Source organism: Haliotis rufescens, unplaced genomic scaffold (genome assembly GCF_023055435.1).
Source record: "Haliotis rufescens isolate VD_foot unplaced genomic scaffold, xgHalRufe1.0.p SCAF_12, whole genome shotgun sequence".
Lineage (NCBI taxonomy): Eukaryota > Metazoa > Mollusca > Gastropoda > Lepetellida > Haliotidae > Haliotis > Haliotis rufescens.
Window position 1 is genome coordinate 18,412,741 of NW_025963802.1, and position 72,089 is coordinate 18,484,829.

At 41.6% G+C, this 72,089-nt stretch overlaps 1 protein-coding gene across 1 annotated transcript; it reads left to right on the plus strand.

Moving 5' to 3' along the window:
• Positions 1-16,954: 16,954 nt before the first annotated feature.
• Positions 16,955-50,081, plus strand: LOC124145664 (alpha-1A adrenergic receptor-like). Its single transcript, XM_046515530.2, has 3 exons — positions 16,955-19,116; positions 31,331-31,414; positions 47,580-50,081. The coding sequence occupies exons 1-3, from the start codon at positions 18,442-18,444 to the stop codon at positions 48,366-48,368; spliced, it is 1,548 nt and encodes a 515-aa protein (XP_046371486.2). The 5' UTR covers positions 16,955-18,441; the 3' UTR covers positions 48,369-50,081.
• Positions 50,082-72,089: the final 22,008 nt, after the last annotated feature.

Here is a 72,089-nt window from a genome sequence, read left to right on the forward strand (position 1 = left end):
TTTGGTCATTAAAAGGATGAACGTTGTTGTACGTCTTTCGTTTCGGTTTTGTATATGATAAAAACAATTCGGTCAATACCTTTTTATATGGTCCCGAGAACATTAATGGGCCTTAATAACCACTGACATACTCATCACCCATTCTTTGAAAAATTGATGGTTTTGAGTTGTAACAACATACAGGTGTATGCCAACACTGCACGAAAAAGGCTAATTTTCAGAACTGTCAGCCAACTATGACGTAGTCCAAGTCCAAGAATTAACAATGTCTAAATTTAAAAAAACCTCAGTAAATAATCCCCAGAAATCACTTCCTCATTTTATAATTTACAATAGCATTAACGTTTCGTAAATATGTATTTTCAAATGTTGCGGCTATAAAGATGTCCAAAACAATCTTCTTTATATGCGAAGTACTTTTGTTCCTTCACGGAGTTCATCAGCCAACCTATGAAATTAGAAATTGCAATCTAATGTCTGTAGAGCGCTCAAAAGTGAGAGAGTGAGTTAAAATTTTACATTTTTCATATTGTAGCTCTATCGATGAGAAAAAGTTAAGTACTATATATGTGCGCTCTAAAAGGTACTGGACAATCGGTACCCTCGGAGGTTCGTACCCAACCGTTTTGGGTAGACTCGTTCTCAAATGTATCCGTACCCACTCGTACCTAATCAACTGGAAGACTCGTACGAAAAAACGCGAAGCCGTACCCAATTAATATATTTCTGATTTGAAACATTAAACACTGATCGGATAAAACATGTTTTCAACTAAGACTTTGTTTGTTTTGTGTTTCATATAACGACACATGTGTAGTCCGAATCTGATGAGAAGTTTAGGTGCGGGTTAGCCACGATTCTCCGTGGGTACGGATCGTTTAGTATCCCCCGAAAATTCTAATACAAGCGCAAAACTAAAAGATGGAAGGTTGTTTAAAGAAGTGTAAATTTATCCGCCGCCAAGAGAGCTAAGGAATTGTTATGTTCATCACATTATAATTCTGTTCAATTAGAAAAAGGTGAGGTGAGGTGAGGTGAGGTGAGGTGAGGTGAGGTGAGGTGAGGTGAAATTGGGATTAACGTCGCGTCCAAGATTATTGCACTTATATAGCGACGTGCATGCACGTGTGTGTGTGTGTGTGTGTGTGTGTGTGTGTGTGTGTGTGTGTGTGTGTGTGTGTGTGTGTGTGTGTGTGTGTGTGTGTGTGTGTGTCTTTTGGTATGACGCGGCCGGGGATCGAACCCCGGACTTTCCGCTCTCCGGGCGGACGCTCTACCACTAGACCACTGAGGCGGTCTCAATTTGAAAAAAAGACTGTCAACAAGTGTGGTATACCGCCCTGAGGAACACGTCCAGTAATGATTCAAAATGGATTTTTTTTTATATTTAAGTTGAAAGTATTATGACATGCCGCAGCAATATATGATTTATACTAAAGAATGTGCTGGTTGTGGTGCCAATTACAATGGCGAAACTAGAATGGAACTAAAGACCATGACGCTAAACATAAACAACATATAAGAGATCCAAATGGTACGGTGTTTGAAAATAAGTGGACGCATTGATCGGTGTGGAATTGTTAAAAATCAAATCGCCAACACATGCAAAGCTAAGTCAACTGTTCACCTGAAACAAACATGGGATGATAAGGTACAAGTCAAAATATGGAATTGCATCAGGCACAATTTAGGTCACTGATGAGTCCATTTGGAACTGTCCTCCGTACGTCTATCATAAACAAGTTTAAACGTTTGACTGAGGCCTTCAATGTTGTAACTTGATCAAATACACATTGAGAATAAGTGTGGCGCTCTTCGAAGAAAGCGCATGGTCGATTGTACCTCAAAAGATGTTAAATGTAGACACCAAATGATGGAGCTGCTGGAGTATTGCTCGAACAAAGAGGAAGATGACTATTGGAAAGTTGGGGTCATCCCTAATCTAGTTATGAAACAGGTGAGGCGTTCTCACTGATCTCCTATATTTCTAGTTCAGGTGGAGTAATTGGAGGAGAGACATAGGCTATGTGACCCTTATTTAACAATATCAGATCATTGATATACCCGAAACTTAACTTAAACATCTTGGCAAATTCCCTTTTTTGATTTTGCTAATCCGAGCAGAAATTCAAAAATCAAGTACAAGAGAGGAATGGGCATGTCTTTAGGCGTCAGAGTCCCGCCTTAAGTTGACAGTACTCATGCGTAGTTTTGCCAGATTAAATCCCCAATTATCATGCTGGCCATATTCTAGTATGTGGCATTATTTCATATGTCACTTATTCCAAGTTCTTTCATGTGTCTGTATAACAAGTTGGACATTATTCATTTTGTCTCAGAACCATGGACATCGAGGAATATAATTAGTCAAGTGTGTCATTTCACAGCAGCATCTCAGCTTCAAGCGCCCACGTCTGAAGGAAACATGATTTAATGTGGGAATCTTGTCTGACGAAGGACAAATCTATAAATATATAAACACTTTATACATCACTTTATTTGATGTATCACTCATACCAATATCTTTTATCAAACAATTAACGTTGAGATGCTTACATGGTATGGTTAAGGTGTTTGAGGTCTTGCCAATGGGACCAACTGCAGACCTTCGTGTGGGACAGCCAGACTGTGTATGACAGATGGCTTGGACAAATTGGGTTTATTCCAATTCTGTTCCCTCATTGTAGTGTGTGTGCAACATCAATCACTGACTTAACCCACTCTGAAAGACATTCAACAGGTTCATCTTCTATATTGGCCCAAGACATTGACATTTGACAGCATAAAGTCGATATGTTACTACTTTAACTTCAGTATAGACAATTATTATGTACAAACATTATCTGACGATTTTCTTTTGTCAAAGTATTTCTTTAATATTTCACAACATTAAGATATTTCACTTCAGAACCCTTTCCTATGTCTAAGATTCTGAGGATTCTGCACCGGAAAAAGCATCATGATGTAAGTCGTAAGATATTCAACTGTCAACAACGTTAGAAAGTGGGGCAATAATTTATTCTCATTTATCAATAATGCACATTAATTTGTATGTGATTAATTTGTTTTTTCAACACACTCCTTGCACTGACTATGTCTTTTTCCATGCCAGAAGTTTAACTATGTCAATATGGATGATAGTTTTAGACTTCATCGGATTCCATTCTCATTAAAAGAAAATTGGTCATCATTAAATAAGAAAACTCTGACACCTTGCCCAAAATGAAGGGAAACCAACAATAACTCATTTAACATGACTAAGTGATTTTAACGTAATTTCTCTATATAATATTATTATTAATGTTTTTTCAATAGGTCTTCATGTGTATGATTGAATTTTAATATTATCATTATATTCACTTCGGGGCCCCTTAGACTGCATAAACGTTGCAAGATCTGAGTAATGACTTTGTGGTCAAAAGCTATAACATATCACACAACAGTTTTAACAAATTCCAAGAGTGGCCCCAATAGGGCCCATGTCCTACCTTTACCCAACTAACAAATCTACAATCCTCCCAGGAAAATCAGTAACTGTGTCTCTTAAGTAATTTGAGGACTATATTTCCAAATATATTTTGACAGGTGTATGCTTTGGCATCGAGCAAGTAATATTTATAATTCTCTTAAGACCAGCATGATGTCGTAAATGCCACCGGAAGTCCATGTACCAATGAAGGATTGGACACATAAATGCCAGGAAGTCTAAATGAGTACAGGTCTAGAAGAGTTGACGATCGCTCCACATGCACATAGCAGAGAGGTAACTAATGATCCAGAAGTCAATTTCTTTCTGGTAGTAGTAGGAGAGCTGGTAAAAACGTTCTAAGCCTGACTTCCTTTTAAACTATGGGCCACAACAAAGTGAACTAGTCAATGTTTGAGTAGTTCATTGCCAGTGTATTTGATCTGTTGAGGCTGTTTGTATGTTAGTGGCAGCCAGTTGAACGTGATAGGGGTCCAAATGGACACATACATGGAAAAGAGTACCTAGCATTCATCACGTTTATGACCACATATCACAAGTGTATAGGGATAAGTGCCCCCGCTATTTCGCTTTAAACGTTAGGCACCTATGTTTGAGGCTGGGAGAACAAGCCTTGATGATGACCCTAAGTCTGGACGTCCCTAAACTTCCACCAATTAAGATTCAATCAAGGAGATAGACGTATTACCATTGCTTGAGGAATACACAGGTCTAAGCCATGGACCCATTGAAACTATTATTAAGAAACATTTACAGATGAATAAGATATCTGCTCGTTGGGTGCCAAGGTTTCTAAATTCTGATCTTGAGGAAAAATTAACTGACTTTGCCAGAGACAATGTAGAGCTAATTGAGGTGGATTTCGTCAAATTCAAAAAGAGATTAGTAACGGGTGATGAAACATGGGTCTACCTCTATGACCCCAAGTCAAAACGTCAATGGCACCATTTCACTTCTCCGTAACCAAAGAAATTCAAGTCTTCAAGATGAGTGAAGAAAGTTATGGCCACTGTATTCTGGGATGCAAAGGGTGTGAACCTTTTTGATGACTTACAAAGTCGAAAGAAGATTACCGGTGCCTTCTATGCTGATTTGCTTCATCGCCTGGGAGATTCTATCAAAACAAAGCGGCGAGGAATCCCGACTGCAGAACTTACACTCCTTCATGACAATGCCTCTCGACTTGTAAAGGCTGCTGTGCGACAATGTGGGTTCGAAGAGCTTCCTTACTCTCTATACTCGCCAGACCTGGCACCAAGTGATTTCCACCTGTTATGACGACAACGATTACGTCAAAGCTATCGTGAATGGGTTTTTCAGGGTGGCGTCAGAACACTTCTTCCTGACTGGAAATGTAAAGCTTCACTATTGATATGAGAAGTGTATTGAAAAGCAGGGAGATTATGCTAAAAATAAAATGAAAATCACTTTCACAGTTGTTTGTTAGTCTTAGAACTTTTTGACCATTGCTCGTACGACACAGATACAAAGTTCAGATTCACCTTATCAGCTTTGAAAGGCATTTCGGCAAGAAACTCTGCGATGTGTAAATACCAACAGATGCTTGTTATAAATGATGTTATAAATCTGGAGGGTTTTTTAAATAAGAGGACATCTTTCATTAAGACTTCCTGGCATTTATTTGACCAATCCTTCATTGGTACATGGACTTCCGGTGGCATTTTCGATATCATGCTGGTCTTAAGAGAATTATAAATATTACTTGCTCGATGCCCAAGAACACACCTGCCAAAATATATTTGGAAATATAGTCCTCAAATTACTTAAGAGACACAGTTACTGATTTTCCTGGGAGGATTGTAGATTTGTTAGTTGGGTGAAGGTAGGATATGGGCCCTATTGGGGCCACTCTTGGAATTTGTTAAAACCGCAGTATATGTATGATATGTTATAGCTTTTGACCACAAAGTCATTACTCAGATCTTGCAACGTTTATGCAGTGTAAGGGGCCCCGAAGTGAATATAATGATAATATTAAAATTTAATCATACACATGAAGACCATATGGGGAAAAAACAGTAAAAATAATATTATCTATAGAAACTACATTAAAATCACTTATATATTTGACAATATCACTTACCCCTCCCTCACTGCCATCTCATGACAATTCCATTCTTTCTATTCTCATATATTCTCATGACAATACCAAACATCTCTCCGTCACTGACATCACAGCATAATACCATTAATCGTTCTTTTCTCATTTATTCTCGTGACTATACCACACGCCCCTTCCTCATTGACATCTCATGACAATACCATCGTCCTTCTTTTCTCATATATCCTTATGACAATACCACTCACCCCTTCCTCATTAACATCTCATGACAATACGACATGCCCCTTCCTCATTAACAGCTCATGACAATACCACACGCCCCTTCCTTATTAACATCTCATGACAATATGACATGCCCCTTCCTCATTAACATCTCATGACAATACGACATGTCCCTTCCTCATTAACATCTCATGACAATACGACATGTCCCTTCCTCATTAACATCTCATGACAATATGACATGCCCCTTCCTCATTAACATCTCATGACAATATGACATGCCCCTTCCTCATTAACATCTCATGACAATACGACATGTCCCTTCCTCATTAACATCTCATGACAATACCACATGCCCCTTCGTTATTAACATCTCATGACAATATGACATGCCCCTTCCTCATTAACATCTCATGACAATACCACTCGCCCCTTCCTCATTAACATCTCATGACAATACCACTCGCCCCTTCCTCATTAACATCTCATGACAATATGACACGCCCCTTCCTCATTAACATCTCATGACAATACCACTCGCCCCTTCCTCATTAACATCTCATGACAATACGACACGCCCCTTCCTCATTAACATCTCATGACAATACGACATGTCCCTTCCTCATTAACATCTCATGACAATACCACTCGCCCCTTCCTTATTAACATCTCATGACAATAAGACATGCCCCTTCCTCATTAACATCTCATGACAATACGACATGCCCCTTCCTTATCAACATCTCATGACAATACGACATACCCCTTCCTCATTAACATCTCATGACAATACCACTCGCTCCTTCCTCATTAACATCTCATGACAATACGACATGCCCCTTCCTCATTAACATCTCATGACAATACCACTCGCCCCTTCCTCATTAACATCTCATGACAATACCACTCGCCCCTTCCTCATTAACATCTCATGACAATACCACTCGCTCCTTCCTCATTAACATCTCATGACAATACCACTCGCCCCTTCCTCATTAACATCTCATGACAATACCACTCGCCCCTTGCTCATTGACATCTCATGACAATACGACATGCCCCTTCCTCATTAACATCTCATGACAATACCACACGCCCCTTCCTCATTAACATCTCATGACAATACCACTCGCCCCTTGCTCATTGACATCTCATGACAATACGACATGCCCCTTCCTCATTAACATCTCATGACAATACGACATGCCCCTTCCTCATTAACATCTCATGACAATACCACTCGCCCCTTGCTCATTGACATCTCATGACAATACGACATGCCCCTTCCTCATTAACATCTCATGACAATACCACTCGCCCCTTGCTCATTGACATCTCATGACAATACGACATGCCCCTTCCTCATTAACATCTCATGACAATACCACTCGCTCCTTCCTCATTAACATCTTATGACAATACCACTCGCCCCTTCCTCATTAACATCTCATGACAATACCACTCGCTCCTTCCTCATTAACATCTCATGACAATACCACATGCCCCTTCCTCATTAACATCTCATGACAATACGACACGCCCCTTCCTCATTAACATCTCATGACAATACCACTCGCCCCTTGCTCATTGACATCTCGTGACAATACCATTCGTACTTCTTTTCTCGTATATCCTTATGACAATACCACACATCTCTCCGTCATTGACATCACAGGATAATACCATCCATCGTTCGTTTCTCATTTATTTCCATGACAATACCATTCATCCCTGCCTCACTGACATGCCCCCTCCCAATAAACCTCACCCCCCTTCCTCGCGTAAACAGGACATAAAGTGACACCATTGACGTCTCCATTGATTGACGACACTAATTAATACTTAATTTTCGCCAATGTGTGTATGTGTATTGTATTTACACCACTCTACTCGGAGTCTCGTCAGCATCAATCACATTAGTTCGCAAACACGTGAATATTTAGCACATGCATAGTTTTTCCGGCAGTTGCAGTTGTGCTTGTCAACAACTGAGGAATAGAAAGTAGGTATCGCCTAACAATAAACAATTGTCTATACCCACACCTTGCTCTGCAACATATAGGGGAGAGCTTAATGTAAATTTAGTTTCAAATGGAAATCCATTATATTGAAATGGTAAACGAATGATGTGATTCACCAAAATTAGGAAAATGGTGAGAACCATGCCGGAAGTCCGTACAATACCGTTATGCCGTGACGATCCGGGTGAGAATTCTCCAGCAACCAATACTTATAGTGAGAGGCAACTAACAGAACCGGGTAGTCTGGCTCGCTGACTTGGTTCATGTTTGTCATCGTATCCAATTTGCGTAGATCGCTGTTATCAGCAATATTCAAGCTATAGGACGGCTGTCAAGCCTGGACCAGACAATCCAGTGATTGACACCATGTATAAAATCGAGTGTTGACCTGACAATCCAGTGATGAGCAAATTGTAAATAATCGAGCCTGGACCAGACAATCCAGTGATTGACACCATGTTAATTAATGGAATCTGATTCCGAGGACCAAACAATAATAATCACTAGTTTACCTTAACCCGTCTCTATTTGTTACAGTTCTCCAGGGGCGGTGTGGTAGTCTAGTGGTATAAGCGTTCGATCGTCACGCCGAAGGCCCGGGTTCGATTCCCCAGATGGGTACAAAGCCAATTTCTGGTGTCCCCCACCGTGATATTCCAGAAATATTGTTTAAAGCGGCCTAAAACCATACTCAATCAATCAATACAGTTCACCACAAAATATGTGAAATATTGCTGACTGCAGCTTATATATAAAACATCAACACTAGAGAACAACGAGTCTCGATTATCCGCCGAAACAGATTCCATTTGTTTTATAGGCCAAATAGCGGTGAAAATTATATGAAAGGATCACTTAAAAACAGCGATGACACAAGGTGTTCGCGAAAGCAACGTACACTCAATAAATAATACCCCGCCGTGATATTGCTGGAATATTGTTAAAAGCGGCGTAAAACCAAACTCACTCACTCACTCACTCAATAAATAATATTGATGAATGCAGTTTATAATTGGTTAGCATGTTCCAGATGTTTAGTTGAACAAATGAACACTGTGAAGGTAGTAGAATTGACAAAGCCCTTTCCATGTTCAAAAGCCGTCGATTGTAGGATTCTGACTAAACATACATTGTATGTGTTATATGAGCATGTGTTCATAAATCACTATCAAATAGTGATGACAACGGGTGTTCGCGAAAAGGTAAGCGTTTCATGCACCACCTGTGGTGCCCGTCACAAACACATGCAGATGCAAGTCAATTGTTCACCTAAAATTTCAGGAAGATGTGGCACAACTCAAAATAGAGCACTGCAATAGGGAACATCTGAGTGTTGCAGCCAATGGCATTGGCCATGCAGCCTGTCGAATCTAGGCCGATTATTTCAAGTATGTTTTGCTTGCCTTCGCTGTTTTCCAGACTACTCCTTCTATGACCAGCTTACTATTTTGGTTTCTGTTGAGGTAGTGATCTCGAACTTGTTACGTTTACTTTCCATGCATCCGCTCGGGCTCCCTCCTGGTGTCGGTATAAATAACATCGGCTTAACCTAGGTCGAAACCTTCCGACAGAAATAGCACCAAAGTATATGTGGGTATTGACTGCTCCAACCAGCCACGTTGAGCCTCCCTGCCTGACGCTGGTTTCTGACATGAGTGTTTTCATGAGTTTTAGAAATACATGAACACCAAGTTCATCAATAACAATTGATTTCGTTCATTTCCGCCAGTGAATCTCGGAGTGATAAAACATACATTCGTTTTTATATGAAATGAGAAAGTGAAATGAAGTGTTAAAAAACATTAGTACTTTATTTATGCTGGACGTAGAGATACATATAGGGTTAAAGAATATGTATTGAAGCGCCCTGTTGGTAATGAAATGTGACTTGATTCAGTGACTGGTTAATCATCGTGTCATCGTCGTTCATAATATCAATTTTGGACTGTCTGGTCCTGATTTGATTGTTTACAGTCAAGTGAGTGAGTGAGTTGGGTTTAACGGCGCTTTTAGCAGTATTCCAGTTATATCGCGGCGTCTCAGCTTAATGTGGGAGGAAAGACCAAAGTGATGTAGGTCTCAGACGTTAACCACTTCGGTGAAACCCACGAGCAAGGGTATGGTGCCGGCAAACCTAGAAACATAATCCGGGCGAACCGGGATTCGAATAATAGTTTTCTGGCGTACCCAAGGGACGCAACTCTGCACAGCGAATCGCGGCGCCTTAGACGACTGGGCCACCCGTACCTCCTACAATCAAGTCGCTTGAATAGTCTTGAGTCAGTTCAACAGCTGACAAACAACACAACCATATTGAAGCGGGGGCACGAGTTGCATCGTTGTCAAAATGAGTTTTGTCTCCAAGTCTTAGGATCCGCGGGGCAGCCAGTTAGCCAAGTCGTTAAAGCGTTCGCTCGTCACGCCGAAGACCCGGTTCGATTTCCGACATGGGTACAATGTGTGAAGCCCCTTTCTGATGTCCCCCGCCGTGATATTACTGGAATATTGCTAAAAGCGGCGTAAAACAATACTCACTCACTGGGTTCAAACTTGATTCGTATCTTTGACATCTTGCCGAATTTCGTCTCTCAGTCGTACAAGGATCCGTTTATGATGGCTGTTCTCCCAGTTCCCATGGGTTTCTCCAGGGGACGGTAAACGAATAAGCATCACTTCGGGCTTCCCCACACATCCGGCTGATCATAATACGGCATGATAACACTGAAATATTAATATTGCGTAAAACACAACTCTCACAAAAAAGCAGAAATTATCATAAAACTTATTAAGAAGCCACAACAAAAAGCAATGTTGTGTATATGCTACTAACTGGTCCGTTTTGGTCACATATTGTCCAACACTTTTCTCATACAGTGTCTTTCTAACCTACTCAGGGGCGGTCGGGTAGCCTAGTGGTTAAAGCGTTCGCTCGTCACGCCGAAGACTCGGGTTCGATTCCCGACATGGGTACAATGTGTGAAGCCTATTTCTGGTGTCCCCCGCCGTGATATTGCTGGAATATTGCTAAAAGCGGCGTTAAACCATACTCACTCACTCACTCTCAACTACTCAAACGTGGACACGCGATTGTTTCATATCACTATAGTTACCGTATTCGACGCAATAAGCGCCAAAGGCGCTCTTAAAATTAGAAATAGGGGGCTCTTATTAGAATATAATTTTGGTGAGGAAAAAATGACATCCTGAAATGATACAAAAGAAAAGTTTGTGCTAAGTATACACGACAGATATATTTCCAGAATTTAATTATCCATAATTGAGGGTGCTTATAACACACGAGTGCGTATTATACACGAATAAATAAGTGTACGTTGATCAATCGGAACGGGTGCTAACTGGGATTGTTCACTAGCAAATATATTAATTTAGCAAATATCGCCGTGGGCGCTCATTAGAGCGGGGCGCTTATCACGTCGAATACAGATCACGGCACAGATCAACTATAGTAATATTACACAATCATGTGTCCCTCCACTGTTGTGTACAGCAATGCCTAAACAACACGTGTCTTTGTACGTTTTCCATGGTTCATGTGTGTTATTGCATCTGAGTCCTTTGTTATGCCGACGTTACCGTTAGGTAATATTTCGCAAGCCAAATAAGTGTTGAACATCCAGTCCTTTGTCCGCCATTATATCCCACTTGTCGTTAACTCGTAATTTGTTTTTTAACAACAGAAAGTATCTAATTAAAATGAGAGGCAAAAGAAAGTAGTTTGTTCATTGCACTGTATAGAACCCACACAAATAATACTATTATCAGGCCGAAGCAGTTTGTAATAAAAGTGCAAGGCAAATGAAATGATCTTTAAATCCTGGTGAACTATATTGTTCGGGAATATTACCTAAAGCTATTTCTCGTACGTGTACACTTGGAATAACTACCATAATAGAGCTAGTAAACATTCACAGTTAAATCCTTCCTTGAAATTGCGAATTAAATATGAGGGTGTGGGTGTGGGAAAGTGAGTGGGAGCGGGTGAGGGTGAGGGTGAGGGTGTGGTTGAGGATGATGGTGAGGGTGTGGGTGAGGATGAGGGTGTGGGTGTGGGAATGGGAGTGTGTGAGGGTGAGGGTGAGGGTATGGTTGATGATGAGGATGAGGTGAGGGTGTGGTTGTGGGTATGGTTGTGGGTGAGAGTGAGGGTGAAGGTGAGGGTGTGGTTGTGGTTGAGGATGAAGGTGAAGGTGAGGGTGAGGGTGAGGGTGAGGGTGAGGGTGAGGGTGAGGGTGAGGGTGAGGATGTGGTTGAGGATGATGGTGAGGGTGTGGGTGAGGATGAGGATGAGGGTGAGGGGGTGTGGTTGAGGATGAGGGTGAGGGTGAGGGTGTGGTTGTGGGTATGGTTGAGGATGAGGGTGAGGGTGAGGGTATGGTTGAGGATGAGGGTGAGGGTGAGGGTGAGGGTGTGGGTGTGGGAATGGGAGTGTGTGAGGGTGAGGGTGAGGGTATGGTTGAGGATGAGGGTGAGGGTGAGGGTGAGGGTGTGGGTGTGGGAATGGGAGTGTGTGAGGGTGATGGTGAGGGTGTGGTTGAGGATGAGGGTGAGGGTGAGGGTGAGGGTGTGGTTGTGGGTATGGTTGAGGATGAGGGTGAGGGTGAGGGTATGGTTGAGGATGAGGGTGAGGGTGAGGGTGAGGGTGAGGGTGTGGGTGTGGGAATGGGAGTGTGTGAGGGTGAGGGTGAGGGTGAGGGTGAGGATGTGGTTGAGGATGAGGGTGAGGGTGTGGTTGAGGATGAGGGTGAAGGTGTGGTTGAGGATGAAGGTGAGGGTGAGGGTATGGTTGAGGATGAGGGTGAGGGTGAGGGTGAGGGTGAGGGTGTGGGTGTGGGAATGGGAGTGTGTGAGGGTGAGGGTGAGGGTGAGGGTGAGGATGTGGTTGAGGATGAGGGTGAGGGTGAGGGTGAGGGTGTGGTTGTGGGTATGGTTGAGGATGAGGGTGAGGGTGAGGGTATGGTTGAGGATGAGGGTGAGGATGAGGGTGAGGGTGAGGGTGTGGGTGTGGGAATGGGAGTGTGTGAGGGTGAGGGTGAGGGTGAGGGTGAGGATGTGGTTGAGGATGAGGGTGAGGGTGTGGTTGAGGATGAGGGTGAAGGTGTGGTTGAGGATGAAGGTGAGGGTGAGGGTATGGTTGAGGATGAGGGTGAGGGTGAGGGTGAGGGTGAGGGTGTGGGTGTGGGAATGGGAGTGTGTGAGGGTGAGGGTGAGGGTGAGGGTGAGGATGTGGTTGAGGGTGAGGGTGAAGGTGTGGTTGAGGGTGAGGGTGAGGGTGTGGTTGAGGGTGAGGGTGAAGGTGTGGTTGAGGATGAGGGTGAGGGTGAGGATGTGGTTGAGGGTGAAGGTGTGGTTGAGGATGAGGTTGAGAGTGAGGGTGTGGTTGAGGGTGAGGGTGAGGGTGTGGTTGAGGATGAGGGTGAAGGTGTGGTTAAAGATGAAGGTGAAGTTGAAGGTGAGGGTGAGGGTGGTTGCGGGTGAGGGTGTGGTTGAGGATGAGGGTGAAGGTGTGGTTGAGGATGAGGGTGATGGTGTGGTTGAGAATGAGGGTGAAGGTGAAGGTGAGGGTGAAGGTGGTTGAGGATGAGGGTGAGGGTTTGGTTGAGGATGAGGGTGAGGGTGTGGTTGAGGATGAGGGTGAGGGTTTGGTTGAGGATGAGGGTGAGGGTGTGGTTGAGGATGAGGGTGAAGGTTTGGTTGAGGATGAGGGTGAAGGTGTGGTTGAGGGTGAGGGTGAGGGTGAAGGTGAAGGTGAAGGTGTGGTTGAGGATGAAGGTGAGGGTGAAGGTGTGGTTGAGGATGAAGGTGAGGGTGAAGGTGTGGTTGAGGATAAAGGTGTGGTTGAGGATGAAGGTGTGGTTGAGGATGAGGTTGCAGGTGTGGTTGAGGATGAGGGTGAAGGTTTGGTTGAGGATGAGGGTGAGGGTTTGGTTGAGGATGAGGGTGAGGGTGTGGTTGAGGATGAGGGTGAAGGTTTGGTTGAGGATGAGGGTGAAGGTGTGGTTGAGGGTGAGGGTGAGGGTGAAGGTGAAGGTGAAGGTGTGGTTGAGGATGAAGGTGAGGGTGAAGGTGTGGTTGAGGATGAAGGTGAGGGTGAAGGTGTGGTTGAGGATAAAGGTGTGGTTGAGGATGAAGGTGAGGGTGTGGCTGAGGATGAGGGTGAAGGTGAAGGTGAAGGTGTGGTTGAGGATGAAGGTGAGGGTGAAGGTGTGGTTGAGGATGAAGGTGTGGTTGAGGATGAAGGTGAGGGTGTGGCTGAGGATGAGGGTGAAGGTGAAGGTGAAGGTGTGGTTGAGGATGAAGGTGAGGGTGAAGGTGTGGTTGAGGATGAAGGTGAGGGTGAAGGTGTGGTTGAGGATAAAGGTGTGGTTGAGGATGAAGGTGAGGGTGTGGCTGAGGATGAGGGTGAAGGTGAGGGTGAGGGTATGGTTGAGGGTGAGGGTGAGGGTGAGGGTGAAGGTGTGGTTGAGGATGAGGGTGAAGGTGAGGGTGAGGATGTGGTTGAGGGTGAGGGTGAAGGTGTGGTTGAGTTTAGGGTGAGAGTGAGGGTAAGGTTGAGGGTGAGGGTGAGGGTGAGGGTGGGTGTTTTGTATGGCAGGTGTGTTTTCGTGAAGCGAACAAGTATTTAAATTGCAAAGTGCGCAATATTTTCCCGAAGTTATAATATGGCAAAAAATGCTTTCAACAGTCAGAGCTGCGTACACCTCCATTATTTTATTACTTCAAATCGAAAAGTTTACAAGCACAACATGCAAGCTGGTTAGGTCAAGTACAATGCTGACGATGCCAATGTCTAGTCTTCATGTACACCCGCCATATACTGAGTGAGCCATATACTGAGTGTTTCACGCCGCTTTGACGAGTATTTCTGTTGTATCACAGCGTGCAATTACAGTTACATGGCATACAAACGTGGCTCATACATAAAGGGAACAGATGTTGACGCGGAATTCCTTGAACACCTTACATGTGAGATACGCCATATTGCTGTTTGTTACTTTCTGACGTACATTGGATAGAGCATTTTACCTTCAATGGTTTGAGAGGAGACGTTTTGTTTCCCGATTCAAGATCGCATCTGTCATTCCAGACACGTGTCTACGTGTACACTTACAGGGTTATATACAGGATTTATGCCTTTTAAAAGAAAGAGAGGATGGTGAGTAAGTAGTGAGTTGGGTTTAACACCGTTTGAACAGTAAACCAGTTATATCAAGGCGTGCCAACTTAATGTGGGAGAAAAACCCGACGTGATGCATGTCTTACCATCTTGCATGGGTATGGTACTGACAAACCTAGAAACGTTATTTGGGCGAACCGGGATTCGAACGCACCATCATAGGTTTCTGGTGTGCCCAAGGGATGGAACTCTGCACAGCGAATTGTGGCGCCTTAGACGACTGTTCTTTCGAATATCTATCAGCAATTGAGTGGTGGGGTAGTCTATTGGGTAAAGCGTTTTCACGTGACGACTATGGCCGGGTTCGATTCCACACAGCTAATGTAAGGAGCCCACCCTTCGCGATATTGCTTGAATATAACCATTATCACTTGTTGCATCCTTTCCTGTGCAGAGTTGCGTCCCTTGGGCACGCCAGAAACCTATGATTGTGGGTTCGAATCCCGGTTCGCCCCGATTATGTTTCTAGGTTTGTCAGCACTATACCCGTGCTCGTGGGTATCACCGAAGTGGTAAACGTCTGAGACCTGCATCACTTCGGGCTTTCCTCCCACATTAAGCTGACACGCCGTGATATAACTGGAATACTGTTAAAAGCGGCGTAACACCCAACTCACTCACTCACTGTTGCATCCTTCCACCAATACATTCAAATTCAACACGTGTAGTTGTAAGGTAAGTTCATCAAAGTAACACCCTGTGGGAAGAATGTAGTCCCAATCAACGTATTGTAAGAAGCGACCAGATGAATCGGATGGTCAGGCTAGGTGACTTGGTATACCAAATGCGTAGATCTATGCTCATGATGTCAACCATTGGTTTGTGTGGTCCACCGTCATATAATCTAATATTTTTATGTGCGGCGTTAAACAACAAACAAAGATAGGACTCATTTAGCAAAATGTTCTATGTATCAATTAACTGTTTTTATGCTAGCCACCTGTCTGCCACACTGACCACTGTTAGCAAATTCATTTGTTACCGCTACTTCAATGCACTGCCAGGAGCTCGGTCACCATACTTTAAACGGGAAGTGTACACGCAAAAATTACTTTCTTTCTTTTTTCTAAACAAAACGCAATTTTAGAATTAGTTAGTATCTGTGTTTGAAAATATACACTCATTTTTTCACAGTGAAAGTAGGAAGCTCACAATAGTGTGAAAATGATATGCCGTTATGAGGCCTTCGTTTTTCGAGCTAAACAGGCCTGAGTTATCTCCCTTAGATTATGACGTAATTGGTGCCAATTCAACTGGGTCCCTGTCTATTCTGAAGGCAAAAGATATCAAGTACAAGTTTTCGGTAAAACAACATGGCCTACGACACACTCCGGCGCAGTGGTGACTCAGCATAACACTATGCTGGCTGGCATCTGAGTCGCTAGAATCACACACCTGTACCTACACCACGTGAAGAGGCTCTAACAAAGCATGATGACGTCAAAATGTTTATCAATTGGCACCAATGACGTCATATTGCAAGGGGCATAAGCCATGGTGTTTTTGTTATGGAAATAGAACACTTGGTAAATGTGAAAAATATAAATCGTTTTAATGCAAAACATATGTTGATTAATTGTGATATTTTTATATTTTTGTCTATGACACTTCTAGGTTAACACTTTTATTGTGGAAAAAGTACAAGAAAATTAGGTTCATTTCCGTGTGAACTTGCCCTTTAACTGTTATAACATTGCCTGTCTGTTCTTCACAGAAGACAGGTGGCCGCATCCTTGCTAGCCACAGCTCCACACAGCGCTGATATCTCGGACACATCCATATTATAAATACAGGGAGAAACAAGCTGTGTCAGTCTCGGATTGAACATAGAGCGATGCATTCTCTTAACAGTGTCTGTAGTGATGCTGTAGTCGCATGGCACCAGTCAGATACGCCTGCCTTGCTACTTGTCCAATAACTATGGTCAATACCACGTGTTGATCCGGCATCGGACTATAATTGGCCTCTTCATAACACGGACCCGTTTACTTTGCAGACTATTGACTGATTTGCAACACATTGCAGATTATATTTTCCCTGGGATTGGCAATACCAGTGTCGGATTGTGTGTAAATGAGGTTGGTGATAGAATATCGGAAAACTTTAATGCGGTGATAGCAGCTTAAGTCCCGGTGTAGGATGCATCTGAAGCCAGCTTCGACTTCCGCCTTATAGAAAAGTCTAACACAGCCTTCGAAAGTCATTAACAACGGGTCCATTTATGGGTCCAACGAGGGAGAATCCACGTTAAGCAGAGGCGGTACTAGTGTAAATCAACCAGCAGCTGAGAAGGCCACTGGGTGTTATTTAGATCTCCCGTGAGAGGGAATGTACCAATGCACACCTGGCGGAGATGCGGGCAGGTATCGACAACTCTTTAACATGCAGTATAAACACACGTGGTCCATGTGATCGGGAGCGTCACCTGTGTTGCGTGTAGTGATAACTGCTACTTCATCGGCGTCCAATAGCAAACACTATCATCATCGATTATGTCTGTGATGCCTCTTTATCAGTAGTGGGAGTGGAATGAGGCGTGTGAATGGTGCACAGGGGGATTGCATCACACGCGGAGGTATAAGTCCACATCCGTGAGCATTTCGACGAAAATGCCATCAGAGATGAAAGGTTATGTTTTGTTTTGTTATTCCGGATCCTTATTTACTACAAGATTTCTCTATAAAGCTTGACTTGCATTATGGAAAACATGAATGGACTGCAGCGGTGATAGGGAACTATCCTTGGAAGTACTCTGGAGATACGCTTTAATAGAGAACTAACTCCGGGTGTACGGCGAGGATACCATTAAGAGAGCACCATCGCTACATGTGATATGAAGATACGACAAAATAGAAAAGAATCATTGGACAATTGTGTAGATACGACACAACAGAAAAGAATCACTGGATATACTGTGAAGATAGACCATAACAGACAAGAAAGTTTGGATATACTGTGAAGGTAGACCATAACAGACAAGAAAGTTTGGATAAACTGTGACGATAGACCATAACAGAAAAGAAAGTTTGGATAAACTGTGACGATAGACCATAACATAAAAGAATCTTTGTATATACTGTGAAGGTAGGCCATAACAGAAAATAATCTTTGGGTGTACCGTGAAGGTAGGCCATAACAGAAAATAATCTTTGGATGTACTGTGAACTTTACGCCATCACAGAAAATAATCTTTGGGTGTACTGTGAAGGTAGGCCATAACAGAAAATAATCTTTGGATGTACCGTGAAGGTAGGCCATAACAGAAAATAATCTTTGGATGTACTGTGAAAATACGACACAGCAGAGGTATCATTGGATGTACTGACAGATGGTTTAATTCACCTTTCAGTGGCGTTCTGAACATGAGATTGACCGTAGATACTGGTGATCTGTATTCAGATTGTGCGCGCTGACACTAGCTTCCGACTCTACAATGAGCCTCGATGAACGCCTGTTCTGTGACGACAAAAACAGCACGACGACGACAACCGATTCTGTCAGCAAGTCCATCGTCGTAGCGTTGATATCCGCGGCCATCATAGGCGGTAACGTCATATGTCTTATTGTACTGAATTCACGTTGCACACGAGGGTACTTCATGGAGTCGGCCCGTATGTTGATGACGTCGTTGGCGTGCACCGACTGTACGATGGGGTTGACGGTGACGGCGTTATGCATCTACCCCGCTTTATACAATTGCTGGCCGTACGGCAAAACGGTGTGCAAGCTACAAGCGTTGTGTATTTCTAGCCTATTCCATGAGTCGACGTTGTCCTTGACCTTGGTTGCTGTTGACCGATATATATCAATATTTCACCCCTTGCGTTATCGCTTGCTGGTGACGCGTCACAAGGTCATCGCCGCCATCGTTGTCAGCTGGATGATCTGTTTTACTGTCTATGGAACGACTGTGTTTGGTTTTGATCAGTTTTATTACGACGACATCGGAATCAACTGTGAACCATTTTATCAAAACCCGTCCATCACGGCAACTGTTATGTCGTTATTCTACTTCATCCCCGCCGTCATCATGCTGGTGTGCTATCTCCGGATATTGACAGTTGCTACGCAACAGAAGCCAGGGGGCGCAACCCAGGCTGGGAAACAGGTCAGTAAGTCACAAAAGATAATTCACTAAGAAGCTTATAATACTTTTTATAACCGACTTTAGATTTATTCAATATCATCGGCTTCGTGCAGTTATATAACGCTTTTACGTTGTTAACGTCAACGACTTCGATTTGTTATGTTGATAACCAATAACCAATATTTTGCTTTCAAACACGAACATAACCCTGTGAAAAAAGCCCCAAAGAGCCCAGTGGTTAGAGCCTTTGCTTGTCACGCCGATAGCACGAGATCAATTCCTCAAGTGGTTACAAACAATGAAGCCATTATATCCGTGGTATTTCTATTATATTGGTAAAACAACTGTAAACTCGACTCACTCACTCGAAGCCATGAAGTTGTTTCGTAAGGTATGAAGAATATTTTCTAACCATTTAAATGAATGGCCAGAATACCTAATACACAAGTTGGAAGAATTATTTAATCGAAATACCATTAAATTCAAATTCAAAACAAAAATGAAAAGTTCTTCATTTGCAGCTGAAACCTATTAAGTTCATCAAAGTAACGCCAGTTACTGCTCGGCAAGAATATAGGTCCCCATCAACTTGGTTGTAAAACACGACTCAGTGGATCGGGTGGTCAGGCTCGGTGACGTGATTGACTGCGTGTAATCAATTCCCATTGGCGTAGATCGATGCTCATGATATCAATCACTGAATTGTCTGGTCCAGACACGATTATTTACATATATAATGCTGTCACTTTTCTTGAATATTCTTTAGCAATATTCTAGGCATACCAAGGCGTGGCACACCAGAAATCGGTTATTCACACACTGAACTCATGTGGGGAATCGAACCCGGGGCTTCAGCGGGTCGAGCAATGGCTTCAATCACTAGGCTACCCTAGCGCCCTCCTTTTCTGATGAGCCTGTTTCGAGAACAGGTATATCAAATGAGAAATATATTCATGATTGGTATTTCGATATAATGATATGAGATAAAACAGGAATACCTTAGTGGTAATTCTACTCAACTACAAAACCAACAAAATAAATATGAAAACGCGATTGTCAAATAACAATGCTCAGGTCAGGTGTTCGCGAATGAGTAAGCTTGCACTCAAACATTTGTTGTGTATGTGCTTCGAATCAGTACTTGTTTGCTCCAAAAACAAGCGTGAGACGCCCCCAGGAACAACTTGTGAATATTCATGAACAAATACTGTATACCATATCTTTAACTTTCATCTGAACAACATAGAATTGGGTCTTTGAAAACACACCTTGTCACAAGTTTCTTTACTGTAGCAATAATGATCGTGAAATATATTTGACAAGGTGATGGAAAGCCAACTTACACTGCAAGGTCTTGAATTCCAATTAACTAGACAATGGATGCGTCAGATGACATTCGATCAATGTTACACTAGCGTAAAAACAATAGTCGTTACTCAGTGTAGTACTGAAGCCGTTTGGAATTTAGCGACAAAACTAACGACGGCAAAGGGCGTCACTGGGGCGTGGTTTGACTTGGCGTGGGTCTTGCCGTGCCGATATTCAAGTTCGATCTAGAGCAAGGACATGTCCCTTTACCCTAATGGAGCATCATCAGTAATCGAAAACTCGGTTTTTCTTTACAAACCTTAATAGCAATTTTTCTTTCTTCCGCTCTTCTGTCAATAAACTAGTTTCACGAGGTTACAAAGTATAAGAGGATGGTCAATGAAATTATATCCATTGAAATAGCTTAAGGTGGAAATACATCGAGTCAAGGTATCTCATATCCACCCACGTATCTGTATTTGATATTGTGCATTCCTTATATTTCAGTTTTGTTTGTTTGTGGTTCAAAGTGTAAGCTAATGTATGGTAATACCTACTCAGATACACTGAAAGGATACATTCATCTTGAAGAATTTCTGGCAGCATGGAGGCAATTGCAGCTTCAGACAGAAAAACACAAAATGAACGAAATTGAATTAACATGTCATGTACAAGTATTACCCTCTCGCCAGCATGCCATGTTTTCAACCCATTTGTGTCATGGGCCAATGGCCTCCTCACGCTTTTTAAATAAACTTGTACTCATTTGAAATTTATATTTCCCAAGGGCATACAACCGTAAAATGTGTTGTGTAAAGATCTATAATTGTTGACAGGAGGACAGAGGGACGTGGGAGGGAAACTGACTTAACTAGGTCAGATTAGTCTGCAGGGACTCGGTGTTGCAAATGTTTCAAGGCGTGCGGAGGGCATGGGTTGAGGATGAACATAATTGTTGTTTCTGAGGCTGGATGCTATCTACATATATCCACTTTAATGCTGACCTAATCAGCTATAGCAGGACACTATACAACCACTCGGTGTCTTTTACCATAGAACTCACATAGCTACTTGGATACTGCTCTATCCATCTGTAACATGGATGCTGCCTCTATGTTTGCAAATGAAAGCGACCTTTCTATACTCATTATGAATATGATACGAATTATCATCAAACAATAATGATACTAGGTGTTCGTCAATTGTTCACATAAAAATACACATTATGCTTTCGTGGACAGGTTTCAGCTATTACATATGTGCCTCTAAATCTGTTGACAACATTCATATGAACAAGTGTGATTTATTTAACAACGGCTTATTCAAGGTTGCCTCATTAAATACATTATAAAGATGCAGTGCACTAAAAGGACCTCATTACATCTCGTCCGTCATCTTCTCCACTCAGCCTAACCTACATCTTCATCGACGTGGCACATTGACAGAGGCTGTAGACTGCATGCATATCGACATAACAGTTATTCCAAATATCAAATGGCCTCTTGTATAGCTCTCACTTAGAAAATCCACGCAAATCCATCGAGATTCGCTATTTGTCAATCGCTCAGTAATAATGGAGATGGGTCTTTCAGAGTTGCTATAACTGTAAAGAACGTGATAGTTCACCAGATATAAAGCATTGGGAGTGATTGCTATTTTCGCGCTAAACGCGCTTGTAATCAGATATATTAAAGACGAACGTTATTTCGGTGAAAAAAGGAGTTATTGATCAAATTCCGCAGTTTGAAATCTGGACTAAATAATATACCCTTTGGAATTCCATGGGGAAAAGAGTACTGTTAGTTTTTTTAAGTTATACTTTTCATGGAAGAGGCAATCAGTCGTACAATATATATAATATTGCACAGCGAAGACGGCAAATAAAGAAGGTGAGAGGTTTGGGGATCAATACATGCGTACTGAAAGGTATTTGGATGTGCTTATTTTGGACAGTGGTTAGCTTTTGTTAACAGAACATATATGATGGATTTCAACTCGAACAGAAAACGCTCATTAAACCCTGATAAATATTATGCACTGTTAACTTATGTCTGTGGGTGGGTGGCGACGTTGAGCGTGTAAGGGGTCGGGGTGGGCTGGGGTGGGCTGGGTACATGGGGTGGGTGGTAGTGTTTGTGGTGGCTACATATGTATTGCGAAAGCTTTCATACGGCGCGTGACACAATTTTTACGAGTTGTTTCAAAAAGTATCTAACGAGAGAATGTAAGTTAGATTCGCTTTGAAACAACTAGTTGTAAGATAAAGGGTTTCTGACAGGCACGAGTGCAGTAATCTGTTTCCTACACGCACTACAATCGCATCTTTTAGCATCGAATCGATGCATTTTGTCTACTTTCATGATCGCAGTGGCGCATTTATACATAACACAACGGTCATGAGTGACGTCATCCGTCACTGCTTACTACTTAAAATAATTTGACCCTACACAAACAGGTTTCGTGTTAATCACTGGATTGACTGCTCCAGACTCGATTATTTATAGACCGCCGTCATATAGCTGGAATATTGCTGAGTGTGGCGTTAAACAACCAACCAACCGTCATACCCGTGGATTATCAAGGCGATGATGATAATGCAAACGAGATAAGATCAAGGAACACGCTGGATGTAGAGTTAATAATTTTCACCTCAACGAAATTACAAATATGTACAACATTGTTTTCTTCCGTATGACATCACTACTGGTGACTCACCTTTACAAAATGGCGTGTAGGCAACGCGAGATTTAAACAGGAGGATTTTCGTTGATCGAGGGATCGTATGTACACAAATGTGTCATGTAAGTAATCAGAAACAATCAGACAATCTGCATACTGCTATTTGTTTTTATGTTTTCAATGTAACAATATGTTTGAAATATACGCATAATAGGTGTCTCATAACCGGCATACGTGAAATGTGATTTTGTATACGTAAACGCTGTATCCAATATGGCGCAAAGTTCACTTTAGCGTTTGTGCGTATTTTCCATAACATTCTAAATTATTCTAGGCTTATCCGCGACGTTTCATAATGACCATTGGTTGTTTGATGAAAAATAGATAGAAATCTACATGTGATCACTAATATGCTATTTTTGAAATTCAGTTCTTCGAGTAAATATCCGATATTTAGATTTCTGAACACACGGTAAATAATTAACGCCATGGATGATTTAGTAAGGTGTGTAAGAAAACATAAACATTAATATTGCAACTTTTATGTTGCAAACAGCAAATGTCTCACTGATAGAAATACAAATTTGGGAGTCTGTTACAGATCCAGGGCGTGCACTGGACTTGACTATGTAGTCATAATGTCATAATGTCATTTACTCTATTCATTGTATCACTGTATCGTGTCCGTGATAATCCCAATACGAGCTTTAAGGGATAACCAGTCTTTCTTCCTGACTACATCTCCACTAAAGCCCTGGGCCCCGTTCCATAAAGCCACCTTAGCGCTTAGGTGATCGTAAGTCCCATACTTCAACACTGTCTTACGATAGTCGTAGCTAAGATCACTTTGTGGAACGGTGCCCTGCTCCATGAGGTACCTCGGCATCGTTGGTCCAGTCGTCTAAGGCGTCGCAATTCGATGTGCGCATCCCTTGGACATGCAAGAAACCGATGATCGGGGCTTCGAATCCCCATTCGTCCAGATTATTTTTCAAGTTTTTTCCAGCACCATACGTCCGGCTGTAACGCCAAACCCACGGGTATAATGTGTGAATCCTTTTCATGGTGTCCCGCGTTGTAATGTGGCTGAAAAATTTACCCAAAGCGGTGCAATACTCTACTTACTTATGTCCTAGACGTACGAGGTCTCCTTGACCTTCTTCTCAAAGGATGATGCATGTAAGGCAAGACAAGCTGACCCGTTTCGCGTTTACAGCGATCCATTTGAGAAGCTTCTTGAATGTGTCACTTCGGCTGGCTCATACTCCGTTCTTTAAATTGACTGTGGTAGAGTTTTCATGAAAACCCTAAGCTCCAAGCATGGTACCTTGAAGGTACAGCTCAAACCAGGAGGTGGTCCTTGAAGGTTACAGAGAGCCTACGGGGATGTTCCCAGACTAGTTCCATGGTGTTACATTATGTTCTCCAAAGATTCTTGTTTTCTCAGTATGCATGCTGTACGTTACAGGTGTTTATTATGAACATTTCTCTTCTTTTTTGACATTTCATTCATAGTTTCCTGAAGTTTAGTTCATGGTTTGATATTTCGAGGTTTTGTTTCCAGACTCAAATATATAATACTTCTCAAAAAGGTAGATTCATTAAGTGACCCGTGAAGATCCGGGGTGGATTAGGTCTTCAGCAACCCATGCTTGCCATAAAAGGCGACTATGCTTGTCGTACGAGGCAACTAACGGGATCGGGGATCAGGCTCGCTGACTTGGCTGATGCATGTCATCAACCCCGCTTTTCTGGTCCAGACTCGATTATTTACAGACCGCCGTCATATAGCTGTAATATTGAGTGCGGTGTTAAACAACAAACAAACAAACAAACAAACAAACAACACTTTCGTTAAGTACAATATTATGGTTAGTTCTTGCCATTGTTCGACAGTTAAACATAAAACACTAACGCGAATAATCAGTCTCAATTATCTGCCGAAACAGATTCGAAACAGATTCCATTGGGCATAAAAGGCAAAATAGTGGTAAAAATTCTTTGAATGGATCACTAAAAATCAGTGATGGTTCCAGGTGTTCGCGAAAATGGTAAGCATGTCCTGCCCTACTGGTAGCACCATAGCTATGTCTATATTTAGACCATGAAGCAAGTCCCTTCACTAAGTTCTCACACCTCTGCAGGCTACATGTTCGAATAACGGATATCACGATATATTTTCGAGATTTTCGAGATAAAAAGGCTTACATATTTTGGCCATGAAGCTCTCATGACAAGCACATTTTAAAAGAGTATACATTCGTATGTCTGTGTGTGTCATATGGTCATGCTATCAACCATTGGTTTGCCTGGCCAAGACGTGATTATGTACAGGCCGTCGAGATAAAGTTGGAATGTTGATGACTGCGGCGTAAAACAAAACTATGTTACTTCAATACCAGTATCTGACGAATTCGATATAGTCTTTTTTGTTTAGAAACACCATAGCCCAGAAAAGAAAATTATTTATAAAAACATACATATATTTTTTAAACATTATCACACTGTTATAAAGCACTGCAGATGACGGTAATCGAAAGCAGTTCGGAATAACGTCAATATGTACTTAACTTAACGTTGAATGATATCGACTGTTTTCATGATTAAATCTACAGCCACGTAGATACATGGAAGTCGAAAACATGATATTGCTGTATATTTATGAAATCAATGGTTGTGCTAGAAATGTTGTACACATCCTGTATGTGTCAATAACCCATATTACCATATGCATATTTGATGTAGGCGTTGTTGAGTAAATATTGATATAGACGCTGCTGACTTAGCCACATTGTGTGTAGAACACAGAGACGTATCTTGCAACCGTACGCGGTAACTCACATGTTACCAGTTGTTTTGTCTGGTTTATGCGAGATGATATGTTTAATATTCCATAACAATATATACGCGTATATACAAAAACACACTTTGGAAAGTGACAGATATGGAACGAACTGGTTAATCCGTTAATCGATTAACACAAATCTCAGGAATAACGAATCCTTCGTACGTGAAATGTGTCTTTGACCTTGATAAAAAATACACAGAAGTTTTGAAAACTATATCCCCGAAGGCGGGACAAACGAGGTTCTGTTTAATAGGATCGTACTATGCCCACGACTTGTACGTTAAGAATACCCGCCTAAGTTAATTACCTAAGTGGAGCGCGACTCGTTCGATCAAACTGTAGCAATGATTTAAGTGATTCGCTTTTCGTTTTGTATTTAAATCAAAAATAAAGAAACTTGAATTGAGTTATTATCTGGGTATGCAACAAGGTTCAGAGATGACCGATGTCCTGTTGATGTAGATGCAGGATGAATCCTGTTCCTGGCTGTGTAGGCTGAATCATTTTGGACGTATCTCCAAACGGATTCATTACGCAGATGTTTACCGCTTTGGTGAAATCCTCCCGCATTGGTATGCTGCTGACAGACCGGAGTCACAATCATAATCGGAGAATCTGGAATTCAATCTCATGTCCGCTAGATCCAGACTAAAACATTGTTCTGTATACAACACTTTGTAATGCACCAAACCCCTGGGCCACCCGTGACCTCTGTCTGACCATCCCTCCTGTTCATTGTACTTTTTATGAGATGTCATGTAAGCATGTACGCACAATTTTAGTTTCATAATACAGTAAACTACAGTTATAACGAACTCGAAGGGACCACTAACTTTAGTTTGTTATAACCGTAGTTCGTTATAAGCATATATACAGTATAACTAGAGCAAATAGTCGAGACAAAAAAAACCAGTTCGTTATATCCGTCAGTTCGTTGTAAGCTTGTTCGTTATAAACGTACTTTACTGTAGTTGCAAAGGACAGGAATTGGACTTTACTCTCTCTGAATTACTGCATTAAACCTCTCAAAATCCATACTGAAACGGCGCATGATATTGACTGTAGCGAGTGACTGGAAATTGGCTGATGGTCCCATTATAGTGTGATAATAACAGTCAGTCAGGCTTACAGGCAATAATACATCGGCGCCTCATACACGATTTGGTGCAGTAGCACGTCAATGTGTCATCCACAATTTTAGGCAATACAACGTCAATGTGTCATTCACAATTGAGGTAAAAATGAAACAATGAGGCATTTGTGAAAGTATATTATTTTGAAGCTGTAAAGGAACTTGAGTCCATGGCGCATAGTGAGATAATTTAACACAACCATTTCTCGAACCAGGTCCAAAACAGATCAGTTCGCGTCGGGAATTCAAGTCATGCACCATCATTTCATCTATAAAAACATTGATCTGTTGGATAAAGCCATTCGATTAGAGTTCATCCTGCTTTCAAGAAACCTGAGAAAGCAGCAATTGTCTGATCAAGTCTAGGTTACGTCACAGTTTATAAGGAGGGCGATAAACCAGGACAACAAGTGTATGTACTTGAGGAAGCATGTCAGATGGTTTCGTCCTTCAAAGTTGGCACTTCAGAGAAATAAAGGAACGTAACAATCACATAATCTTCAGCCATTCTTCATCGATCTTTGTACAGCGTTGTTGCTTAGTATCTGGCACCAACACCCTATTGTCTCTGCTCAGAAGCTGTCTATAAAAAGAAATTAATGTAAGCATGCTTGACATACAGTATAAACAGGCGAACAGGAATGTGTTATGGGTTTGAGTCATTGTGCCAGACTGTTTATATAAATACTTACTTCAATGCTTCAATCCGGATATTCGCTCAAGAAGGGCTGTGTAACGTGACACTGTACAACTTCCTTGCAATATAAATTATTTCCTTGTTTCTAATAATAACGTTAAGTTTTTCTGGTTATTTGTAATAATTGTTTTATACAGTTTCATCGTTTAAAAGTTCGCTGAATAGACTAAATAGAATCAAAGGCAAAATGTAATTCCCTTTCTTTCTGCCTGCCTGAATTTCTAACAGTCATTTAGCAGCCCCAGTTGATCTCATCAAAGCTTCAATGTTTGTTTGTTGTTTAACGAATTTGAAGCAGACAATCAAGTGAATATGACAGATGTTAAGGACTCCAAACCTCATGTTTGTATATGTTACAATCAATGTGTAAAATGACTGAAATTTTCACTTAGGCAATATACAAAACGTCAAAATATTTCAGTCGTTTAATTATGCATGGATTAGAAGCTAAATTATTTTTTTTAAATATACATTGACTTTCGAATTCTTTTAATCCTATCTTTTTCAATCACATAGTGATGAAATGGAATATAAACATGTTTGGAATAATTGAAATATTAACAAAATATTTTGGCGTTTTGTAAATTGCTTAAGTGAAAATTTCCGTCATTTTACACCTGTTGTTGTTGGGAGTCTTTCACGATTAGAGGATCTTGAAGTAGAGACAATGCTTCAACAAAGCTTATGTACACGATAACGTAACCATTTATGATTGGGGAGACGATCGCATCAAACTCTGTATGAGGTCTTGGTCACTCAAGGTCACACTATGAAATATGGTTCAAATATCAGGAAATTCGGCTTAATACATGAAAAGTCAAAGCATTCTGCCATCAGTTAAAATAGTTCATTCAACATCTATCATATGCAATATGTGTAGTTGTGTCATATGTCAAGGTCTTTTTGAAGGTCACTCTCTGATGATATTACATCTAAAAAGTTTTTTCAGAAATTAATGTCTAAGTGGAAGCTTCATACTTGTAACACCACATACCACTTCAAACAGAAGTGACATTTTGAATGTGCTCGTAAAGTAGACGTTTTAAAATGCGCGTGTACTCTATAATGTAGTATTTATGATTGGAATTGAAAACATGAAATTGGACAAGAAATCACGTTGTCAAAACCTGAATCATAATTGATGATGATGCAGAAGATTGTCAAAACATGGATAATAATTGATGATGATGCAGAAGATTGTCAAAACATGGATAATAATTGATGATGATGCAGAAGATTGTCAAAACATGGATAATAATTGATGATGATGCAGAAGATTGTCAAAACATGGATAATAATTGATGATGATGCAGAAGATTGTCAAAACCTGAATTATAATTGATGATGATGCAGAAGATTGTCAAAACATGGATAATAATTGATGATGATGCAGAAGATTGTCAAAACATGGATAATAATTGATGATGATGCAGAAGATTGTCAAAACATGGATAATAATTGATGATGATGCAGAAGATTGTCAAAACATGGATAATAATTGATGATGATGCAGAAGATTGTCAAAACCTGAATTATAATTGATGATGATGCAGAAGATTGTCAAAACATGGATAATAATTGATGATGATGCAGAAGATTGTCAAAACATGGATAATAATTGATGATGATGCAGAAGATTGTCAAAACATGGATAATAATTGATGATGATGCAGAAGATTGTCAAAACATTGATAATAATTGATGATGATGCAGAAGATTGTCAAAACATGGATAATAATTGATGATGATGCAGAAGATTGTCAAAACCTGAATTATAATTGATGATGATGCAGAAGATTGTCAAAACATGGATAATAATTGATGATGATGCAGAAGATTGTCAAAACCTGCATCATTATTGATGATGATGCAGAAGATTGTCAAAACATGGATAATAATTGATGATGATGCAGAAGATTGTCAAAACCTGGATAATAATTGATGATGATGCAGAAGATTGTCAAAACCTGGATAATAATTGATGATGATGCAGAAGATTGTCAAAACCTGAATCATAATTGATGATGATGCAGAAGATTGTCAAAACATGGATAATAATTGATGATGATGCAGAAGCTTGTCAAAACCTGAATCATAATTGATGATGATGCAGAAGATTGTCAAAACATGGATAGTAATTGATGATGATGCAGAAGATTGTCAAAATATGGATAATAATTCCTCATCATACAAAACCTTTTCGATGATAACTGATGCATCAGAAATGCCTTTTATACATGCTATGTATAAAGGTCATGTTAAACAGCAAGGACGTTCATACACTGAAAGCCTTGCTGACATGTCTTTTCCAAAACCGGAAATGGTGTAATTAAAACGGAAATGCTTATGACGTTTGAAAAAATGTAGCCAGAGGCAGGAGAATTTCTCTTTTACAGTTGTACTGCGTTAAAGCTGCACATATATGATCAAGGGTCAAATACACGTAGACACTGGTGAGGTCAGCAATCACAAGCTGGAACATTTCTGAGCTTGATGTTGAATCATATTCACTACCTCATTGTCGGCTTTGTCAGAACGTTCAGAATGAAGTGATCCATCACCAGGTCAACGTTTGTGATCGGAACAGGCATCAAAGTAGGCTACGATGACCCTCTCCATAATCATAAAACATCTCAGCTGAAAGAAGAATCCGTTGTTCGATTCAGACTATATCATAAGTGTTTATGAGGTGAAGTGAAATGGGGTTTAACTTCGCGTCCAACATGTCTACCATGAAGCTGTTTGAAAGCTTTGGTGAGGCCTTGAATGTTGTAACGCTGATAAAAAACATTTGCATTAATAGTCGTATGATTCCTTTGAAATCTTTGGAGAAAGACCATTCTCGATTGTACCTCAAAGGTTGTGAAATGTACTCACCAAAGACCGTAGCAGCTGGAAACTGTTCGACATAGAGGAAGAAAGGACTATTTGAAAGTCGAAGTCATAACTCTTTTCATACAGATTTGTGGATAGTTTTTGTCAGTCTGAGCATGAAATAGATGAGACGGTTTGACTGGTATCATTTATTTTCTAAATCAATGAATGGCCGTTTTACAGTTCTTGAACGATATCAGATTATCGATGTACCCGATGCTTAAATTAAACTTCTTGGCCAAATTCCCGTCCTGGTGTGGGCATTCCTAGTAGAAATTCCTGTATAGGAAACAAATCAGAAGGGAGAGGAGCACACTTGGTGCCCAAGGAGATGCCTCCTTCACACATGTCCTATCTTGAAGGCTCACTTACACTTATCTGAACATTAATTCTTTTAGCACTTACATGTAGACTTATCTAGATCTGAGCATTAAACTTTCCAGCATTACATTTTCACATATTGTTTACTAAGCAAATTTCAGACGACGTTTAAACATAAGTGAAGTTCATCATTGAGCTTTTAGCAATATTCCAGAAATACCACGGCGGGGGACACCAGAAATTGGCTTCACACATTGTACCCATGTCAGGAATCGAACCCGGGCCTTCGGCGTGACGAGCGATCGCTTTAACCACTAGGCTATCCCAGCGCTCTATTTTCATCATTGAGTTAATATTGTTGTTTGTTTTGTTTCAGTCTCGTCCTGCTCTTGAGATGAGGAAACATTATGGCCGCTGTTCCCAGGAATCGTTGAAGACAAGCATCCATGCTGCTTCAATGGTAAGGTTGGATACGCAATTCGTAAATATACCCATGGAAATGTATTAGGGAACGCAAAACAAAGGGAAGCATTTGTGTGAAATCACATCGAACATAGATCCTGAAGATCACATGAGATTGTTTACAACATCGGTGACGCGACAGGCGCTGACATCGATCGGATTCTGAAGCGGGTGGGGTGTAGAATATGTTACCAGGAGCCTTTGATGGAGTCGACTAAAGTTATAGCTGGGAGAGTTCGAGCTGCGGTGTTAAACAACAATCACTCCACTTACATATTTAATCTTGAACCGGCGATACACGTTCGTCGGTAATAACCCAACATGTTTCTTTAGTTTTCCTCATCAAAATGGTTGCCTACGATGACAAAATGAAAGCATTAATTTGTTTGTTGTCAAGGTTTAACCTATGAAGGTTAAGGTCACTATTTAAACCATCGTGTGTGAAGGTTAAGGTCACTATTCAACCAATCATATGTGAAGGTTAAGGTCACTTTTTAACCAATCATATGTGAAGGTTAACGCCACTATTCAACCAATCATGAGTGAAGGTTAAGGTCACTTTTTAACCAATCATATGTGAAGGTTAACGCCACTATTCAACCAATCATGAGTGAAGGATAAGGTCACAATTCAACCCATCATGTGTGAAGGTTAAGGTCACAATTCAACCCATCATGTGTGAAGGTTAAGGTCACTATTCAACCCGTCCTGTGTGAAGGTCAAGGTCACTATTAAACTGACCAAGACATTTCGTTAAATGCTTATATCATATTTCAAATACATAGCATACCACGTCATTTTCAATTCTTGGCAATTGTCAGACATGTTGTGTCACAGACAGTAATGCCAAGGGGGAAAGCCTTTTCTGTCCTGGTGTTCATCCTCAGGTCCAGACGCTGTAATGAGTGCCTTGTGTGAAACTGAGACATTGCCTCAATGTAATTAGGGTAATCTTGCCCTGCCATGATGGCTTCGATCATTAACAGTAATGTGATTTAGCAGACAAGTAAGGTCGTGTGTGAATCACCTGATTCAATCTTCCTATCTCTCCTAATGGGTTCTGGTCTAATCTGATGTAAAGTGGTTTGTATCAATCGTATATCAACACTTTGCATACCAAATATGTTCCCTTGTCACAATCTATTACCAAATATATTTATTGGAAACTATGTATCGACAGTGATAAACACTTCATGAAGTCAGTGACGTTTGAAATTATTGTACCTCTGCCTGGCACCACATTGGTTCACAGACATTGGTTCATGGGAATAGGTACCGTTAAGGTGTGAGCACTCACATGCCAAAAACAAGCACTGTGAGCACAATGAAAATACTTTGTGAAAAATGAAAGCGATGCCATCTGAAGTTTACTGAGAAAACAAGATGTGAAATGCCGGACCATATTGATAACATCTACGTCAAGTTTTGGGGTAAGACATTTCGGCAAGATCTAGGCATCCCCATGGGCACCAATTGTTATCCCCTTCTTGCTGATCTGTTACTTTATGCATACAAATAGGAATTTCTGTTCGGATTGCCAAAGTCAAAACACGGTAATTTGGCCAAGAAGTTTAATTTAAGCTTCAGGTATATCGATGATCTGATATCGTTCAATAACAATCAAATAGCCAATTCCCTTCCACTGATTTACTCACCTAAACTAGAAATAAAGGAGACCAGTGAGACCGCCTCATCCGTTTCATTTTTCGATCTGTGCATAAAGATTCAGAGTGACAAAACACTCTCCACAAGACTGTATGACTTCAAGTTTCCAATGGTCAACTTTCCCAATTCATGCCGCGCAATATTCCAGCAGCTCCCGCCTTTGGTGTTTACATTTCACAACTTTTGAGATACAATCGGGCGTGCTCTCTTCCTACCAAGATTTCAAAGAGCGTCATACGACTCTTGCTCAGAAGTTGTTTGATCAAGGTTACATCATTCAAGGTGTCAGTAAAGCTTTCAAATGGTTTAATGGTGAACATGTGGAGGACATTTCCAAATTTGACGCATCAGTGAAAAAATGATGTCCGATGCAATTCCCTATTTTGACTTGTATCATACGTTCCCGTGTTTTTTTTCAGTTGAACTGTTGACTTTCCTTTGCATGTATTTGTGACGGGTGCCATAGGTGGGGCAGGATACGCTCACCTTTACGCGACCACCTGGTATCATTACCTTTTGATAGTTATTCATAAACACATGCTCATGATATGGTCGGAAACGTACAATCAACTCTGCTTTACGTAGAGATTTCAATTGGATAAGGGAAGAGGTTTGTCGCTTTATTTAGAACATTTACGATAGTTGCTTAGGACATTTACAACAGTTGCTTAGAACACTTACGACAGTTACTTAGAACATTAAAGCCTGCGCCATCAAGGAAGACCTGTATTAAACATTCAGGCAGTGTATAAGACTACTGAATTAGTTAGCTATGTAATTATACATTAACGACAGTTGCTTAGACCATTTACGACAGTTGCTTAGGTCTTTTACGACAGTTGCGTCGAACATTTACGGCAGTTGTTTATAACATTTACGGCAGTTGTTTATAACATTTACGGCAGTTGCTCAGAACACTCAATGTGGCACCCATTATTCACTCACATAGCCTTTATATGTATCCTGTTTAGCCACATTCTGCCACACATCCTCGTGTACAGGTAAGCACCCCCATGACTTGTGGCGTAATTTACAAAACAATATTCAGAACATGTACGGCAGGTGCTTAGAACACTTACGGCATTTGCTTAGAACATTTACGGCAGTTGTTAAAAGCATTTACGGCAGTTGCTTAGAACATTTACGACTGTGAAGGGAGACTTGTATTAAACATTCAGACAGTGTAATAGACTATTTAATGTAGTTATTGTAGACTCAGTCAATGTATTACCTTCGCCTCTGTAGTCCCCTTTGATCGGCCTTCTCTTTATAACGACTCTACACCAGATGTTCAATTTGTATGAAGGACAAAGCATCACAGAAGGGCAGCGGTTGCTGGCAAAATGGTTGGTAGATCACAAGACAATAAGACGTTAAGTTGCTGAAGAGTGCCATGGCGACCTTAATATCAAGCAAATAAGAAGGAATTGTCATCAAAAGAAACAAGAAAAAAAACCTTACCACAACATAATCGAAAAACGATGAAAGCAACTAAAGATAAAATGATGAATCAGTTTCGAGAATCTAATACATCAAAGTAAAACGGTTTATTCTTTGAAACGCAGCGATGTCATATCACAAAAGTACAAAAAGGTGGTTCTTTCTGAAAAGTTGACTAAAGTTACAGCTGGAAGATTTTATGCTACGGCGTTAAACAGCATTCGCATCACTCACGAACCTATTCTGAAAGCATCGATAAGGTTTCGTCTGTAATATCCCTATAAGTAACCTTATTTGGTCGCATCGATATGTTTGCCTAATGTTGAAACACGAAAGCATTTGTTTTCAATGTACTTGTCATTGTGTGTGAAGGTCAAGGTCACTACTCGACCGGCAAGAAAGAAATGGTTATATTTTATTTCAAATCTATTTGTATTCAATCATTTTCGTTGCATGAAATGCAAGGAGAGTTTGACGATTGTCAGAAACGTGTGTGTCTGTGACGTTATTGCCAAGGGACAATAGCCTCGTGGTCCTGGTGTTCCTTGTCGGGTAGCCGAGTGGTTAAAGCGTTCGCTCGTCAAGCTGAAGACCTGGTTTCGTTTCCCGACATGGGTACAATGTGTGAAGCCCATTTCTTGTGTCCCCCGCCGTGATATTGCTGGCTTATTGCTAAAAGCGGCGTAAAACCATATTCATTCACTCACTCCTTTCCAGTACAGGGCCCACTTGCACAAGGCCATCTTAGCGTTTATATTATCTTACCCTTGTTAAACTATGGTAGTTACGATCATCTTAGCGCTAAGATCGCTTTGTGCAAGCGGGACCAGGGCTACAGGTTGTAAAGGTCTAGTCGGTGTTTAGTCGAAAGTCAGACATTTCTTGAGGTTCACATTCGAAATACCCCTGAAACCACCTGGTTGGATCTGCTTAGACGCGTGCTTCTTGTAACATGCCTACCTCTCAATGGTTAGCGATCCTTCCACAAAGGTCGTCTTCCTCTTTCAAGTGTTAAATGCATGCCTACCAGGCTGTCTCGCCTGTCGGCTGGCGTTGAGAGATATGGGCCCAAGGCTTCCTCACTTGGTATTTCCTACAACATGTATGATCTCATTTGGAGGATCTAATACACGCCAACACTGAGTTTGCCAGGGTGAAGACAGATACCAGCGCACTTGTCGTAAAGCATTACGCAAATGATTGATTCAATGTATTTGCCGTAGTAGGAAATATCATAGTTTTTTCACTACGGTCTGTAAATAACTGACTGACTGAGTATGGTTTTACGCCGCTTTTAGCAATATTCCAGCAATATCACGGCGGGGGACACCAGAAATGGCTTCACACATTGTACCCATGTCGGGAATCGAACCCGGGTCTTCGGCGTGACGAGCGAACGCTTTAACAACTAGGCTACCCGACCGCCCCTGTAAATAATGGAGTCTGGACCAGACAAACCATTGGATGACGGGGTACTGGGACCTGGCCCGGTGGGACCGGGGTGACGGTGTTCGACAGCTTGACTGAGAGTTCTAGGTTTCTGCCCAATACTGAAGCACGTGTCTCCTTAGGCAATTAATTTGTTCGAAATGTGCCTCTGTTCACCGTGCTGTGAATGGGTACCCGGTAAGATGAAGTGGTTATGTGAGGGTTTACCTTTTACAGGCAGCTGGGTTAGCATACTCCCCAGGGAGCGGAGAATGAGCTGAGTGCACACTGATCCATTGATCGGGGTAAATAATCTATCGCTAAGCGCTTGGAGCACGATTTCGGGTGAAGATTTGATGCATTATTAATATGCACATATTATTACTGGACTAAAATTCAAATGAAGCTTCTCGGGAAACACACTGAAGAATAAAGCAGTCTTAATATAGTCTGACATTCAACACGTGGGCATCACGAGAAATACTTTTATTTCTTCTCCTCAGTGTCAGTAAGCAGTGGTAAACATCCTGGAAATAAACGCTGTTCTACTCGATCTCTTCCCGTGTGTTTACACAGGAGCATCCAACACACCTAATGTACGCGGACGTCATGGACCCAGTAATAATTTAACAGAGACATTCACGATACAGCACGCGTCTAGCTTGCATTATTAGTATAAACACTTAACAGCCTGCGTCTCTGAAATCCTCAGAGGTGTAGCTTTTCCCATTATCGCTTTTCGACCACGTGTTTCATCTAATGTAAGGAAGTAACTTATTTCCCGTTGGTCAAGGTCACACAAGAAAAACAACTTTATGATTGGCTCAAATAGATTGACGATTGACGTTTGTAACCAGTCTTTTGTCGATTTATGCGAGCACTCGTGTGCGTTCGATTTTGCACGCATCAAAATTATGATATTTTCAGAGTATTTGGAATATATCTAGTGACTCAACGGGAATATACATCTGAAATTTAATAATGATTGTAGTCAAAGAGGATTTGTCTGTCAACTCGGCACAACATTGTTCAATACTGTATAGCCATTTATTATCTGCCACGTTTGTGGCCAAATATACAGAAGTATACTCGATGGTCACATTTACACTCCCGGTTCAGCACTAAGTCGATCTTAATTCCCGTTCCCACTGACTTACAAAAACTGTAAACACAATATCGTGTCACTGGATTGTTTGGTCCATTACTGGACTGTTTTGATTGTTGATTGTTTACAGGCCGCCATCATATATATGGCAGGAGTACTGCTCATTCGTGACCAACTCGTGTTATTCCGGGACAAGCTGCAGGTTACGGAAAGGGGCGAGTGGTGACGAATGGAGTACCGCTGTGCGGTGTTAGGCAACAAACACTAAGTCTTTCTTTTTTATGCTAATTATGGTGGGTGAGAGGGAAGAGCAAGACATTCTTCCCCATTTCGCGAACACATGGTGTCATCACTGTCATACATTCATAATTTTTCAACACTACCTTTTACGGCCAAAGGAATCCGTGCCGGCAGATAATTGAGACTCTGTCTCTGACTCTGATAATTATTCTCTGGCGTTGATGGTTTACATATATGACAGTCGTAGCGCTAAGAGAACAGTTAAGTAGCGCCCTGTGTGAAACTGGGTCACTTTATATGACCTCCAAATAGCTCACGGTTGGTCAGGCGGTCTGGAAGTGGTCGCAAGTTATTTCACGGAGTTGGATTTGAATCTTTAGTTGCCCTGATCATGATCCATGTTGTGTTCATGTTGGTTTCGTGCAAAGTTGCGTTCCTTGGGCACGCCAGAAACCTATATTCATGGGTTCGAATCCCGGTTCGATCCAAGTATGTTTTCGGGTTTGTCAGCACCATACCTGTGCTCGTTTGGTTCACCAAAGCGGTAATGTGTCAGACCTGCATCACATCGGGCTTTCTTCCCACATTACGCTGACACGCCGTGGTATAACTGGAATACTGTTCAAAGCGACGTCAAACCAAACTCACTCACATCGAGCTGAGGGGCGGTCGGGTAGCCTTGTGGTTAAAGCGTTCGTTCGTCACGCCGAAGACCCGGGTTCGATTCCCGCACGGGTACAATGTGCGAAGCCCATTTCTGGTGTCCCCTGTCCGTTATATTGCTGGAATATTGCTAAAAGCGTCGTAAAACCATGCCCACTCACTCACTCACTCCTACGAATAAACCGCCGTGATATTGCTAAAAGCGGCGTAAAACCATACTCAGTCACATCGAGCTGAAACCCAGCCATGATATAACTGCAATAATGGCATGAACCCAATTCACTCACTCATCCTTTGAGATATGAGCATCTGTCACGACCTTGATCTCTGCCCTGTATCTCAGTGTTCTGTGCGTAAACTAGGTGTGCTTGCAGATCTTAATGTGGTCCCTCATTTAGGTTTGATTTCTCCAACTATAGCTATTTCTCCAAAGGAAGCGAAGAGAGATTCGATGAGAATGTTTATTCTCTCTATAAACGTTGCGGATGCGTCTGAGGGGAAACACACACGATCCTCACATGTAATCATACATTTGCTACAAATCCCTTTGCGCCAGGACGGTATCCGAAAGATGAAACTCATATCTACAGATCCATTTCAAGCTTATCTAAAGGCTGGGAAATCGTCTTTGATCATGTCCAACACGTGTGTATCCCGATTAACGCACTGCAGACAGTAACAGTACTGGAGTGTGTGGTGCACGTGTGCCTTGTGCAAAACGTGATGTTTGGCTGTGATATGCAAGATAGAGCTCTTGTACAGCTTTGATATCGGAGCTTACAGCTGCCAGAAATAATAATCGAATATTAAAGTAGAGCCAATTGAAACCTCTCTGTTACAAACTGACAGATGTGTTGGGAAGATATGTTTTTCTTCATGGGTCTCCTTCTAGGAGAAGGGTGTTGCTGCCTCTCACTGTGAGGCTCAAACATATGTTGATCTGGGTTCGGATAATGTTAGAATAACTTATATTAACCACGGGGCAGAAAGGTACTTAAAAAAGCGTCACATGCGTGTGTATTTTGGTTTCAGATCAGTATTTTCTTTCAACTTTCAGGAGATCCATTTATTTCATTCAACATAAACAGGCTCTCAATTATAAATTTTCTAATTAGATATAAATAATGAACTGTATTCTTGTCTGTAAGAAAATGGAGACATTATTTGTTTTCCTACACTCAGAGGCATCTGAGTGGGGATACACTTTGTATTGATACTCTGAGTGGGGACACACTGGGTATTGATACTCTGAGTGGGGGTACACTGTGTATTGATACTCTGATTGGGGATAGACTGTGTATTGATACTCTTAATTGGGGATACACTGTGTATTGATACTCTGAGTGGGGATAGACTGTGTATTGGTACTCTGAGTAGGGATAGACTGTGTATTGATACTCTGAGTCGGGATACACTGTGTATTGATACTCTGAGTCGGGATAGACTGTGTATTGATACTCTGAGTCGGGATACACTGTGTATTGATACTCTGAGTCGGGATACACTGTGTATTGATACTCTGAGTGGGGATACACTGTGTATTGATACTCCGAGAGAGGATAGACTGTGTATTGATACTCTGTTGAAACGCGGTGTATTGATACTCTGTGTGTTGAAACGCCGTGTATTGATACTCTGTGTGTTGAAACGCGGTGTATGGATACTATGAGTGTTGAAACGCCGTGTATCGATACCCTGTGTGTTGAAACGCGGTGTATTGATACTCTGTGTGTTGAAACGCGGTGTATGGATACTCTGTGTGTTGAAACGCGGTGTATTGATACCCTGTGTGTTAAAACGCGGTGTATTGATACTCTGTGTGTTGAAACGCAATGTATTGATACTCTGTGTGTTGAAACGCCGTGTATTGATACTCTGTGTGTTGAAACGCGGTGTATTGATACTCTGTGTGTTGAAACGCCGTGTACTGATACTCTGTGTGTTGAAACGCGGTGTATGGATACTCTGTGTGTTGAAACGCGGTGTATGGATACTCTGTGTGTTGAAACGCGGTGTATTGATACTCTGTGTGTTGAAACGCGGTGTATGGGTACTCTGTGTGATGAAACGCGGTGTATTGATACTCTGTGTGTTGAAACGCGGTGTATTGATACTCTGTCTGTTGAAACGCCGCGTACTGATACTCTGTGTGTTGAAACGCGGTGTATGGATACTCTGTGTGTTGAAACGCCGTGTATTGATACTCTGTTGAAACGCAGTGTATTGATACTCTGTGTGTTGAAACGCGGTGTATTGATACTCTGTGTATTGATACTTTGTGTGTTGAAACGCGGTGTATTGATACTCTGTGTGTTGAAACGCCGTGTATTGCTTTTCTTTGTGTTGAAACACGGTGTATTGATACTTTGTGTGTTGAAACGCGGTGTATTGATACTCTGTTGAAACGCCATGTATGGGTACTCTGTGTGTTGAAACGCGGTGTATGGATACTCTAAGTGTTGAAACGCGGTGTATTGATACTCTGTTGAAACGCCATGTATGGGTACTCTGTGTGTTGAAACGCGGTGTATTGATACTCTGTGTGTTGAAACACGGTGTATTAATACTCTTTCGAAACGCCATGTATGGGTACTCTAAGTGTTGAAACGCGGTGTATTGATACTCTGTGTGTTAAAACACGGTGTATTAATACTCTTTCGAAACGCCGTGTATTGATACTCTGTGTGTTGAAACGCGATGTATGGATACTCTGTGTGTTGAAACGCGATGTATGGATACTCTGTGTGTTGAAACGCGGTGTATTGATACTCTGTTGAAACGCCGTGTATGGATACTCTGTGTGTTGAAACGCGGTGTATTGATACTCTGTGTGTTGAAACGCGATGTATGGATACTCTGTGTGTTGAAACGCGGTGTATTGATACTCTGTTGAAACGCCGTGTATGGATACTCTGTGTGTTGAAACGCGGTGTATTGATACTCTGTGTGTTGAAACGCGATGTATGGATACTCTGTGTGTTGAAACGCGGTGTATGGATACTCTGTTGAAACGCGGTGTATGGATACTCTGTTGAAACGCCGTATATTGATACTCTGTGTGTTGAAACGCCGTATATTGATACTCTGTGTGTTGAAACGCCGTGTATTGATACTCTGTGTGTTGAAACGCGGTGTATGGATACTCTGTTTGTTGAAACACGGTGTATGGATACTCTGGGTGTTTAAAACGCGGTGTATTGATACCCTGTGTGTTGAAACGCCGTGTATGGATACTCTGTGTGTTGAAACGCAGTGGACTGATAATCACTCTATTGAGACACTGACAGTAGATAGATCAACCTTCCTTGGCTGTAGGGGAGATATTTTATCTCACCATAACATACGGTTGTGAAAGCACATCATAGTGAAGACACCATCACAAGACGATGTGCTTCCAGCAAATGCAACGACCACGTACCTACTGACATGATCTTGCTGCAGAGGAAGTGGAGAGATCCCGTGTCGGGAACGTAATGATGGTCAGTTTGGGAATCCAGTGTTCTCCGATAAGGTCAACAGACATGTATTCAAACTGTTGTGGTAGACATTATTGTAACTTCGTGATTCAAGGCGCGCTGGGTCAATACAAAGCAAAGTCTGATGACTGCACAATTATAATGTATTGTTCTGAAGGATCAGCCAGTACAATGATGTCTTTGAGGAAGAACGTGTAGGCCCGATGGTTGCTTTGTATAACGATATCTTTCGTTTGAACAGCGGTGCCATTGTAGTATAGTTTTATACACACGCAATATGATTTGTCTAGTTTCTTACTTTTTGTATTTTTGTAAATGTTTCATTAGCTGTGGCTGAATAGAATTAACAGCCCTAAACACTGAGATAAACATACAGAGGACGACTTGCGATGAAAGCTGAACGTATTCTGCTGCTGTCAATTTAGTGAGATATTTTCCCCACCACGGCTGATAATAGAAAGCAGTATGTTATGAACAAGAGAATGTTCCAGCGTTAGCCTTGCATACCAGATTTTATCAGCACCAGCAACGATCTACGCCATCGGTTTACGACGACCCAGCAATCAGGCATGCCACTGTAGCTCCTTGCCCGCATTAACCGACTCTTGTTATTCACTGGAATCACCATAGGGCTTATACGGTAATAACACGTTTTAGCCAGATTTCCAAAGCTGTTATCAAAATTTTATGTGAAATCCCCAACTTTCTACAATGAATTGAATCTTCCCATGAGAACAGTCTACTAGAATATGGGCTCAACACATTGTGCCCATTTGGGGAAACGAACCCGTGCCTTTGGCGTGACGAGCGAACGCTTAAAACCACTTGGCTACCCCACCGTCCCTTTCAGAAATGAACCGCAGATAGTGGTAGTTCATGTTCGAGAAAATGATCAACATTCTAAGTTTGACACGGTAATGTACCTCTCTGTTCCAAGGCTACATGGTAACACTCACTAGCCTGTACCTGACTACAAAGGAGATGATTTGAAACTTCAATATCATGGATCGATTACTATCTAAGTTTGGTAAAAGCCGCACCAGACGGCCATCAAGGAGATAGGATTATGTTCATCTTTACGCCCCCTCCTTAATGTGTTAATGCCTTACAATCAATAGCAGCAGTGTCCAAGTCTCTGGTGCCTTCAGAACATCTACATACTGACCTCAACTCACTGTCACCTAGGGTCATTTTACGATGCCAAACTTTTCCTTTACGAGCATTGATGACCCGGAGTGAATAATAGGTGAGGTGAGGTGAAATGGGGTTTAACGTTGCGTCCAAGATTATTGCACTTATATAGCGACGTGTATGTACGTGTGTGTGTTTGTTTGGCTGTTTGTACTAGTCCGGACGGATGCCGATTTATAGTGCTAGCTCACTGGGATACCATGCCGCAGTTTAACATGAATACCTCACTCAGACACAGTATACTGACTCCGAGCCGACCAGTCCTTGTTCTAGCCCCTTAATGCCGAGCGCCAGACAGGGTAACAACAAGTACCATCTTTTAACGTCTTTTGGTATGACGCGGTCGGGGATCGAACCCCGGACCTTCCGCTCTCCACTAGACCACGGAGGCGGTAGTGAATAATAGAGGAATGGTATGTCGGATGCCTACTGTGGTAGGTAATTCAAATGTATCAATGGCTGGGCTTAGTTTTACAAGTATTTACGACTGATCCTGGTTTCTATGCTGAGCAAATATTATTTTCTAGTACAAATATAGATCTTATTTCCTGATAATTATTCTATATAGACAGATCTACCAGTTCCTAATTAAAACTTTGAACAAGTTTGAACTTGATCCAGACAGATGATTATTTTTGTGAGAGTTAATGCACGTCCCCAACATTTGTGCCCAGACAGTTATTTTCAGTGCAGGGTACATTCGGCTTGTTGTAATTATGCTGACAAGTTAAAGAACATGTTTACGGAGGAGCTTCTGAGTGAGACACGACTTCTATCCTGGTACGCTCGTGTTTTCAGTTTTTGTTGTAGTTTATTACTATTTGTGGAGGATAACATCTGGAGTAAGAGTCAGTATTACTGGAAGGAGATACCTGTCCTGATATACCCTTTCTAGTCATTTAGCCCAGGGCGGTGGGGTAGCCTACTGGTTAGAGCGGTCGCTCGTCACGCCGAAGACCCGGGTTCGATTTTCCACATGGGTACAATGCATGAAGCCCATTTCTGGTGTGCCCTGCTTATGTATTGCTGGTATATATGTACCCTACTGCTGAAAGTGGTGAAATACTATGCTCTCACTCACTGAGGCCTGGGGCGGTCGGGGAGCCTAGTGCTTAAAGCGTTCGCTCGTCACGCCAAAGACCCGGGTTCGATTCCCGACATGGGTACAATGTGTGAAGCCCATTTCTGGTGTCCCCCGCCGTGATATTTCTGGAATATTGCTATAAGCGGCGTAAAATCAAACTCACTCACTCACTCATTGAGGCCTATTTCAGCCCGAATACGATGGTTATGTTGTTGTGGACAGTGATACGGGTTTTACGTATTCATTGCGATGGAGGATCTATATTGTAGTTTTATACGGTTGTTATGCCGATAAACTATTGACCCAAACAAAGGTGAATCTGAAATTTAAACACAAACTAAAGGGCAACATCGAAAAACAACGTGGGACGGTTAGTTATCTATTGTTCTGTGTGTCCTAAGTCCCAGCTGAATATGTATAAATAGGAGTTAAACATACTGGGTTTTCATTGCAGAACTAGGTTACATGTAGATTTATCGGCTCGAAATTGAATTTGCAACCGAACGCGCAGCATGAGGTTTCAAAAGTTTAATTAAGCGCAGTCCATAACGTGCATGTAGCACGACAATTTCATTAGCAAACATCACAGCGCATCACTTGTATGACGTCATATCGTTCATTGTGACGCAAGGTTATGACATCACACTTGTATATAGAAAAGCGCCATCAAAACTTGAAATACATTCTCTTTGTAGATTTCCATTGCGTTTTCTGCTCTATATGTATTGTCACACATCATTTGAATAGTGTAGCACTATAATTGTACTTATAATTATTTAAATATGCCCACAGACAATGACTGTAAAAGTAGTACTATTCAATTAGAGGGGGTTTATTGTGATTTGAAACCTCTGATTGATCAATCAAAATTGAGTATTTTATAAAATTCATGGAAGAATTGCTAATGATCCTTTAGCTCTGGTCTTACTTACCGAACGTTACAGCCTAATGGAATGGTAAACCTGCACAGAGCATTGTAGATGAAACTAACAAAAAGGGTTACGTCGTTTCTTGTTCTTGTTCATGATTAACATTTTCTGAAATTATAATACTGCCTAGGTGACGTAAGATTGTAGTAAGTGAGTATAGTTTTACGCCGCTTTTAGCAGTATTCCAGCAATATCACGGCGGGGGACACCAGAAATGGGCTTCACACATTGTACCCATGTCGGGAATCCGTAAGATTGTAAGATTGCATTCTTTTTTAGATGTACTTCAACAAGTTCCGTAGGAGACGATATATATATACATGTACCAGTGGGATGATTAAAGCAAGTTCAGGTTGATGCATGAGCACAAGACCCGAGAAGATCCGGTGTAGAAAAGGTCTTCAGCAACCCATGCTTGCCGTAAAAGGCGACTATGCTTGTCGTAAGAGTCGGCTAACGGGATCGGATGGTCAGGTTCGCTGACTTATTTGATGCATGTCATCGACCCCAATTGCGTGGATCGATGCCCATGTTGTTAACCACTGGATTGTCTGGCCCAGACTCCATTATTTACAGACCGCCGTCATATAGCTTGAATATTGCAGATGCGGCGTTAAACAACCTACCTACCAACCAACCAACCAGCTTGAGCACAACTAGATTTTTCTCTTTTATGAAGAGAGCACTGTTAGACAATCTGTATTTTATATATTTTGTTTTCCCATCTTTCACGAGTCCAAATTAAATTAGTTTTAAATAAAGTCATCTTAAACATTCGCCCATTCGAAAATACATCATCCAGGTCAGACAGTTGTGTAACCAATTTCCTGTTTTATCAAAAATACTCTGCCTATAGGTGTTTTTTTTCCATCTTTAAAGGTCTCCGCTTTTTCGATTTTTGAAGCTGTCGACACCGATGTAGCAATACCATGAGTTTATAAGCACATGGTCATGTACTTTTGGAACTTGTTTGGGAACTTTTGTATCATCCTTTTGAACCTCTGGACGTCAACTCTCCAAATTGGGAAATATATTGGGACATACCTACTGCAACGGACAACTTACACATTGGATTCACAGCCAAAGGCATGTCTAAATAAGCAAGGTCTTTCCTTGCCTCGAGCTCGGAGAGGAGAAACACACCATGTTATGAATTGTCTTAATTGTACAGTAGTACTGGGGACATGGAACAGGGAAGCAGCACAGAAACAATCTGATTCAATTACAGTAAACCACGGTTATAACGAACTCAAAGGGACTACTAATTTTAGTTCGTTATAACCGTAGTTCGTTATAAGCATATATACAGCATAACTACAGCAAATAGTCGGGACTAAAAAGTAAGTTCGTTATATCCGCCAGTTCGTTATAAGCGTGTTCGTTATAACCGTAGTTTACTGTATTAATAAATTAATTACGACGTCCAGTGGCCTTGCTTTCAGACATTATGTCCAGTTATGTTAATGATAGAGTTCGTTGTCAAGTTTACCGATGTGCTTATACACATTAAACCAATTTCCGTGTCGTGCAAACAGATAGTGGTTTTCTTTGAATCCTCATTTGTAATATTTGAATTGAATCATTAAATTCTTTGATAGTTTGAAATAAGTTTGAAGTTATTTGAGAGAGTTGCCCATGCATTCCAAATATCTCGACATCATTCATCTATTGAAAAGAATACTCCAATAGCAAATGTTTGGCCTGAAATCATCGATATTTTACTTCCCAGCCCTCCATAGAGAGCAGACTGATGTTAAACAGTCGAAATGGGAATGGTGATATTGATGAAGAATTCATCTAAGTTGAAGTGTTAGAGTATTACAGTCTGCAAACATTGTCAAGAAGTCAAGTAATGCCGATTTTTTGGCAATTAACATCACGTGTTGAAAAGTGAGATATTGTGCTTATCATCTATCTTGACAAAAATAAATATGCATAGGAAAACGGCCAGTGTATTTGTCACAAGCTTCAGACAGATTCACCGTGTCGATATCGAGAAGCATCTTCATATTGACACTGGCTGACAGAAATAGGCCGATTGCAAACTTCGTAATCAGGGCCGAGGGGCAGAGCGACTCACTCTGAACAGGAAGGAATTGAATCGGTTTGTGTAAATGAATCTGTAATTGTCTTGAGTTATTTTCACAAGGTTTGTTGACTGGGAGCTCCGTTAACCTCGATTGAGCTTAATAATACTGTACTTACTTTTTACTTTCTTCATAAGCACTTACTTTTCAATGAAAATTGGGTGCGTGGTGGGTGCCACCGTAAGAGCAAGACATGCTTACCCTTTACGCACCATCAGTTTTTCAGTGATAAATTCATATCATTTGCGCGGCTATTTTTTTATTTTTTTTACAACAAAATGTCATTGTACTATTGGCCTCATGGCCACACATACGAAATAAATCTGTCTGTCTGTCTGTCTATTTTTTACGCCCAATGGAATCTGTTTCGGTGGATATTCTAGACTGATTATTCTCTGGCTTTGAGTTCTAAGTTCTCCCTCTCAACAAGGATTCGCCTTATCAAGGGTTGTGCTATGCAATTATTCAAATAAGGCTGATACAAGGCTGAAACCAGTCTCACATAATCAGAATTAAATTCTCGTCAAGGGAACACACATGACCAATTCACTTCGAGTTGCATCTTCTAGTCGTGCCAGGATCCGGTGACCGTATAGGTTCAATCCCTGATTCGGTCTGATTGTGATAATTGGTTTGTCAGCACAATAACGTATCAGGTCTGCATCCCCGCTGGTTTAGTAATAAAATAATCACAAGAAGTATTAGAATAGAACAGCAATTAGCAACAGCAATACAATAAATCACGGCAGTCCATATAAGTTAAATAATATAAATATCTAAGTTTAAATATCTCCCTCAGAACTGTGATATAAACGAAATATATGGACATGAATTTAACATTTCTCTCTGCTTCAGGGTTCCCGAAGGTCTCTCAATCTGAAGGCAGCCAAGACTCTTGGCCTCATCACCATCGGGTTCTTCGTTGCCGTTACACCCTGGACTGTGACACAGTTGGTAATGGCGCTGGGAGACGTAAAGGTCCACCCTCTCCTGGACTTCTCGGTCACATGGTTAGCGCTAAGCAACAGCTTCTGGAACGTCATCATCTACTGTGTGACCAGTACATCCTTCCGACTGGCTGCTGGGAGACTCTTTTCCCGCAAACAGACTGAAGCGCGTCGCTGTGCCATACACCAGCCCAGGGTGGAGTTGCTTGCGACTCGGAGTACAATGCTTGATTCTTTGGAGCATATTGCATGCAATGGAAACACCCAAGAGGAGTGGAGGGGTAAGAATGGTGTGCACGTGAACGGTTACGGACGTTGCAACCCCGACAGTTGTAACAACGGTTCAGATTCGTGGCGGCGGACTCAAAGACCTAGCTGTTCCGCTGTGCATCAGTGTAAAAGATTACACTCAGAAGTTCCCCACAGTGTTAACCATTCCTGCCATGGATGTGACCATGATGTGATATTTCCATTCGAGGAGGACATTGTGTCACAGGACAGTTTCCATCTGTCGAGGTCACATAGAAGGAAGTCCTCAAGGCTACAAGACTGCCTTTGTAACAGGACTGAATCGGCGCCAAACATTCCGGAAATCGAGGTGTTTCCCCTCGACTCCATAACCAAGACGGGACACTCTGGAATCAACGTGTGCAGCAGCGACAGCAGCGGTTCCGACACCATTGTACAGTCCGACTAGTGCCATCCTAGACCATTCATAAGGAATATGGAACGTCCACACATTTGTGTCACTGTCACAGTGGTATACACCTTCGTTTGGACTGTTGTGTAAGGATATGACCAATCTCTTGTGATATCAAACTGTTTCTCTGTGCCTGAATTTGCATGGAGAGATGTCATAAAGTGGAGGAACCTGAATAAATGACACTTTTGTGTGCATAGCAAATTGTTTTTTCTTTGTACGACATTTCAGCTTCTTCTTGCTATCCATAAAAATGTATCATTTATTCGTGTTTTCTCAACTTCTAAATGCCTAGTATCAAAGACTGGAGAACAATCATGTCTGACTTTGAATTCTGTTAATATGGATGAAACAGGGTAATGTAATAGATGATCAAAAGTGGATGATGAAATGACGCAATTGGATGTATCACAATGGTGCCAAGTCGATAGCTCAATACATTCATTTCTGTGAACAGTCAGTTATATATTCTGTTATAAACAAAATGGCGTATCATTTTATTACCAAGATGTCACCATCGACTAGCAACCGCTGGAGCATAGCATCACTCGAGCAAGGACAGGTAAACCGCTACCTTCTGACAAATCATGTGTTGCTGGAGACAGGCGGGGGTAAAGAGTAGTTTCAGGTGTTATTAACTGATAAGGGTACTTAAGCTGTCGACATCAGATCTATGGTTGAATGCATACAGACGGAGATACACAAGGAGGTGTGTGTGAAATTAGAGGTTATATTTAATCATTGTTTGTCAGCACGCACTGTCGTTTTTAACCTCTAGGTTGTCCTCCAGCAACAACTGTACCGTGCCCACACGTTGTCACTCTGTACATGCCCGTGTTGAGAGAGGAACAATGGATGTTACGTAAGTCCATGTGAAGTATGTCTTTTCAGCCTGGGTAAAGAATGCACACGATTGCCATTAATGTTATGTTCGTTTTTTATGAAGTTGTAAAGATGACATATAAATTAAATCCATTACATACATTGAGTATAAACCTATAATCGCCAACAGCTGATTTCTTCAAATATTCTTCTTAATTCTCAATTTCATACACCTATATAGAGAAATATGACCCTGAAGGGGTGATAACTGCCGTTTTGCATTATGAAGGTCAATGCTCTAGACAATCGATTTATGGTTTTAAGTCATACGTTGAGACTGTAGTTAGTGATTCAAAATAATGAATTTGATATCTTAAGTTTTACTTGTACATAAAACATTGTACATAAAAGATATTCTGAGATGAGGGCCCGTGAAATGGTCTGCTTGTTACAATCTTGATCGACCTACTGTGATAGTCATGACAGCAGGGGGCGGTATCAAGATTAAATAAGCAAATTCATACATGGTTATATCAGAGACAAACACCATGATACCAAAAAAGTTTACACTTTTTATTTATTTTCTAGATAGTATTACATATTTTAGACAACGTGACAGTTATGTTTTATATAGTTTATGAGAATTCTACCAGGGCCATCACGCACACTGACTGAGTGAAGGTTAAAAGCCGCGCTGAAAGGCATTTCGGTTTTTTGCGGCGTGTTAGCTTTACGTGGGGGAAACGTGACGCAAATAAGAGATGTTTGGTGTTTGTTTGTTTGTATGTTTGTATTTTGCTAACGCCACACTCAACAATATTCCAGCTGTATGACGGCGGTCTGTAAATAATCGAGTCTGGACCAGACAATCCAGTGACTGACATCAAGAGCATCAATCTACATGCATACGATGACATGCACCAACAAAGTCAGCGAGTCTGACCACCCGATCGCGTTAGTCACCTCTTATGACAAGCATGGGTTGCTGAAGACCAATTCTAACCCAGATCTTCACGGGTAGATGTTTCGTGAAACCCGCGAGTACGATTATGGTGCTGACCAACCAAGGATCATGTTGGGAGATTTGTTTGGTCGAACTCGTGACAAGAGGATTATAGCTGTATCTGGACCTGTCAATCCAGGACAATAAAATGATGGAAAATATTCAAAATACATGTTATAAAGTATATTGCTATGAAGTAAAATCATATTTTCTATCTAAATGTGTATATTTGTATATGTATTTGTGAAATATATTGAGATGTTTCCGATATGATTGTTTGTTATCTCAACGGTGATACAAAATAAATATAATATCCCGTAATATGACCGTTATTTATTTTTGTACAGTTAGTTCTAACGACTAAAGCATTTCAATGCCAAAGTGTTCGTGGCATTTGAAAACTAGGCATGAAAGCGGCCCCGTTTATCCGCTCAGTTATTGGCAAGAGCGTTCTTGTGGTGTAAACATACATCCATTGATGTTAGCAACAAGCTACCGAACATTGATTCCTCTTGAAAACTGCTTGCGAGTTATAGTGCGAGGAAAATATCCCTTAGAATAACCTCCCTCGCTAATAATACAAGTTTACTCCTCTATCTCTGTCAAATTCTAGTAATATCTCCGATACGTCAGTGTATCATAGCCCTATTTTATTCCAGTAAACGTCCTGGACTTATCCGCCATCACAGCTTCATTTTGAGTCCAATAAGACGGACACATCTTCCTGAGGCAAGGGAGTAAACTGACTCCGAGTTTCCACCGTTGCCGAACTAGGCTGGAATTCCTGGGCTCGATCGTAGCGCCACCAGTGGCTATTACGAGTTATGTCCCTTCTAAGTCTCTCCCATGGACCAATCAGATTCCACTTCTCGTATCACTTGCATTTGCTTCAAACAAAATTGCGGCGCCCAGGCAGGATTATCTGATCGATAATCAAGATCTATATTGTGATAAAACTGGTATTACATCGCGAAATGCATCAAATCACTTGAGCACCTTGATTAAAAACATGAAAAGATATAGAAAATATCTGTTGACAACGAGTTCGCGGTGCACATGCTTTGCAAATCCGGCAATCGACAGAAATCTGCACGACAGTTAAGGAACCGGATTTCGATTTCGTTGCGAGATTTTGATTGGACTATGCATAGACTCGTTAGTCCAGCCAAAATGTAACTCCATAATGCCAGCCTAGTTCGGCAAGGGTGGAAACTGGACTTTTGTAGTCAGTTAACTCCCTTGCCTCGGGAAGATGGGCAGACACAACGCTACAAAGAACCGTCCAATACAACCATGGGCATGAGCGCGAGACATCCTTTACGAGGCTGGTGATAAGCGCGATGGATATGGGGACATGACTTCCTAAAAGAAGCTATGTTAGCGGAAGGGTCCGGGTATTCATCAGAATAGACTAGATATACATAACACTTGATGGTCTAGGTTCTACAATTGCTTTACCGTTCTTGCAAATAGTGAGTGAGTGAGTATGGTTTTACGTCGCTTTTAGCAATATTCCAGAAATATCACGGCGTTGGACACCAGAAATGGGCTTCACACATTGTACCCATGTCGGGAATCGAACCCGGGTCTTCGGCGTGACGAGCGAACGCTTTAACCACTAGACTCCCCGACCGCACCTCTTGCAAGGGGGGAGGGACGAGAGTGAGGGGGGACACAATACTAATACTGACGATACCTGAAAACGATTTTTTCACCCATTTCTTTTACATCAATTCCTTGTTTCTTTTTAAATAATAGCGACACAACTATGATTATCTTAAGAAATATCTTAAAACAGAGTCCGGCAATTTCATAAATAAATGCGACAAACCCTTTCCATATTTGTTAGAAATCACTGCGAAAAATTCGATTGTACGATTCTGACTCTATCATCAGTTTGTGTTCAGGAACCAGTTTTTCGCGAAAAGGTGATCATGTCCTGCCCCACCGGTGGCACCCGTCACAAACGAACAGCACAAGGCAAACCAGGGAAGAAAAGGATGACTCCAGCAGCGAGGAGCGATGACTACTGGGACGGGCTGTTGGAATCAATGCACACGCCAGGCGACACATATTTGACCTGCAGTCTAACCTGGGTTTGCAACACGCCGGCAGGCCATCAATACTTTGAATGTTTCTCATCTCGACGCCCTGATTTAGAGCATCCGGATAAACTGAAGAAATATTGATAACGGAAGTCTGATATTTATGATGTGTGCAAGATTGGTTTCACCTTTTGATATTATTCGGGGTATATTCGAAAACGTAAAACGTCAATGCAAGAGAATCACCAGTCTTGATTATCCACCGAAACAGATTCCATTTGGCGTAAAGGGCAAAATAGCAGTAAGAATCTATGCATCGACAGCTGAAAATCAGTGATGACACCAGGTGTTCTTAAAAAAGGGTGAGAATGTCCTGTCCTACCGGTAGCACACAATTTGCATATAAAAAGTAAGAATTATTGCTTGACGCCTTACAGCAAACCCCTGACATACAATGACAGCAGCTGTCGTATCGGTGTTCAGACCTTTTGGTAATTTAGAACAGACAGAGGAGTAGAAACAGAAACATATTGGGCTGATATTGCTCAGCTGGGGCTGTAACTCCTCCCCTCCTCTGTGCTGTCATACAATACAGACATGAGTATATTAACACAACACGTCAACGACAGAGAATAAACCATTTGCGACGAGATAGATTCCACTGGGCGTAAAAGGCAGTGAAAATTATAAGAATGAATCACTGCAAAATCAGTCGTAGCACCAAAAGGGTTTAAACATGTCCAGCTCTACTGGTAGAACCCGCAAAGCACACAATTTGCGTGAAAAGATTGTGCTGGCTGCCTGACCCCGGACAGCAGTACTCGTGGCATAGCGAGAGTGTTATAATGTTACGCCACCAATACAATGCAGCAGTTTTACAATGAACACAGTTAAAGAACAGGAATCGACGTCACAGATGTGTTAGTTCCATAGATATATACACTGCTGTTGCGTACATCCGTTTGTCAGTAATGTCCGATAAATGACATACCAGACTCAAACAAGACATAAATAATGTTGTTCTTAGCCAGAAACCAAAAAAGATAATTCTAATAGTTACTATTAATGCTTTGAACATAAAAAAACCTAAGGTCAATATTCCACATACCTTGACATTTAGCAATGTGGCTTCATAAGCATAACCGTTATCGATGTTTTCTTACTTTCTCTATATCCTTTATATTCTATTAGAAGGGGTCTACATTTTCTCATCTTCATCATTGTGGAGTTTTGTTTGACCTTGAACAACTACAGAAAGGAGATGATGTTATGCCATTGTTCAAGCCTCTGAAATGATTCTACCATAAACGGGACGTGTTCAAGATTCTGTTTTATTTCTTTTATGATTATAATAAATCCATCTGCCGATGTGTGTCTTCAGTAAGCCTCAACTCCCAGAAGGGTGTCCTGATTTCAAGACAAGGGACAGATGTTGATGAGGCAAAGGGTGTCCTGATTTCAAGACAAGAGACAGATGTTGATGAGGCAATCACCCAGTGACATTTGCTCAGTGTCAGCACTCTTTCAACAAAGACGAATCAGCCATCATCCGATCTGAACGACAAGGAATAATTGGATTGCGTGCGGTTATAATTGGTATCGTATATAACGTCTTGAACCAGAAGAATGCTCAGCCTTACTCACTCACTCACATTCACAAGATCGGAACAAAATTGTTCACGCTGAATAGAAAAACAATATATATATATATATATATATATATATATATATATATATATATATATATATATATATCAACAATATCACATTCCCAATAATGTTGATCGCCACGTTTTTGTGGTTACAATTCTCAGATCGTTCCATATATCGATAGCTTAAATTACGCTCTGATGACGAATCTTTGTCAATTCTCGACATCATGAGAAATGGGCGAATGACGTCATAATATCATTGGATAGGTGCAAATATCGGGAACTTCATACGCTCGACCTTTGAACACTAATGGGTAATAATATGCCTGTAATATCAACTCTGAATATGAAAGGCTACTGGAAAAGAAAGTTTAATACCAAGATGAGAACTGGATGTATGATCAGCGATTTTGTAGATTTTGTGATATTATTCAATACCTCAATACATTTTTACTTCCGCGTTATTTGCTTGATAACTAGATTTTTCATGCAAAAAATCATTTATATCTTCAACATTGATTAAAACATTAAACTAACTGAGCATTCCTCTGACGGGTGCTACCGGTGGGGCGGATACGCTCACCTTTTCGAGAACACCTGGTGAAACAGATATTTGAAAGTGAACACGTGCTCATGAGTGAGTGAGTGAGTTTGATTTTACGCCGCCTTTAGCAATATTCCAGCAATATCACGGCGGGGGACACCAGAAATGAGCTTCACACATTGTACCCATGTCGGGAATCGAACCCGGGTCTTCGGCGTGACGAGCGAACGCTTAAACCATTAGGCTACCCGACCGCCCCCACGTGTTCATGATGTAGTCGGAATCGAACAGTCAACTCTGCTTCTGGCAGGGATGTCAAACGGGATTAATCGTATTTTATTCACACATGAGACGCGATGACATTTATTTATGTTCAAATATTAATTTTAGCTTCAAAAAATTTATTGATTTTTTTTATATATCACGACCTTTTCAACGCTATACTCTGCAACATCGGCTAAATGTTAACTCGTTTTTCAAAAGATTTTGAAAGGAAGTGGCTGGAATGACTTGGATCAAAAGAAGACATCATTTTACGACAGCATTCACGGTACACTCACTGATACATTGTGGGTGGATGAAATGGCACTGTCCTTTCATCACTGTTGAAGCACCGATGCCTTGAATTATAGTTATTACCTATTGGGTAATTGATGTTGTTCTATGAAATAGAATCGCCATTTGATGTTGCCAACGAACGAGATCCCTCATGATGTCCATCCAGTCTCATATACCGCTTCCGTGGTCTTGTGGTAGAGCGTCCGCCCGGAGAGCGAAAGGTCAGGAGTTCCAGCCCTGGCCGTGTCAATCCAAAATATGGTACTTGTTGTTACCCTGCCTGGCGCTAAAACGGGGACTGGTCGGCTCGGGGTCAGTATACTGTGTCTGAGTGTGACACTATAAACTCGGCATTAGTCTTGAGTAGTACAAGCAGCCACACAAAAAAAACCATACACATGCACGTCGCCTTATAAGGGCAAAAATCTTGGACGCGACGTTAAACCTTTTCACCCCCCCTACCAGTCCCGTTATGCGGAAAGGGGAACTAGCTCGCTGACAAGGTTGATGCATGTCATCGCATCCCAAATTCGTAGATCGATGCTCATGATGTCAATCACTATTTTGTCAGGCCCAGACTCGAATATTTACAGACCGCCTTTCATGCAGCTGACAATCTTAGGAGCACAGACCGCCTCCGTGGTCTTGTGGTAGAGCGTCCGCCCGGAGAGCGGAAGGTCCAGGGTTCGACCCCGGGCCGCGTCATACAAAAAGACGTTAAAAGATTGTACTTGTTGTTACCCTGTCTGGCGCTCGGCATTAAGGGGCTAAAACAAGGACTGGTCGGCTCGGAGTCAGTATACTGTGTCTGAGTGAGGTATTCATGTTACACTGCGGCATGGTATCTCAGTGAGCTAGCACTATAAATCGGCATCAGTCCGGACTAGTACAAGCAGCCACACACACACATACACGTGCATGCACGTCGCTATATAAGTGCAATAATCTTGGACGCGACGTGAAACCCAATTTCACCTCACCTCACCTCACCTCACATCACCTGAGGAGCACAATGGGTGAAGCGGTGTTCGAACCCAAATCACAGGTCCCTGGAACGCCTAAGGGATATTTCGCACCACGGTCGCTCACTTGTCGATTGTTGGTGTACTAGTTAAAACAATTTCACATCGTGCACTGGTGTTGGTTGCCTTATGACCGCTGAGTTGCATCGTGTCCTCTCAGGCAGACATTGATTAAAGTGTATAAAGAAAGAACACTCCTGCAAACACAGCATGTTAGGAGTTAGCGTGTCTAAACAGCCACTCCTGCTTAATAAACATGTGAAAGTAGTAATTGTTGCAGTAAATCAAACACACTGACGTGATCAATGACTGTACAAGGAAGCTATACATGCTATTTCATGACGGCAACCTGTTATCATTTACACGTACTGTTGCCTGACAAGCGGAATCGACATGAAGTTAAAGTGTCAATGTGACAGGCGTTCAATTAAAGGAATTAGCCACCAGCTTGAAATACCAGTCAGTGAGCTACGAGAATAATAAAAACAATATGATGCGGATCTTTTTTTAAATAAAGTAAGCTTGTGAATTATGCAATTGTTTATCTTTGTCACGACTGTTTTGATCCGTGAAGATCCGGGGTAGAATACATGTAGGTCTTCAGCAACCCATGCTTGCCGTAAAAGGCAACTATGATTGTCATAAGAGGCGACTAACGGGATCGCTGACTTGGTTGATGCATGTCATCGTGTCCCAATTGTGTAGATCGATGCTCATGATATCAATCACTGGAATGAGGCGACTAACGGGGTCTGGTGGTCAGGCTCACTGACTTGGATGATGCATGTCATCGTATCCAAATTGTGTCGATCGATGCTCATGATATCAATCACCGGATGGTCTGGTCCAGACTCGATTATTTACAGACCGCTGTCATAGAGCTGGAATATTGCTGAGTGCGGCGTTAAACAACAAACAATCAAACAAACACTTATTTAAAACAGTTCACAAGTGGTGTTCACGAACTGCTTCAGATGCTGTCGGTGATGAATTTTCGAACACACCTGTCACCATTCAATGCCAGTTCTGTAAATAATTCGGTTTGAGTATTCAATGACCGAATAATCAGCAATAGCAGTGTGTAGTGCATATTTAGAACGAGCCTAACAGTGTAGAAATACAGCGATATCAATCCCTTTGAGACTGGTCGAATGTTACGTGATAGTTAGTGACAAATACCGGAGCTCTAGGGAATTGTCAAGTTATTTATTAAATCCTTCTTTGGCACGAACTATAGGTTAACAGTACCAGTGTTACTTATAAATATGAAATGAATTATTGACCATGTCACAGTGCACACTCTGATTAGTACTCGTCAACAGCTGATGCTCTCCTCTGCATCCTGTGTGAAGATGAAATGATGTGGAGCTGACCATACTGCACTGAGGAGTTAGATGAGATACAGGTCCGGAGGTGGACGATGGTGTACACGTATGGATGTAGAGATGTACAGTGTTTGGCTGTTGACGGCTGTGCAGATGAACAGTTGATTAACCAGGTTTTTATATCGACCATCAGCTATATGTATCTGTGTGTGTGTGTGTGTGTGTGTGTGTGTGTGTGAGAGAGAGAGAGAGAGAGTGTGTGTGTGTATGTGTGAGAGAGAGAGAGAGTAGTGTGAGTGTGTGTGTGAGAGAGAGTGTGTGTGTTAGTGTGTGTGAGTCGTGTGCGTTTGCGAGAGAGACAGGGAGAGTATATGTGCGTGCGTGGTGTGTGAGTGCGTGTCTGGTGTGTGTGTAAGAGTTTGTGTTAGTGTGTGTGAGTCGTGTGTGTTTGCGAGAGAGGCAGATACAGGGAGAGTATGTGTGTGTATATGTGTGTGTGTGCGTGTCTGGTGTGTGTGAGTGTGTGTAAGAGAGAGAGAGAGAGAAACGACACAGAGAGAGACGACAGAGAGAGTGGATGTGCGTGTGGTGACACAGACGGTCTTCTCATTGTTCTCACGTGGGTAATCAAACCGAGGTCGTCGATGTGATGAATGAAGCTTTAACAGCCCCCACCAGCCACCTCAATTAATTGACTTTGACTTGATAGAATAATAAACGCGACAACCCCTTTCCATAATCATAATAAATATTTGCTTAAACAGGGTCGATTGTCGAGAGAGAAAATTCTCACTTTGAATGGTAAACGTCCTGAATTGGGTGCACTTTTAGGCAATCTGTAGTTTCTGTTTTGGTTTCGACCGTTTTAAAGCAGTCGAATGTACGATACCGGCTATGGCATGTGTATCTGTTTGATGCATCAGTGATAAGAATGACGTCCGATGTAGTTCCCTATTTTGACTTGAACCATATGTTCCCGTGTTTCTTTAGGTGAACAATTAATTGCCTTTTGCATGCGGTTGTGACGGGTTATTTGATTGTGATTCATAAACACATGCTCATGATATCGCCGGAATCGACTTTATTTTGGACAGAGATTTGTTATCAATATGGAAAGAGTCTTGTCGATTTTATTATTATAAATCACTATCAATAGTGATGATGGCAAATGATCGCGAAAAGATGAGCCTACCCTCCCTCACCGGTGATACCCATCACAAACACATGCAAAGTCAAGTCAAATGTTCACCTGAAAAAACAGCATATGTTTATATACTCAAAATGGGGAATTGCATCGGACATTATTTGAGTCACTGCTGCGTCGATTTTGCTGTTGTCTTCCACATATTTACCATAAAACCCGTGAAGATTCCAGGTTAGAAGTGGTCTCCAGCAATCAATGCTTGTCGTAAAAGGCGACTAACGGGATCGGGTGGTCATCATCGTATCTTATTTATCAAACTTACGGTACAGGTTTTTTTGTAACATCATTATTCGCTTTTGACTTGGCCTGAATGATCTAAAAATTAACAAAGGGAGATTTTTCATCTATTGAGAAATCCCTAAGGTTATGCCCATTCTTTGACATTGTTGTCGATGTCATTTTATGCTTATTTGCCCTATATACGAAAATCTAAGAAACAAGTACTTACCGCAGTGGTCTCTATCTCATTTTAATGCTATAAGATTGTCTTGTTTACTGTCCTACAAGGATCGTCTAATACAACATCAACTGGCTTTGTACATACATCATGTGTTTTTGTTACGAAGTGAATTGTTACCTTGACTTTGTATCTTATGAAATATGTTATGTAACACCGTTGTATATGGGCCTGTGGCCTTTCATACATTGAATTAAATTGAATTGATTGATGAATGTCATCGTATAATAATTGCGTGGATTGATGCTTATTATGGCAATCACTGGGTTGTCTGGTTCAGACTCGATTACAGACAGACCGCCATCATATAGCTGGAATATTGCTGAGTCCGGCGTTAAACAAAAAGCAAACGACCAAACCATAAAACGTTTTGAAAGCTTTGCTTTCCTCTTGGGAGGAGCATTTACAATGTACCCCACAACATGCTCTCGCGGTGCTTTACTAACGATTACACCGTCTACGCTAGATTAACACCTCACTTACATCGGAGCTGACTCGTAATTGTCCACAGCGTTAAATGTACATGTGAATTCGAAAAAATAAACAGATAGATTGCATTGAGGCGCATTGACTGATAATTTAAGGATAGTTTAAGCATTGAGGAATTAAGTAAGCAATTAACAGTTGGACTCACACAGCGTGATTCCTTCTAACATGCTAACAATATACACAAGCTAACAGCACTAGCAGCCAATATCGACACCTACTTCACAAGTTCCACCTCCCTCAATACCCTACTAAGAGCCAACTGCAGGAACACAACCAAACCCCAAGAGCCTAAAGGTGTAGTTTGACTGCAACTGTGGGCAATCGTACGTAGGTGAAACATTCCACCCCATCAACACCAGAATCAAAGGGCAAGAAACCTCAACCAGAAAATCAGACAGCACATCAGCCATCTCCGACCATATCAGCAACTGCCCTAATCACTACATCAACTGGGACAACGTCCAAATCCTCTCCAACAACCTCCAAGATTTCACTAAAAGAAAAGTAACAAAAGCAGCCCACCGTCGCCACAAGCCATCAATCAACAATTTCATCCCATCCGCCTACTATGAACTCATTAATCACTGCACCTATAGTGTTTAATTGGCGATTCGCTGTGCAGAGTTGCGTCCCTTGGGCACGCCAGAAACCTATTATTGTGGGTTCGAATCCCGGTTCGCCCCGATTATGTTTCTAGGTTTGTCAGCACCATACCCGTGCTCGTGGGTTTCACCGAAGCGGTAAACGTCTAAGACCTGCATCACTTCGGGCTTTCCTCCCACATTAAGCTGACACGCCGTGATATAACTGGAATACTGTTAAAAGCGGCGCTAAACCCAACTCACTCACTCACTCACTCACTGTTTAATTGGCTTCATGTCCCATTGGGCTTTCAACTTTGTGTTCTCTGTCCATCATGTTGTGACAGTATTATCCTTCTGTTGTCATTACTTACTCATGTTATCCCACTCATGTATGCAATTGTCGTTACAGTAATCCTCCACTTACTATATATATTCTGTACAATGTTCCTCATTCAGTCTTGCTTGACAACGGTATAAGGATCTATACCGAAACGTCGCTTTTACAGTATTAAAGAAGTTGTTATCCATAAATTGTGTCTACTTTACTTACACTGGTAGTAAATAGTCAGTTCTGATACACAGCTGACCCTTTCTAAATACACAGAGGGTATTACAAATCTACTCGGGTATAAGTTGCCACGACGCCAGTCTTAATAGGTAAACAGACATGGATCAAACCACCTGTTATGTAACCAGCTTCTCGATCCACAGCTGGACAGCGACTCCGGTCTTAACTTACGCCGGGGACACCAATGCTGCCGTGTAAGCTGTTATCCAGTTTGGGAGAAACTCCCAGAGGAAATTTAATCTCATATACGTCAGGAACGAAAAGGCGCGGACGTCGGAGTAGACAACCTCTGCTTGGGTAGTCTTCCACCCTAAGCGGTTCGCCAAGGCTATTGAGTGTGTTTTTAAAAAAAAACCTTAATCCGATACCATGGCCATCAAGATTAGGAGCAGCGTTTGTACTTTAAAATGATGTATTGTATACTATAAAGGCCCAAGTTGTTTATTAGTTATCACCAAAAGGTAACTAAGAACCTGAGGGAATTGAACACTTATTGTTATACCTCTACTTATAATCTTGCAATTCCATTGGTTAATCCGTACCACGTGACCATAAATTGCAATTTCAACAATCATGTGACTGACACTGACCTCGAATATTGACTTTGTCACATGATCAGTATTGACCTGTCACGTGATGAATATTGACTCATCTGCTGGAAAACAAGATGGCGTCTGGTATACTAACAATTTACGGTTCCCAGCTAAGTTACTGTAATGAAACAGAGGACGATTTAAAGGCTTCATAGACTCTAAAGTGAATTCCGGTACAACAAAACGAATTACTACTCTTGACGAGGTCAGTATTCGAAAACAAGAGTACGACCAACGATCCCTTCGGCGGTCTGATCTTGGTCCGGTCACACCACCTTAGGCAAATCAGAAACCTATGCAATTGGGATACGATGACATGGATCAACCAAGTCAGCGAGCCTGACCACCGGATCCCTTTAGTCGCCGTATACGACAAGCATGGGTTGCTGAAGACCTATTATAACCCGGATCTTTACAGGTCAGGTAGAATATGAACGTGGGTTACGATAATGTAACGATTTGAACAGACTACACAATGTACGTATTTAATTACATTTAACGTTATTAATTTTCACTATATCTACATACAAAAACCTGGCAGACGTTTCGAAAGCCCTAATGCAATTTCTCCTTTGATTCATGTCCACAGACACGTCGGAACCCAATAGCAAACACGCTAATTACATTCCCTGTGAAGAAGAGGGTAACAAATCCTTTGATGTAGATTAGAATGTTGCAATCTTTCCTTACATTCAATCTACACCGAATCAACAACAGAAATATTGAAATATCTAAACTCATAAGAGAGTTCAGTGGTTAAGCAAATATTCTGGTTAGGAAAACTTTCAGTGTGATTGAAAACACGCCACGCTTGTACATATTGTACATAACTTTTAAAATATATGTTTTTCTGTCTTAAGTGTATTAAGTTTTCAACCTACATCTGACCTAACTCACTGTCCAAGGCGTGGTGGTAGACCTACTGGTTAAAGTGTTCGTTCGTCACGCCAAGGGGTTGCATTCTCATGGTGGTCACAGCGTGTTTGCCTATTTGTGGTTTACTTTGCCCAGATTGCGAACGGTGTTGCATGCCATACTAAATTCACAAACATTACGTACTCACGGGACCCGTGAAGATTCCGGGGTAGAATAGGTCTTCAGCAACCCATGCTTTCCGTAAAAGGCAACTATGCTTGTCGTAAGAGGCGACTAACGGGATCGGGTGGTCAGGCTCGCTGACTTGGTTGATGCATGTCATCATATCCCAATTGTGTGGATCGATGCTCATGATATCAATCACTGGATTGTTTGATCCAGACTCGATTATTTACAGACTGCCGTAATATAGCTGGACTATTGCTGAGTGCCGCGTTAAACAAACAAACTGTTGGCTCTGATCGCCGACAACAGGGAGCCATCTGGCCACCATTAACCGAACACATCTATATAGATGACAAGGCCAATGCAATTGCAGGACCAATGGTGACTGTAACACCATCAGAACACTTATTTTACATCCGTGGAAAGAGTTGTGTTTAAATAGATAAATAGACTTCCTGAAACTTACTAGCATTGACATGATGTTGATAGACAAGGCTCAACATAGGTGCCAATTCAGGGAATCGAACTAGCGACAACTGACTCGTGGAACAGTTACGATACTCATGGTTTGCTGGGTCCAATCATAAAATGGCCATGACCTTCACTCATTACGGGTGCTACTCGCAGGGTAAACCATGCACCAGCTCCCTGCGAGTGGTGTCAATATGTTTTAATAGTTCACCAATGCAGGTCCTTGAAGGCATCACTTCACCCATTTTACTTTTGTAGGGAGTCGAACCCGGCCCTTCTGCGTGACGTAACTACTAGGCTACCCAAGCACCTAAATTGGAAATAGATAACACAACGACAGAACGCATTGGTTCTAATTATGAGAGACCGCCTCCGTGGTCTAGTGGTAGAGCGTCCGCCCGGGGAGCGGAAGGTCCGGGGATCGATCCCCGACCGCGTCATACCAAAAGACGTTAAAAGATGGTACTTGTTGTTACCCTGTCTGGCGCTAAAACAAAGACTGGTCGGCTTGGAGTCAGTATACTGTGTCTGAGTGGGGTATTCATGTTAAACTGCGGCATGGTATATCAGTGAGCTAGCACTATAAATCGGCATCAGTCCGGACTAGTTCAAGCAGCCACACAAACACACACACGTACATGCACGTCGCTATATAAGTGCAATAATCTTGGACGCGACGTTAAACCCCATTTCACCTCACCTCACATATAATTATGAGAAAAAATGGAAATATCTTAGAGGCACGTGATAATTCTTACATTTCAAACATGTCTGAATTAATTGTTTCAGGACAACTGAGTGGAATATAGGACAGGTGAAGTTATTGTTTTATTTTTTGTGTAAAACTTACACTTCACCCAAATAATTTGTATGGGTAGGGGTGTAACGTATTTTATAACCCAGACTCAATATAATTGTGTCTCATCTGTACCACCTTCGTGAGTTCGAATCCAAAATGTGTCCCGTTTATGATCCGTGGTCTGTGAGCTCCGAACCCATGATCGTTGGTTCCACACAGTGGTGCTAATCTACAACCTGTGTGGACTTTATTCCCTCGCCGTGTTATAACCGGATTATTGTTCAAACTGGTGTTAAACTCAACTAATTTACTCCATTAGTCCATGATGTTATTCCTGTTTGAAAAATATTTATTTTGTAGAATTATCTTTTGGATTGCTTCAAATTAACATTGTTGCGAAAGCAGTCATACTGAACAAATAACCTTTACATTTGACCTTTCCAATATAGCGTACGGGAAGAAATATGATATGTACGTATGTTAATGGAAAACAATACTTACCAAAATTAGTTCCATTTAAAGAAATGTATTCTTTTTACACGGGTTAAAACGACACCTGTGCAACATTCCTTCAAATATGAGAAACTTGATCTCAAGAATACGCCTTGTAGACGTCACCTGAGCGAGTTGTGCGTTGTTCAGGAAAGAAAAGTAAAATTAATGAAACGTTCGGTAATGTCGTGTCAGGTAAAGGAATTGATACAATCATAAATATCGGCAGCGTGACTCTTGGCGTGTACAGGTTTATATTCCATTATAAATTAAAAGTGTATCGACATCACTGGTACACTTTGACCTGTACTGATTCCTTACATTGCCTAGCAACACCTCGTGAAATGGTATATATTACTTTAAAGAGATAATCTGAAGGAGAGTCTACAAGACGTCCTCCTCTCAGACTCTTGTTCTTCACCGTCATCCTACTTAACACTTCCTGATCTTCCCGTGATGATCCGGGGTAGAATTGGTCTTCAGCAACCCATGCTTACCGTAAAAGGCGACTATGCTTGTCGTAAGAGGCGACTAACGGGATCGGATGGCCAAGCTCGCTGACTTGGTTGATGCATGTCATCATATCCCAATTGCGCGGATTGTGCTCATTATGTCAATCACTGGATTGTCGGGTCCAGACTCGATTATTTACAGACCGCCGTCATACAGCTGTAATATTGCTGAGTGTAGCGTTAAACAACAAACAAACAAACAAACAGGCTTCCTGATCTATAATTTGGGATCGAATTACGTTGAGAATATGTCATAGTTCTTATGGAATAGAAAATATTAAATTTAGTCAATCCTTTTCACTTCAAATTGGATATATGTGTGTGGTTCAATCCCCTGGCAGCGTGTTACTAAAATTCGTTATTTAATAGATGGGACTTGTGTGTCCTGGATGAATGGTGCGGGATGAAACAATGAGTGGTCGGCTCACATTCAGTAAACTGTCTCCGAGTGGGGTATCCCTATGATATCTCAGTTGGTTAACGCTGTATAATCGGCTCACGGTCGGACAAGCACAAGCAGCCACACACACAAACACGTGCATGCACATCGCTAAGGAGGTGAACCATATTGAACAGCACATCACACAGGATTTCACTATTTCTTCATGCAAATTGTGTGAGTGGCAGGTGCTACCTGTTTGGCATACAAGATTGCCTTTTTCTCGAACTCCTGCTGTCATCACTGATTTTCAGTGAACCATTCATATAATTGTCACAGCTATTTGGCTTTTCACGCCCAATGGAATCTGTTTCAGTTGATAATCGAGACTGGTTATTTTTCTGTCGTTGAAGTTTTATTTTTGTGTAATGATTTGCTTCTACGCGAATCCATGATCTCGATATCGTTTATGTCGATGGAAGTTCACAGTCTCGACAGAATCCTTATTTGAAACTCCGCTTGTCTCGAGTTACTGTAGACGGTGGGGTAGCACGGTGGTCAAAACGGTCGCTTATCAAGCCGAAAACCCGCTTTCGAGTCCCTACAAGGCTTTTATATGTGAGACCGATTTCTGGTGTTTACGCCTTGATATAATTGGAATATTGCTACCAACGGCGTAAAACCATACTCACTCATTCGGACTGCGGAGTCCGCGACATATTCTGATTGTCTCCAGCATTTAATTTCAAGGGATTTACTGCATATCTACAGTCAAATCTCGAAAATGTTTATTTCCGTTTCTTTTGTTCATTTTCATTTGATCGTATACCATTTCCAAATTGGTATATTGACACCATTTAATTAAAATATATTTTATATTTTCAGTTCGGAAGATCATAAGTTGAGATTGGCGGTTGCACTCCATAGTTTACAGGTTATATTAAATCTTAAACGTTAATATCCCGTAAATATCACCGACTAAGTGTCAGTGTTAATCTCTACCCCACAGCTACATCTGCTAATGAAGGAAACGCGGGCATTCTTGTGCAGAACACTGAAGAAATACATCCTTCAACAACCAGGATAGAGGGGGATAGCGGAGTGGGGTCATCGCCAGTTGAACCGATAATCACCAATTTTCAGGATTCCCTCTCTGAAATAGGGCATTACTCCGTTCCTCTGGCCCCGAGGGAAGGTACAAGTTGGTCGATGATCTTTCTGGTCCCTTTAAGAAAATTATTGAATCCAAGAAGAGACATTGTCGCGTTGTCGCGCATTTTAACATCTTTTTACACATTTTAGATGGGGGCGACAATACGACAACACTATATATTTTGACCTTGAACAATGTCTCGTTGTCGCAGTGTTGGCCTATGAATACTAGTTTGGTTACTTGATTTTTGTAAGAGCGACAAGGCGAAAAAGCGACAACGCGACAATGTCCCATTTGGGATTCCATACGTTCTATGTTTTAGCGAATGTCAAACCATGGAATTCACTGCACTCATTTTCTTACACCACCCACAACAATTGTGCCATATGTGAAATACTGTGGATGATACATGGGATATCCTTGACATTATATAGTTCGCCAGTACTTAGTCATTTAGAACAGAGACGGTTATGGATCGGCATTGCATTATGTGGCCTTGGTGAGTGTACATCAATGTGTATGGTGATCAGTTATACACAGTGGTAGTTGATGAAGAAATACCGATGTCCTTCTGCCTTGTATTTAGTAGATCATATTATGTCGGGTATTCTTTTTTTTTCTTTTTTGGGGGGTGTTTTTGTTTGTTTTTTTGTTGTGTTTTGTGTGTGTGTGTGTGTGTGTGTGTGTGTGTGTGTATGTGTGTGTGTGTGTGTGTGGAAAATCGTGAGGAGGTGTTGCGTTTTCCAGTTGCGGTTGTTCGTCACACATCCGCAATGCATCGCAGTTGCGTTCGTAGCGTTCGTTCCAGTTGCGTGCTAGTATTCGCGATATTCCACGATTATGATCACCAAGACACTGTGGGGCGGTCGGGTAGCCTAGTGGTTAAAGCGTTAGCTCGTTACGCCGAAGACCCGGGTTTGATTCCCGACATGGGTACTTTTTGTGAAGCCCATTTCTGGTGTCCCCCGCCGTGATGTTGCTGGAATATTGCTAAAAGCGGCGTAAAACCATATTCAATCACTCACCAAGACAATGCAAATCAATGATGGTTCATAGCTCCAGTGAGTTCGTGTGTATCAGTGGTTCTGCGCCGCTTTTAGTCATAGTCAAGCTTTAGCGACTAAGGTCTCAAGACATGGCCCTATCATTTGCATGTAAGAGTGAGTGAGTGAGTTTGGTTTTGCGCCGCTTTTAGCAATATTCCAGCAATATCACGGCGGGGGACACCAGAAATGGGCTTCGCACATTGTACCCATGTCGGGAATCGAACCCGGGTCTTCGGCGTGACGAGCGAACGCTTTAACCACTAGGCTACCCGACCGCCCCCCTATGCATGTAAGAACTATCCCTGCAAGAAGAAAGCCTATATAATAGTTAATAACTGTGACCATATAACTGGATCAGTAATCTTATTATACAGTTATTTGCAGGTTCCTTTTAATCAACAATGCATTGAATTCGTTGATGACAACCCGTTGCTGATGAAGATAAGTTGGTCCTTCTGATTAAACGTTGTCGTGACGGAGGCAATCCGAACATTTGTTATTTGAAAAACTAAAACGTAAAAATAGAACATGCCTGTTTATCAAACTGGATAAGTGGCGACAGCTGTTTGTCACATGAAAGGTGAGATGCCCTTGTGGCAGAATCCTGGCGGTAATTTCCGATAACAAACTTTACCCAGTATAAAATGACTTAAAAAAATATAGTAAATTAATACATCGTGTTTCATCATCCATCATAACAATTGATCATTTCAGCTGAATGGGTTTTGTAGTGGTGGATAAGCAATTTACACTACAGCAAGCTTTATGTGGTTTCAGGCATTGAGAACACGTTTAACACAAGTGATGCCACTGCTCTTCCACAAGGTCAAGCTGTTCTAGACAGGTCGCCTGCTGGCACGTCTCGGAGCGTTCAGACTCCGCCATCAGGGTATGTTGTGAACGACGTGCCACTTGCTGGGCATGAAGTTAGGATACTAGAGTGTGAGAATCTGTAACAAACTCGCAGTTTGAATACAAGATAGACAAGTGATTTTATTGATTAAATCTGGGATAATGGATTGTTCATTTACAAGCACGGTCAGTAGACCACTAGGGTACAACGGCTGCGTAGACGTGGTGAACTCATTTACAGCCACGAGTGGGACTATCGAGGATGTATGACCCGAGTATTCTTTCTGAAAGGAAGCGGGGGTAGCCTGGTGGTTAAAGTGTTCGCTGATCGCATCTAACGCCCGAGTTCAATTCCCCACATGGATACAATATGTGAAGCCCATTTCTGTGCCCACCACCTTGAAATTGCTGGAATATTGCAAAAATCGGCGTATACCGCAACTCACTCACTCACTCACATTTTCTAATAAACTGAACGTTGGATGGGCTGGGGTAGCCTCTTGGTAAACCGTTGCACGCCGATTCCCTACATATATGTGTAACCCATATCACGGACCTATATAAGTTATACAAGTCCGTGCCCATATCTGATGTTTCTGATGAGGAATAAGATTGTTTGCAGATTTCGAACTGAGAACAGATTTTTTTCTATCATGAACTGTTTACTGTGAATTTGCCAGGCTTCTAATCCCATTTAACACAGTAACTGTCATTTATCCAATCTGATCGCCTTGCACACACATACGTTTCAAACAATTTGCTTTATACGGCTCACATCAAGCCCACAATGAGCCAGCATTGGGAAATGTCCACAGTGAAACCAGATTAACTATCGTCACTAGCATGGATTAGTCAAGGTCTTATATTTAGACAGTAGCGATATTAAAATTACGAACGAGTGTAAACTAAATATAACAACGTGACAACGAAATCACAATTCAAGTGTCAAGGTCGCAAGTCATACTCCCTTGCTGATTCATTACTTTGATCACACAGAAAGCCAATCACGCTCTTGCAGTCTCGGGGTGCGGCTTGCAGAAGGTCTTACAGAAATTGATACACTCCTACAGCTATTGACTGAAGCTTGATATTCCTCCACGCCACACCGACAACGTGAGTTCAGAGACGTCATTCTGACTACCTGCATTTAATATTAATACTTCATTCCCCTAGCTCCAGGCTATGTTGGGATGCGGTTTTTTCTTGCTCAAAGACAAAATGGTTGCCACCAGTTATATTAAACACGTACATGTTCAGTACGAGTACTGGTCAAAAAGTTCTAAGCCTGACAAACAAAACCAACAACTGTGAAAGTGTTTCTAATTTCATTTTTCAAATTGATCTCCCTGCTTTTCAATGCACTTCTCATATCGATCGTGAAGCTTTTCAATTCCAGTCAGGAAGAAGATTTGAAAAACCCATTCACTGGAGCTTTTAGGTCATCGTCGTAGTCGTTGCGCCTTCCACGAAGGTGTTATTTCAGTTTAGGAAATCACTTGATGCCAGGTCTGGTGAGTATAACTGGCGAGGAAGCTCTTCGAACCCACATTGTCGCACAGCAGCCTTTGATAGTCGAGAGGTGTGAGAAGAGGCATTATCATGAAGGAGTATAACTTCAGCAGTCAGCATTCCTAGCCGCTTTTCTTTGATAGAATCTCTCAGGCGATGAAGCAAATGAGCATAGTAGGCACCGGTAATCATCTTTTGACTTTCTAAGTAATCAACAAAGATCACACCCTTTGCATCCCAGAATAAGTGGCCATAACTTTCTTCACTGATCTTGAAGACTTGACTTTCTTTGGCGTCGGAGTAGCAGAATGGTGCCATTCCATGGATTAACGTTTTGACTCGGGATCATAACGGTGGACCCATGTTCCATCACCCGTGACTAATCTCTTTTTGAATTTGACGAAATCCTACATGGTTTGCTCTAAATTTTCTCTGACAATGTCCGTTCTTTTTTTCTTAAGATCAGAATTTAGAAACTTTGGCACCCAACGAGCAGATATCTTATTCATCTCTTAATGTTCATGAATAATAGTATCTTCTGCAAGTTCAGCAATGGGAATACGTCAATCTGTCAGTATAATTTTTTTTTATCTCCTTGATTGAATCTTCATTGATTGAAGTTGAGGGACGTCCAGACCAAGGATCATCATCAAGGCTTGTTCTCTCAACCTTAAACATAGCTTGCCAACATTTAACAGTTGAATAGCTAGAGCACTTATTCCCATTCACTTGTGACATGCGGTCATGAATTTCTTGTGTACTTTTTCTCTGAAGTCAAAAACTTGGTGACTGCTCGGTATTCGTTCTTTTCCGTCTCTGTGTCCCCTATCACGTTCAACTGGCTGTCACTAATATACAAATGGCCTCAACAGACCAAATGCTCTTGCAATGAACTACTCAAACAATGTACTACATTGTTTAGTTTACTTTGTTATGACCAACAGTTATAGCTGAGTCTGGCTAAGAACCTTTTGACCAACCCTTGTATCTATGGGGAGCGGTCGGGTAGCCTAGTGGTTAAAGCGCTCGCTCGTCACGCCCAAGACCCGGGTTCGATTCCCGACATGGGTACATTGTGTGAAGCCCATTTCTGGCGTCCCCCGCCGTGATATTGCTTGAATATTGCTAAAAGCGGCGCAAAACCATACTCACTCACTCACTCGTATCTATGGAAATATGAATCCTTGCATCTCAACCATGCGTGCTCAGAATACACCACCTGAATGTCCAATAACGTGCGAGTGAATGTTGTTTACCGCCGCAGATTGCATAAGCTACAAGTCCTGTAAATCGTCTGGTCTGGACGATCAAACCAGTGACTATCTACACCATCGGGGCACTGTGACACGCTATCAGCACCAAGCCTGGCCGACTTGATGAGCATCGGAGACGGGGGTGGACGGAGAGGTGTGCGGTAGTGGGCTTAACCTGAGACCAAATCCCAAATTGGAAATCATACGTATCACGAACATCTCTTATCACTCAATATTTAATTCGTAGTCGAAGAACGGCCTTGTTTTGCAGCTATGATTCTTCTTCTTGTTTCTACTCGGAAAAGAACCAGCTCAGTGTGGCTTGGTATAGTGACAGCCTTGCAAGAAACGAATTGATATGGTTCAATCTGTATAAGACTCTGCACATGGAGGTGGACATGGTATTTTATAGCATATACTACAGCTTTGTTCCTTGCATGTTGTGCAGCATGCATATACATGCATGCAATACACAAAGTACAACTGGTCTGATTCAGTATGACCAGATAGTTCTGAATCGTGGTGACCAATCCGCAAACAAGAAAACTGAGACAACCTCAAGCGAAGGACATCTTCATAGCAATGGCTTAGTGTAGTGTATATACGTATACGTGCACGTGTGTATGTGTGTGTGTGCATGCGTATATGTGCGTGCGTGCGCGCGAGCGTGTGTGTGTTTGTGTTGAACGCCAGATTGCATGCAACTTCATTTCGTACATTTAATTGCTTGGAGCACATTGTTCCCTGTGAATGCCCTTTACACAAAGTACAGCCTGATTTTGCATCCCTACCTTTATCATTGTTTCTAAAACACCAGGTCTGCCCATTCCTTTGTCTCAGGATAAAATCGCTTACTGGTTTGTCACAGTTATTTAAGGCGATAATGACAAGATGACTTCTCAAATCCAGTGAGTACAATGTGTGCCTTACCTCTGCACAGTTGTGTTCGAGGTTGAGGAAATCCCCTGACACAATTAGTTCTGCTGCGTAAATCTCTTCACTTGTATGTCGAAACTCCTTCCTATGCAAGTTAATCCTATTTCCCGACAAGAAAGGAGCAACAAATCCATTGACCTACATCCTAATCTGTCTGCCAGTCACAACGAAAATAATGTGAAATATGTAAGAATTCAGAAACGTTTTAGGGGAGATTTCAAAGATAAAGGTAACACCTCGATAAATGGTTATGTACAAGACATCTAAATAAGATAAAGGATGACATCTCAAGAGTAGGGGTAAGGTTTGTCCTGAAGTCTAACGTGTTTCCCAAGTTATTTCCAAATAGAAAATGAACACAAATCATCATTTAAGCGCCATTTACAAGTCAGCTTTAAAACATCTAATT

Coding starts and splice junctions, on each gene's coding strand:
- LOC124145664 (XM_046515530.2), top strand. CDS start 18,442: ATGAGCCTCGATGAACGCCTGTTCTGTGACGACAAAAACAGCACGACG. Junction 19,117..31,330: donor CAACCCAGGCTGGGAAACAG/GTCAGTAAGTCA, acceptor GTTTTGTTTCAG/TCTCGTCCTGCTCTTGAGAT. Junction 31,415..47,579: donor GCATCCATGCTGCTTCAATG/GTAAGGTTGGAT, acceptor TCTCTGCTTCAG/GGTTCCCGAAGGTCTCTCAA.